The following is a 57,653-nucleotide window of genomic DNA, read 5'->3' as shown; positions in this document are numbered from 1 at the left end:
AAAAAAAAAAACAACTAGGCCAATCTACATTTGCTCCTCCTGACCTTCCCTCCAGAAATACAAGCAAATGCAACCACTGCCGTGGAGTCAGAGCCAACTCATAAAAACCCCTCCTTGGGTTATCACTATGGAGATAGATTGCCCAACCTTCCTTCCGAGGAGTGGCTGGTGGGTTTGAACTGCCAACCTTCGGCTTAGCAATCAGATGACTTAGGCACTATGCCACCAGAGCTCCTAGAAATACAAGAGTCCTTCCTAAACCCTCTTGTGATGCCCAGGCCCTATCACTCACCTTCTGCCCTAAGTAAGAGGAAATTCTTAAGTCCAACTAGAGTCCCTCCTGCTGCAGAAAGCAGGCCATAGCCCTCTCCACTGGACTATAAGCTCCTTGAAGAGCCTCTGTACTCCCAGCCCCTCACTGCTTCTGGTACCTAATACACTTCCCTGATGGATGAATGGTCCTAGTTCTACCCCAGCCTTGCCACCACCCCCACACTGGAATTAAATGAGGTAATCCATATAAAGACCTTAAAAAGTGCCTAGCACGTCATGGTGTTACATAAGCATTTTCTACATAATACAGAAATCAATCACAGCCCCTTCTGGGGCCTGCAGTCCCTCCCCTCCTTAACTGACATGTTGCCCTATCCCAGGCTGCACAGTCATGCAACATCATTCTGCTCCCTGAACTGACTGGAGAATTTCCAGGGAAGTCAAAAGGCCCAGTATGCAGCCAACAAGATTGAGGTGAGATCTCATGAAGGACTTCCTACAGAAAAGACACAAGGAGTCTGAATCTTCTTGGGGAAGCTAGCCCACGGTGCTGGCCCAAGATTAGTGAGGTGGGGTCTGAGATTTCCGGAAATTGGGTTGGTACTAGTGGGGGAGGCGACGTCTGGAGAAAATATGGAGCCCGGGCGCCACCTAGTGGCTCCCTCACCTCCTCAACCGGAGAAGCTTGGAAGCCAAGAGCTGGGGAGAGCCCCTTCTCCCTGCTCCACACAGTGGCATCACTGGGCAGGAGGGGTGATGCAGACTACAAAAGGTGATACTGTCAGAGGGGTGACACCAAAATGACCACCTATAAATTTTTGTGCAGTGTTTCAGCAGAAATTTATAATTTTTTATAAAAATATCCTTATAGTTAGTTATAACAAAAATATTTTTTGTAAGCCCAGCTACATGTAGCCCTACCAGCCTAAAATTCTATGCTAACGTACTATTTGAACCTTCTAATGCACTCCAGGGAGCTCTGGTAGCATAGTGCCTAAGGTACTTACTTGACTGCTAACCAGAAGGCTGGCGATTCAAACCCACCAGCCACTCCTCGGAAGGAAGATGGATCGGCAATCTACTTCCGTAGTGATACTGCCTTGGAAACCCAAGGAGGGGTTGTTATGGGTCGGTTCCGACTCGACAGCACATAACAATGCACTCCAGAGCTCTCATTATTACCCAATTACAATGACAAATCATGTGCTTTTGGCTGTATGCACTACTGTAATTTAAAGCTGTAGTTTTTAACTTTGCCAATTGTCACTACTATTGTCATTACATTCAGTGACATATGGGAATTAACGTTTTATAAGACATTACTAAGGATTCTGTATGGCCTGGTATGGGAAGAGGTCCGTGACACTTGCTCTAAGGAAGACAAGGAAAATAACCTTTGAGAGCCAAATATGGGACAGACATTTTGCTTACAGTGGTTTAGTTAATCTCCCTCTCAGCCCTTCCATCCCCTTTTTTGAACAGAAAGAAACCTAAGGCTGCCACAGATTAATTTGCCCAAGATCAAACAGCCTGGATTTGAGTCCAAGGCCCCAGACACCAAAACCCCAGAGAAAGTCTATGGTGATACCACTGCCAACTTCTCAGAAAAAGATCAGAATAGGAAATCCTGCATAAAGTGGGAGAAAAATGTGGAACTCAAAATCATTTAAAAAAAAAAAAAAAGACCAGGTTTACTGGTCTGATAGAGCCTGGTGAAACTCCCAAGACTACGGTCCGCAATTGAACTTACTCCCATTGCTTCAGGACAAACAGACATGCCTACAAAGTAAATAATTGTAACAAGGAGGTGCACTCCTTAAAACAATCAACCCTGGGAGATCAGATGGGCAGCATTTGGGCAAGGTAAATTCAGAGGGCAGGAATGCATAGGAAACGAGGACACAGGGAAAAGGTAACTACAGGGTGGAAGTGGGAAGACAGCTGTTACATTATAGGGATTGAAATCAATGTCATGAAACAAAACGTGTATGAACTGTTGAATGGAAAATGAATTTGCGCTATAAACTTTCACTCACATACACACACACACCCCAAAAAAAAAAGAAAGAAAAAAAGCAAGTTACAGGGGAAAAAAGACTCCAAAACCCTCCTTCAATTTATTACATCCCCCAGGGATGCAACCAGGGCAGCAGTACACAAAATGGTGAATTTCTGGCCCATTGGGCCTGGGATTTGTTGGGAATATAGGGTGAAGGAAAGAGGCAAATGGAAGAAGGGAGCAGGTATCAGAACCTAGGATGGTGGTGGGTGTGGCACCCTCTGTGCTCAGAAACTACCCCAAGTGACAGAGCCCCCACCCAATGTCACAGCTCCAACAGTACTTTATTGGGATCTGAGTCTACAGTTCACATGAGGAGGTGAGGCCATGTGAGAAGCAGGGGGTAAAAAGGGGGCTTCACCACCCTGGAGATAGCTATTTCCAAATCTACCAGCACCCCAGGGCAAGCCCTCATGCCCAGCACCCAGCCAGCAACTCCAGCCAAATCCCAGTGGGCACGGGTTGGAGTGTGGTGCTGAAGGGGCCCTCTCTGGGGTTATGCACACACAAAACAAGACAAGAGCTCTTTGGCTTCACAATCAGAATGTCATCCCCTGCCCCCCAACACCTCAGTCAAAAACACAGGCTTCCGCCCATCTCCCTACTTCACATTGGCACAAGACATTCAGTCAGCCAAGTTTCTCCACCCAAGGCCCTGAGGATTTGTGTACATTTGCATAGATCACATGGCAGGTCCAACTAAGGCCTTTTTCTAGCAAAAGTGGCATCAGTGCAAGTGTGGGTGATTTTGCTCTCCTCTGCTTATTCGATCCTCCACCAAGGATTCAGGGCAAGCCAAGGGAGGTGCTAGTTTAACAGTTTGAGCCCCAGCCCCAGGGGTTGGATAAGGCTGAGAAGCACAGGCTGGATTCAGGAGAGGTGATTCCCCTAATGGGATAGGGCCTCAGCCCCTGCGGTGCTGGCTATGGTGGTGGCTGTGCTCTTCCCTGGGCCCCATGACCCTGGGGCTCCGAGAGTGCTTGTCCTTCTTCCCTGACCTGTGGGGAGACATGGGGTGAAGAGGGGAAAGAGGCCTTAAGAGTACAATCCACCTAATGAGCAGGAGCTCCCTAATGAGAGGGACCCTGTTCCTCCACGAAGCCAATGCATGCAGCTAGCACCAGGTGCACAGGGCTGCAGGGTTGCAGACCTGCTCTCCCAGGATGAAAGCACCAACTGGGGGGGCAGGAAGGTACGGAGCAATCTAGCTTACCCCTGGATATATGCAGGAAAAGACTCCCAACACAGATGGGGAACCCCAGGACCACTCTAGGGTGAGCCCAGGCAGCTTCCTGCCCTCGGGAGAAGACAGGAAGCTCACCTGGATGCCTTCTCTAAGGGAAGCTGACTTGGGACTAAAAGTTAAGACCTCAGACTGGAGATCTGAGGCCTCCCCATTCAGGGGCCTTGTGCCTTCAAATCCACCCCCACCCCCACCCCCATTCTCCATCTTCTCCCCATCCCACCAGACCCAAGCCCCCCCACAGCTCCCCACCTTTTCTTCAGGGCTTTGTCTCCAAAGAAGTGGCTGAAGATGAAGTCCTCAAAGTCATCCACCTCTTCGTCATCACCTGTCTGCCTCACAGCCACCTCCTCCAGGCTGTCCTCCAAGGCATCAACAAAATCCCGGAAGCGGAGGCGGTCATGACGGAAGATGCCATCCTCACGAAAGTAAGCAGGTGAGAGAGGCAGCTCCTTGGTCAGCTGCCCAGCCCAGGGCAGCCGTGCCAGATATGTCCTCAGTAGAGAGGCCAGCTCCTGTTGCTGCACTGGGGCTAGCTCCATGCCAAAGAAAGCCAGGCCCTCCTGCCGTGCACACTCGTCTATACCTGAGCAGCCCTGGGGTGCCCGGTACTTGTGCCTCAACAGCTCTGCCCAAGGTGGCAGGGGGTCGTGCATGTCTTTAGCCCCTTCCCTCCACCGAGGATGCTTCTGCCTTTCTCCAGAGGAGTGAGGGCTCCCGCTTTTCCTTGGCAGCTCCTTAGGGCCTTGTTTCTTGCCATCCTTCTTGCCCTCCCACTCTTCCACTCTCGGTTTTCCCTCCTTCCACTTCCCTGCCTGCTCCCCGTTCTTCTCACCCCCCCAGCTCTTCTTCCTTTCCCGGCCAGGTTCTTCCTTCTTATGCTTCCAATGTTCAGCCTTCCGATCCCCCTGCCCATCCCACCACTTTTCCTTTCCACTTCGCTCCTTGGAACCCTGGAAATGGAGTTCCTGACCCTGGGTCCCTGAGGCATTAGCCCGGGCCCCAGGATCCTGGCCCCATTTCTCTAGGTCCTGTAGCTTCTGAGCCAACCTCTGGCCCAGCTTGGCCAGGCTAGAGTAGGCTGGGTCTCCTCGGCCAGCCTCCCGCAAGCTCCGCTCCAGGTCCTGCTGCACAGACCCCAGAAGCCTCCGCTGCCTCTCCAGCTCTTGCCTCAGTGCCTGCGCCTCAGCCTGCAGCTGCTCCTTCTGCTCCATGAAGCCAGGACCTGGCTCCTGCCCCCTGGGGCCTTGCCCCTCAGTTGCCTTGTCCCCCTGCAGGCTTCTTCCCCAGTTGAGGCACACCCCATCTGGGCCCTGGACACAGTCAGCCTCAAGCCCCTGGAGCTGGGCCCTCAGCTGCTGCAGCTCTGACTCCAGGGCCCGCTGGGAGGCCTCGCCCCGCTGCAGGGCCCCCCGGAGCCGAGCATTCTCCTCTTCCAACCCCTTGGGTGGGTGCATCAAGTTCTGGAGCTCTTCCTTCTGGGCCTGGAATGGAGGCAGCGATGGCGTGCTACAAGGAGTCCTTGTTATGATGGGGCCAGTGCCCTTGACCCCAGTCCCATTCTATTATGATGCACATGAGTCCTGACCTCTTTTATAGCCTGAGACACTCAAGAGGATCTGGTTTTTGTCCTATTCCCCATCCCCACCTTGCACCAGATCACAGGATCCCAAAATTCCATCCTGGGCCTCAGCATCTCTGTCCTTATCTAAACACACTCTTTAGATCCACCTAAGGACAACCAACAAAATGGCTCTCATGGCCCTGTTCCCACCTCCCATCCCTAGAACAGACATTGTCAACTGAGCACAGAATTTCTTTCCCACTGAGCCTTAGCACAATCTTCAAATCCTTCTCCACTCACTGCTCCAGGCAGCCCATACCAATCAACCAGAGGTGCCATGTGAAACATATATGCCAACCCTGCCCTAAACCTTAGCATGAAGATGTGAATAGAAAACTAGGAAGTTGCCCCGATTACAGTGGGTGTGGGAGGTTGGGGAATAGGGGACATACTCTTCTGTGGGGAAGACACTTGTACAGAAACCTGGCCCAGGGAAGGCTGGCCCAACCCAGACACTCCCACCTGTACCCACCTGCAGCTGGGCCTGCAGCAGCCGGATGTCCTGGTTCTCCTTGGCCAGCTTGTCCAACAGAAGGGCCATGTTCTGCAGGTTGGGGACACTGCCAGGGGGCGCCGAGGCCCGCAGCTGCTCCCTTAGCCCATCCTGAGGTCAGAGGAGTCAGTTACCCCGCCCTGTCCCACTGCCCCAGGCAGCCCCCATTCTCCCTCACCAGGCCTCATGTTGTTGTGATGTGCCATCTAGTCAGCCCTGACTCATAGGGACCCCTCCTTGGGTTTCCGAGGCGGTATCACTACGGAAGTAGACTGCCCAACCTTCCTTCAGAGGAGTGCTGGTGGGTTTGAACCGCCAGCCTTCTGGTTAGCAGTCAAGTGCCTTAGGCACTAAGCCACCAGAGATCCTACCAGGCCTTACACTCATATGGAAATACTCACACATACCTGCCCATCCCCCACAGCATCCTGCAACTCAGCATCAGACCCAGCATCAGGGAAGACCTGCAGCTCCACTTCCTCCGAGGGCTCTGTAGGAAAGGGAGATCCTGAAACTGGCTTCGTGGGGAAGATGTGTTGTGCTCAATTAACACTGTCTGTTCATGGGATGGGAAGTGGGAATAGGGCCAAGAAATCTACATACTGGCTACCCTTAGGTCAGTCTAGAAAGTGTGCTTAGGTAAGGACAGATACTGAGGCCCAGGATGGAATTTGGGGTCTGGTACAAGGTAGGGACGGGGAATAGGACAAGAACCAAATCCTCTGAATGCCTCAGGTCGTAAGAGGGGCCCACAGAATCCACTCCCTCCCAGTGCGCACACGCACACACACACACATGCACACACACTCACCCTCCTACCCTGGACCAACCCTATGGCTGAGAAACCTAGTGAGGTAAAGGCCCCCGGATTACCCTGATAAGACCAATAACTGAGCAATAAATGTGAAACTCCCAGCATCACCACCTCTATTTCTGAGTCAGAGAGCCCCACCCACCACCATCACTGCCTTCCCTGGGTTGGGGAGAGTACAGACATGCATAAGCCAAGGCCTTTCTGCACTCACCAGTCTCAGACTCTGAGAGGCCACCTGAGGATGAAAACAGAGGAGTTCAATAATGCCCGAAGGGGTAAGGGTAGAAAGAGGCAGGGTGAGAATGAGAATGCAGTGAAGTGGGGGGATGACATGGACATGGACATGGGACATGGACAGAGTAGAGGCCCAAGTCCCAGAAGGGAGGCACCACTCACCAGAGAAGAAGAGGATCCCCAGGCCCAGCAGGACCAAAGCTCCGAGAAGGCACATGTTGAGGGAAATGCCCAGCTCCACAGCCACACCCTCACTCCCTGCCTGGTTCTCCACGCCCATGGGTGCTGAGAACTGAGAAGGGCTGGGGTCCCGGCCCCGCCGTCTCCGCAGGCCCTCCACATCTATGTCGGTGTCGTCCTCACTGCTGGAGCAATGGGCCTCTTCTACGATCCAAGCTAGAGGGAAGGACAGAGACAGGACAGTGAGGCAACTGGAGGGACGGACAGGACTTAAAGAGATAAGGGGAAGTGGAGGAAGGCACAGGGAGGCACCACCATGACTGCGAGAGGGGCACAGGAAGACCTACTTTTGCCTTGAAGACTGCTTCTGCCCAGCCTGAAGGAGGCAAGAGAGCAGTCCTTTCAATTTACAAACTACAAGAGCCACAGTCATCCTAAAGCATTCTCCTTCTTCGAACGTGTACCTCCCCCTCAACCTCCTGCAGCTATTCCCACCCTCCTGGTTTCCCTCCTAACTGTGGACGCTCCTTCTCTGCCTCCCTCCCTGGCTCTTCCCTGTCCTAAGGGTGCTGGTGGTCTCCCTGGCACCAGTTCTGCCTCTCTGTTCTTCTCACCAAATACATAGTCACAACTATCCACCTCACCCACACCCCTGCCTTTGTCCTACAGCCCATGAGTCCCTGATCTGTAACTCCTAACCTGCCCTCCTTTGAGTTCCAGAGCTCAATGTCTGCCTTGTCTACAGGCCATTTCCATTGGGATGTCCCTCAGGGACCAAACACTTAACACAACGCCCTCCAAACCAGTTCCGGTGTTCTTCAATTCAGGGAAAGGCACCACTGATACCATCTAGCCCAAATCCAAACCTTCCCTCTTCACCCTACACCCAGACAACAAGTTTTGACAATTCCACACTTGAACATCTCACTAACCCACTCCTCTTCTCAATCCCCATTGCAACCACCTTAGTTCAGGCCTTCATCTCCCTTGGCCTGACCACAGCAGTCATTTCCTAAACAGTCCCCAGCCTCTGGCCTCTCCCTTCAGACTATAAATCTTCTGCCACAGGCCTTAGACACAACTTGCTTAGCATGGGACATAAGACACTACACAACTTGGCCCCAGTTGCTCTCTCCAACCCTCCCTTTCCTCCCCCAGACCCACTCTCCTGGAGTGGACCTCCTGGATGGTGGCTCCCATACTTTTGCTGATGCTGCAGCCTTGGCCTTGATGCTCCTCCTCTCACCCCTACCTACCAAAAGCCTACTCTTTGCTCAAGGCTCTATTCAAATATCACCTCCAATGTGAACCTTTCCACAACTGCCCCTTTCTCTCTCTTTCTCTCAACCTGTCCCCCAGACTGAACACCCCTTGTTTCCTTTTGGGAGTACCTTAATGACACCTCTTTTTTGCACATCTCTTCAATCTGACTTACAACTTTGCTCACCCAGTCTCTTTCCTTACACGAGCCATGAACCATGCATCCTCCCTCCCCTGGGCACACAGCTGGCATGTGGAAGGGACTCAGAGAATGAGGACTGAATTATAGAGACAAGAAGAGAAGGAGGAAAAGAAGGACAGAGTAAAAGAGAGAGAGAAAAGACCCCATAGTAGAGCAGAGTCAATGAGACCTGGCTCTGCCCCTCACCAACTGTGTGACTATGGACAAGTCACTTAACCCCTCGGAAGGTCTGTGTCCTCAAAGGGTAGTGGTGAGGATTCACTACTGTCACTTAAGGAGGGCGCCAAGCCAATAAGTCCCAGGGCCTAGACCAGTGCTCTTAAAATAGTCCCATTCCTATACTGTCTAGAAGGAAAGTGACAGAACGAGACAAGGAAAAGGACTCTTACCTGCTTTGGGGGATGACGGTAGGTTCTCTGAAGGATGCTGATCCTCCAGGCCATGTGTGTCCTGTCCCAGATCTGCCACCAGGGGGGTCTCCTGCAAGTCATCCTGGGTTGCTCTGTCTCCTGGACCAGGGGGCTCCACATCAACACCATCACCTTCCAAGGTGTCCTAATGCAGACACAGCTGTGAGCAGCTCCTGGCCTTTCCTGCTTCCCTCCCCCAGCCCCAGTGAAGGTCCTCACCTTGGCCTCAGTCTTTTCTGGAGGAAGAGGCCCAGCCTGGGAGCCTTCACTCTTGAAGAGGGTCCCTGTGGTGGGGAAAAAAATGCTCAGGAAAAACATTAACTGCTTCACCCCCTGCTGAACTCCCTCCACAGCTCTCTGGTTCCTGCAGCCCCCAGCCAGGTTGGAAGGGGCAGGAAGAAGCCTAGAAAACTAGGTAGAATGAGGGAAGATGTTTATAAACTGAGAATAATGGAGAAGATAAAGATCAACCAGCCCAACCAGCCTCAGTTTCTCAAAGAAACAGAAATCCCAAAACATGAAAGAGAGGCAGCTATACCCCTACACTCAGCAGGGTCCCGTTACCTTCTTTATCCAACGTCCCAACTAACTCTTCACCATCTGCCTTAGAGAGGCTTGAAGGGGCCTGGGGGCCCATGTCAGATTCTGTGTCCAACCTGGATTCCGGGCCCAAGGTCTCCACAGGCAGGTTCTGAGGGGAGGGATATGAACAGAAGGGCTACTACAGAGAAAAGACAAAACCAGGAGCCTGGAGTGTTCTGCTGGGGTTCCTGGGGCTGGCCACACTAGTCAGGGATCCCAACCCATATCTCCAAAGACACACTGGGTGGTGAGTCAAGCTGAGGTGGGAGGAGTGTGGCAAGCTGTCATCACAGCATCTCGGCTCAGATGCAAAACCTCTGTCCACCCCCCAGTCTCACATGCTCCTCTGAGAAGTTTTCAGAGGCCAGGATTCTCTTAAATGAAGAAGCACCCCTGGACCAAGGAGGTGAATCGGTCAGCTTAGCAACAAACATAAAAACCTGGCACCCCCGAGGGAGGCTGGCTAGAGCCTGGGTGCCCCTGCCCAAGATCATCAGTACTTCCTTTTCCTACAAATGAACGATCTGGTTATTGACTGGGGGTGGGGAGGGATGGCAGGAAAACAGAATCCTTTGGGCACCCAAGGGTCACAGCTTTGTTCCCCAGGGCCTTCCCTGCAGCTTCCCACATGACTGGTCACCCACTTAATCTTCCAAGCTTTTCGGACTTTTCCCATTGGCCCCTGACACTCCCCTATCCACCCTTCTTCTGGCAGGTGCTCACCGAAACCCAGCTCACCCAGTTACAGCAAGGTTGACCCTGTCTCCATGGTGCTCTCGGCCTACCATCCAGCCCTGGCCATGCACCCTTAGCTTCTCCTCTCCCTGCATACTCCCTCTCGGCAGTCCCACCACACTTCTGCCCCATCCATGGCTCCCACTATCCCTCAAGGGTTAATTCTTGACCTCAGTGTGTTTCTTTGCAATTTTCAAAACACTCTGACAAGGACTGTCTCATTTTATTCTCATAGCCACCTCTACAAGGCAAGAGTCATGACCCCCATTTTACAGGTGAGGACAGAGAGGTGAAATGGTTTACTCAATGTCCCCAGCTGTCAGCAAAGGTACCCCAACAGGAGGCCAGGGCTCTGATTCTAAGTGTGGTGCCTCTCCTGCTCCACCCCTGCATCATCCTCTGCCAAGGAGCCCCAATCCATGTGTCCTACTCCAGTGACATACCTAAGGTCCCTCACTCCCAGCTTGGCTCCTCAAAAGCACCTCAATCTCAACATGTCTATAGCAAGCTCTCACCTTCTCCCCTCCTGGTTACTCTAATACACCAAGTCACTGGGGCTTGGCACTCTCACAGATCCCTTTGACAAATTTTCTCCATCCCCTCTCCAGTCAGTCAAGCCACCATCCTGTAAATCCCTCTCACCTGTCTCAGTGGCTTCAGGAAGCCCAGAAGTCCACCAACTCTGACCTGGAACCCTACAAGAGCCCTCAAATCACTCTCCCTGTTCCTACCCAGCCCACATGGTGGCTTCACTATCTTCCCAAAGATTGTCCTGACACCCTCCAACTCAAAGCTCTTCGTGGGTTTCCCACCAGGATGAGACCCAGATGCCTCTACCAGGCCCTTCAGGTCTCTTCCAGGGGGCCCCAGGCTCTGCCCTCAACCTCACTCCAACACTGTCTCTGATACATGTTCCCACATCCTTATGTGGCCTCCTCACAGTCTTCTCAACATGGGCTTTCCCACAGTTGCCATTGGACCTTAGGTCCTGCTGCTTTCCCCACCAGAATTCCCTCCTCATGTCTTCAACTTATCCTAAATCCACCTGGATGCACTTTCAACAGTGGGACCCTTCCTTTAAGGCATGATCCAAGTCCTAACACCTTCCCCATGAGGGCTTCTCCAATAGCCCCAGCTCACTTGACCTCTGGAGCTTGATCGTCTCCTTCTTTGCCTCTGGAGTTCCTCCCATAGCCAGCAGGAGGCGATGCAGGTGACTGTCAGGAACAAGGAAGGGGACAGACCCAGAAAGCATCCTAGCCCTGTAGGAAACCTCCTTCCATGTGGTTTCCAGGCCCACTCTTCCTACCTCTGAGCCGGCAAGCACCCAACTATTATCCGAGTCTGGGCAGGAAGCCATAGCTGCTGAAGTTCCCAGGCTGCTGCGGCTGCCACCTGCAGAGAAAAGCTCCCTTCAGAAGAGGCAGGATGCAGAGAGCAACAGTGGCTGGGTTCCAAAGCTCAATGGCTGGGCTGCAGCCTCCAGAACCCAGCCTGGTTCTAGTCCTTCAGATCCTAACTCCTCAACTCCTCTGGGCAGTATTTGCTTTGCAAATCAACCCCTGCCAACAGCCACAGAGAAGCCTGACTCTTCCAGGGACCAGCAGGGCCTTGGGAAACTGAACTGACCTTGAAAGGTCAAAGAAGCATAGGGCTGGAAAGGCTTTGGGAAATACCCAGTCCAACTGCCACATGATAGAGCCAGGGAAAATTAAGTCCAGAGAGGCTGGCTAACTTCATTTGCCAAAGATCTACAGCGACTAAGAAAAGCATGAAACACAACTCTACACCAGTCCCCTCTACAATCATTAGCTCCCCCCAGGGCCTGGAAGAGAAAGCTCTAGGGCCTCCTTCAGCTCAAAGTCTCCCACAAGCCACCTACCTACCATAAGTCCTTTGCATGGTCTGTTTCAGGGCTTCTAACACCAGCTACCACCTAAGATTCTGATTCAATTGGTTAGGGGCTGGGTCAAAGCATGGGCCTTCCGTAAGACCACCCTAGATGATTCTCCTGTGCAGCCAGGATTTAGAACCAGTGGCAGCCTATATCTATCTGGATGCACCTTCAATAAATCTCCATGTCCCTCTCACTCTTCATCCAATTACCTTTTCCTTCTTAGTAATCTCCAGAGTTCCATCTTAGAGAACTTGAGGGTGACTGGGAAAAGGGATGTATGACCACTATCATAAATAATGCACTTTACAGTTTGTAAAGCATGGACAAAGATCAGAGCTGCTGATCTGTTCTGACTTGACAGGGTAAAGGTTGAGAGCCACTCCAGCTCCCAAAGCCTACACAAAGCAAGCTAAATAGAAAGGAATCCATCCCTTTATCCAAGGCCAAGACTGTCCCCACAGACTGGGGCAGCTGCAACTGGGGCCTCGCATGAAGGTGGAGAAGTAGGTTAGAGTCCTGGGTTGTGATTCATCAGAGAAGGATAAATGACTGCTTACTGAAAGCCTAGAAGGGCAGTAAATAAAAGAAGACTCTAAGGAAACCCTGTGAAAGAAAAATGCAGATGAGGAAGTATAGTAGATGAGGAAGTATAGCAGATGAGGAAGTATAGTGGTTCCAACTTTGAAAACCACCACACTGCCCCTTCCGTTTGAGTACCTTTAAGTCCCACATTGTTGTTGTTATGTGCCGTCAAGTCGGACCCAACTCATAGCGACCCCTCCTTGGGTTTCCAAGGTGGTATCCCTACAGAAGTAGATTGTCCAACCTTCGCTCCAAGGAGTGACTGGTGGGTTTGAACCGCCAGCCTTCTAGTTAGCAGTCAAGTGCCTCAAGCACTACGCTACCGGAGCTCCTGAAGTCCCACATAGTACCCTAATAACTTCTTGTGGCCCTTGCCAGCCAAGATCCAGGCCCAGGACAGGTGAAGGACACCTCACAAAATCTTCCTCAATGCCTATGCCTCCATCCACATGGAGATAGGAGAATGGCTACCATGATATCCCCATGCCAAGGCCAAAAGGACATCTTGGCAGGCTTCTATAGGCATTCAGAGAGCCATCACTGCTCTGCCTTCTCAGGCCCCTCTACTGCTGTTCTGTCATCATCTCCCCATCCCCAGTTGCTGTGTATGACTGTTAACAGGTGGTGGCAGGAAGGAAGTGGCAGCAGCTCAAGCTGAAGTCCCTGTTTATCCCTGGCTGTGTACTGCCTGCTCAGGTCCTCCAGAACCAGGCACCATGGCAACCAGGATGATGTCAGACCCAATGTCTCCATGGAAACCAGTCACAGTATTTGGGTCAACAAGACAAACCAGTCTGAGATCCAAATAGAAGACAGTCTGCAACCCCTGTTTACAGGGTCCCAAACCCTGATACCTCTCTCTTTGTTGGAATCATTAACATTCCAAAAGTACTCCTGTTCTCCCAAGCCAGCATCTGCTGCCTTATTAGGAAGTTCCCTGAGCTGTCTAATCTCCACCCTTCCCTGCTGTGTTTTCAGATCTTTTTCTTCTCACCAATCTCTAAGAAGAAAACCCACCCCTACATGCTTCCCATCCCCTCTGCCTTTTCATCCAGCATCCGCCCCTGGGTAGGATTCCACAAAAACATCTAGTAAGGATTGTCAAGGAACCCTGGGCAGTGGTTAAATACTGGGCAGCTAACTGAAAAGGTCAGCGGTTTGCACACACCACCTGCGCTACGGGGGATATATGCAGGAGAAAGATGTGACAGCCTGCTTCTGTAAAGATCTACAACCTTGGAAACCTTATAAAGCAGTTCTACTTTGTTCTACAGGATCGCTATTAGTCAGAATCAACTCCTCAGCAGTGGGTTTGTTTTCTTGATTTGAAAGGATTGTCAGACTTCTGCTATTTCTAAAAGACAGCTAAAGAGGGAGCTCTCCCACTCTGTACAAAGCTAGGAAATCTCGCCTCTGGCTAATTTCAGCCCCTCTAACAAGTGTTCCCCCAAACTCCATAAAACAAAGGACCCAGGGGCACAAGAATTTGCTGGGGGGACTCAGCAAGTTCTGGAAATGTCCGCCTATGGCCCTCCTTCCTCCAGCCCAGAAATAACAAGCAGAACTGTGGAGCCCGCGTTAAGCCCATTCCCTCAAGAGTTCTACTCTCTTTCTCGTATCCTCCCTCTCGCAGGGGATTTGCGGTCCCCTTCCCGGCTAGGGCATTACCTGACCCAGCTTCTGTCTTCAGCTGAACTTGTTGCTGCCTCCCCGTTTCCAGATCAAGAAAGGAGGGGAGTCATGTGACCAGTGGCTGACCAATGGCAAGTCATCCTCCCCCAGGGGCGGAAACTTTTGGCCAATAAGCGCTGGGGTTAAGAGCCAGTGGAGGGGAAGGGTAACCTGCACAGCCTAGAAACCTGCAGCTTACCTACTGATGGGGACACTGGGGTCCCTGCAAACTGAATTTTGAGCGCCCTCTCCTTGTCCCAGTTTCTGAAGTTTCTACAGGGAAGACCCCAAACAGAGGAAAGCAAAGGGTGGTGTTGCCTGAGACAACAAGCATACGAGGCCTCAGAATAGACAGAGACAGCTGCAGGCCGGGGGAGGGGAAAGGGGCGGGTGGCAAATTGTGGACTTGAAAATAGCCCTCTTGCCACTCTCCCCACCTCGATCTAGTGCAAATTGTTTAAGGATGCCACTGCTATTAAAAATACAAATGGGGGGGAGATGGAAAGCCTCCAAAAAGAAAACATTCGCCCAAGGGCAGCCCCTCCCCCACACCCCCATCCTGGGAGCTACACTTGACACTAACATCTGAGGAAGGGGGTAGGTAAAGGCAGAAGAGCTTTCCCACCCTGGTCTGCCAAAACTCCTTCCTGGCTCCAGGCCTGGTCCAGAAATATGCTCAGAAACAAAACTGTTTCTCACAGAAGGGACAGAGGTGTGGGGGGGGGGGACACAGGCATTCTTACATTCAGGGGCTTGTACTAGGATCAGTTCAGGGTACTGCATCCTTCCGCCATCCTCACTTTCACAGAACCCCTCCTAAATTATGCTTCTCAGCAGTGATAGGGGCTTATTTGGATCTTTTCCCACATCAACTGTAAGGACTCCTTGTCTGGATTTTCAAGTCATTTTATTAATCCAACGGTACAAAACACTCTCCCACCACGTCTCTGCCGACCCACTTTCTTCCAAGTAGTGGAGGGAGAGGGAGTGAGCGAGCAAAGAAACCCCCCCAGAACCTCCCCCACTTTACAAAAAGGGGAAAGGAGAGACAACACAAAGATAGCAACAGATAAAGGGCCAAACAGAAACACAAACACAAACACAAAATTGAGCGGTGGGGAGTTGCCATCTATGTTGTTTCAGTGTGGGGAAGACTGGAAGAGAAATCCAGAGGCCTGCTCTCCCAGCCACAAAGGCTGCTGGCTCCTCAAGGGCAGATAAATGAGTTCTGCAGTGCTCCTCTCCTCATGCTAGGGAACCAAGAGAAGGGGGAGAGGGGACCACAGATGGGCCTTCGCTGCCAAACCTTGTGCTTGGGGACCACTAATTTCTCTCCACAGGGCCACACCCCTGCCCTCCCCCACCCTAGTGAGGAATGTTTACAAGATCTTTAAGGAAGTGCAGGTGTGTGTGTGGGGGGGGGTTGGTCAGCCCCTGGGCCCCTGTCTGGCAGACAGTGCTTAAAAAAGAAAAAAAAAAAAAATAAAGCCCAGTCCAGGACTTTGGCTGAGAGGAATGGCTAGATGACTAGGCCCAAGAAGATTATCAAAGAACGGCAGAGGATGAGAGCGAGAAGATCCAGGCTCTCCTACCTTTTAGTACCATGGCAATGAGGCTCCCGCCGCATCCCCCACCCATAATGGTATAACAGGGCCTGACTTGGATCCTATCATCAGGAGAGGAAATGAGGTATAAAGGCCCCTTTTCAAGCTTTCCTTCAGTCAAGCCAGACAGGCAGGGCCATAAGGGCGCCAAAAGTTGAAGAAAGGCGCTTTAGATAATGTGCAACAGATGGACAAAATGGGGAGGGCGGTACAACCTGAGTCCAGACTTCCAGAAGAGTCCAAACTTCAACTATCCTGGTCAGACCACACATCCCACTTTTTGGCAAAAACACGGTCATTAGGAGAAAAGCATAAGAGAAGCTGAGAAAGGACCAGTGACTTTGGTATGAGGGATTTAAGTTCTGACAGCATCTCTTATCTACTCTCTTGAAGCCCCAATTCACCAAGAAACGGTCATAGCAAAGAATTCTCCAGCTTCTTTGAGCTATTTGGTTCTGAGAGGAGTTGAGTAGGTCTCAGAGGAGGCAAAGAGAAAGGAAGAGGGAAAAATCCCCATTTATACCCTAAAGCCATCTCACAGAGCCCATTAAAAGGCTGCTACAGAGATGGGAAGAGCCCCCAACAACTCTGGCCAGAAACCTCTATGCCGAAAAGTAAGGGTGGCACTGTGGAGCTAGACAGGAGTGTTAGGCACAGGTGTTAGAGGATATCCATCATCTGCAGAGGGGACCCTGCCCTCCAGATTTCCCTCCAGCCCTTTTTCTCTTGCAGCCACAGCCCTAGGCCTCCAAACAGCCACACACAAAAAAATGGCTCTGCACAGCAAGGCTTTGGCTTTCAGGACCTCTGTAGATCTCAACAGGCAAGTTCCCAGAAAAGTGAGCAATCCAGGCCCTCTTCTGCCTGCCCATCTCAGTTCCTTTTCTGCCCCCAATAGCCACTGTGTTTCAGCCCCTGTGGGAACAGGAAGCCACAGGAAACAAGGACCAAGAGCCAGACACAAAAACAATCACCCCGAAAGGGCAGAGAAGGACATGTGCACTTCCCTGGGCCACCTTATCAGTGTCACCCATCGTTGGCAGCCACCAGCTGCCCCATGCCCTCACGGATGTAGACGGACTGAATCTCCTTGGTCTTGAGGCAGAGATCGCAGGCCCAGACGGCAGAGGCCTCAGTGGTCAGCAGCCCATAGGCACTCTCAGTCATGCCTGTGCACTCGCGATGGAACCACTTCTGGCAGGAGGCCTCACACAGAATGGCATCCTGGTCGTCATTCACCTCACTCCGACAGGCGCCACATGGATACACCAAGCCTGGGGGAGGCTGGGGCCCCGAGCCCCCACCTGCCTTGCCAGGGGGTGCCAGGCTGTTAGCATCTGGAGTGCCCCCACCCCGCCCACTGCTGTTTGGGGGAAAACTGGGTTGATTTCCATTAACAGCAGCAGCTGGGGAACCTGAATGGGGCTCCTGGGGAAAAGCAGTGGGAGCAGGTGGATTCAAAGGCTTTCCCCCATCCTCACCACCAGGGCCAGGAAAGCCAGGGTCTGGGCCAGGGAAAGGACTTGTGTTAGGAGGCAGGCTGGGGAGCCCCTGACCAGGTCTCTGGAGAGGAGACGGACCAAAAGGTGCTCCTGGCTGGGCAAAGCGCTGGGGGAGAGAAGAAGGACCCAGGTCCCCTCTGGGAGGTTGTCCCATGGTGGGTGAAATCATAGGGCCAAATCCTCCCACTGGGCCTGTCATCATCTGCCCACTAGGAGGGCTAAAGTTTTGACCCAGAGGTTGACTGAAGGGTTGGCTTGGAAAGTTCATATTGCCTGGAGGTGGATAGCCAGGGCCCTGGGGGTGCATGTTGAAAGTGGGGCCCATAGGGTTGGGAGGGAAAGGAGGGGGCTGTCGACGAAGAGGCTGGGGACCCCCTCCACCTCCAGTGCCATAGCCTGGGGGTACCTGGCCAGCCATGCTCCCCTGTACACGGAAACCTCCAAAAGGAACAGGACTGCCAAGGAAAGGAGGGGCTGCAGCCCCCACCTTAGGAGCTCCAAAGTCATCCTCAAAAGGGTTAGATGCAACGAGATGATCCACCATAGGAGTCGGGGGTGGCGCAAACTCCGTCAGATGTGAGTATGCAGGGCCCTGGTGAGGAACAGATGAAGGAAAAACGGTCATGGAGGGAGGTACAGAGCTAACTCAGGAGAGCACCAAAAACACACGTTTTGGAGGCCATTACTGGCCAGCTCAGATCTTAAACCAAGATGGACCTTAGAATGCAACAAAAGAAAGGAGGGTAGAGAACAAAACTGGCATAGTGCAGTAATTGTGGTTAGAATCCCTGCTCTGACTTTGAACACCTTCAAGACCCTAGAGCTAGTACTTAACTTTTAAGCCTCAGATTTCTTGTTAGTAAAATAGGGTTGTATACAGGGACTTTATGAGTTGGAGCTGACTCAACAGCGCCTAACAACAACAAAATAGGGAGAATGCCTATCTCCTAAAACTATTAAAGCACTTAGCACAATCTATGGTGCTTAGAAAAATCTCAAGTGGTAGCTGTCATCATCTTAAGGAAACCAAGACAGGAAAAAAGAAGGGATGAGAGGCTATGCCATAATCCTGCCTGATGAGGTCTTTGGTCAAATCATCTCTCGGGGGACACTTTTCTCCAGAACTTGGCTATGAAGTTGAGGAAAAGGGCCAGAAACAGCAAGAGGCATGTATCTTGCATCAGGTACCTTCTCTCTGTACCTGATGCAAAATACAAATGAGATACTGGAGTGACAGGATAGAAAAGGCCATGTTGTTGTTATTTGCCGTCGAGTCGGCCCCGACTCATAGCGACCCCTCCTTGGGTTTCCAAGGCAGTATCACTACGGAAGTAGGATTGCCCAACCTTCCTTCCGAGGAGTGGCTGGTGGGTTTGAACCGCCAGCCTTCTGGTTAGCAGTTAAGTGCCTTAGGCACTATGCTACCAGGGCTGCTAAGAATTACCCCCACCACCAACCACCATTCACCTGAGTATTTGACTTCCTTCGCTTCTTTTCTGGGCTCTTCATTTGCAGACCTGGAAAAGGAGCAAACAGCAGACGGCAGGCAAGTTTTCCTGAGGTTTCTCCAACCTCCTTTCTCCCAGCCATCCCAATGAACTCCTCTAACTTTTAAGTGTACACTTTTTAATTTAGCAAATACTGACAAGGGGCGTGATACGTTAAATGAATTGTGAGCATGGCCATACTCTAACCTACCAAGAGACGGAGAGCCGGATAACCGTCTCTTGATACCACCAAATTGAAAGAGACTCCTAAATTCCATGCACCTCCTAACTCCAAGGCCCTCAATCTGTGACACCTACCCTCAAACCTTACGGGTTTTCACCCACCAACTCTCTTTACCTGAACCTTTTTTCAGGCCCCTCAGCCAAAGACCCCCTCGTTCTCTCCACCACCCTGCCAACTGCCCCCTCCAGAGTTCCCAAGTCTTCGGCCCTTCCAGGCCCCGTCCCTATCAGCACTCTCACCGGCCTTGCCCTGCTTCCTCCCGGTGCTGGGCGGCGCAGGGGGCGGTGCGGGGCCGCCACCTCCCTCCAGCTTGTCCGGTGGGGGCGGCGCCGAGGCGGCCATGGAGTGGGGGACCGGGGTTAGCGACGGCGGGGGATGGAGGAACCCTCGGGCTGCATCATCGCTCCCCCAGAAGGGAAGTCGGGGCAGCACAGGCCCCCGAGCTGCAGCAACCCGAAACTGCGATGAGGGAGACGCACGGGGCCAAAGCACGAAATGCGCGCTCGCTCCAGACTCACCGCCCGCCCGTAGCAGCAGCAACAGGAACCGGAACTCAGCTGGGGTACCACCACTGAGCCCGGCGAGGAGGGGGAGTGAGGCATGGGAAGGACTCTACACCTGAAAGCTCCGAGAGTGGGGAGAGCCGTACTGGACGAACCTAAGGAGAGGGCCGTTTCACCCCAGAGGAGTGGCCCGTACCACCTCACTTTGGGCAGTGGCATCCGTCAACCCTCGCTGCCGGACTGTACCATTCAGGGCAGAGGGGCCGCCGCAGAGAGGGTGCACGCGCGAGCCGAGGCGCGCGCCCGGGACGCCCAGAGATCTTGGGGGTCCGGCCACCTGGAGCGGACAGGGCCGAGGGCCTCAAATCCCGGCCGCCTGAGGGCGGCCGACACCTGCTTCCCTCGCAGACGAGGACATCCTCACGGGGACAGTTGGTCCCGCACGCCCCACCGTGCCGTGCCCGCCAGGCGCACAAACTCTGTAAATCCCCCAGATTCCCGCGGGAGGCGCGCTGATGATCGAGCTGGCACGAGCACCGCCAGTTGGGTGAGATGCGCCGCGCCCGGAGGAGGCCCCAACCTTCCCACTTCCCTCCCTCCGCTGTGGGGTTGCAGCGAACAAAAGCCTTCGAAGAGGGACTGAAGACGCCTAAGTAGAAGAAATATGGACTTTAATGAGGATTATTTCCCTTTGGTATAAGGTGAGATCAAAACATCCAAACAAAAAAAGGAGACGAAAAGTCAGTCAACTCTCCCTTATCCTCAAGGCCTAATGAAAGCAGGGCAGGCTTTGTGACCACATCAGGCCTACAGCAGGGTCGGGCATGTAGAAGGTTCACAAAAAATAACTGCAGGTTTTCACGTTTCTCTTCTTGAAACTGGAACACTTAATTCAGCCAAACATCTGCCATCCAGCCTGGGCAATAAAAGGCCTAAGTTTCTCTAGTCCTAGCTCTTAATCAACTTTTCTCAGGTCTCCTGTAAAAAAGATAATGCTGCTGTCTCAGTTGCCTCACGGGCTAGGGTAAGGAAAATGCCCATAGTTGTAAAAGAGGTGATTATATAAATGTAATCGATTATAATCATTTTGTGTTCAAGAATAAGCCATGTAAAACAAAATTAGGAAAGTAAATCTAGGCCCTAAAATATATGCATATAAAAAAAAAAATGAAAGCAGCTCCAAATCTAGAGATGGTTTTTGGGGATTGTCTACTGCTTTAGAGTCATCATGCCCTGTTCCCTCCTCCAGAATCCGCCTGGGAGAGTTACCTGTACAGAAGACCCAAATTCAGTCTCCCTCAGGCCCAGGCCCCCCCCCCCCAGATGGAGGCAGAGCAGAGGCTACAGGAAGAAGGGCTAAACTTTGGCTTGGCTGTAGAGCATAACATGCATGCAACATGGGAGGGAGTAGGGCTTATGAAATGTATATACAGACCCCTTCTATGAGGGGCCCCGGCCAGGAGGCACTGAGCAAGGGAGGGGTCCATCACCCCCCTGGCCGGGAGGGGGGCTCTGGGACAGTCTCTATAAGGGTCGCACATCCTCTAAGAGAGGACACAGCTGCCCCTCCTGCCTCTATTCTCCCAACCCAAACTGGAGGGGGTACCGAGCAAGAAGAGGACAGAATCCCAGAACCCAAGAGGTGTCAGGACCCTGTCCTCGACCTCAGGGGCCCAAGAGAACTCTTTGCATAAAATATCTTCAGACCTAGGAGATGGTCAAAGGCACAAAGTTTAAACACTTGGGGGTGATGGGGGAGTACCTTGAGCCCAGGAGTAGACCAAAGGTATGACTCATTCCCCCTTCCCTGGAAGGGTGATAGCTCTACTGGGCTTATCACCACAGGGCATTTTTTCTATTACAAGGAGGCACTGTCCAGGCCTCAATCACCCACCTTCTTGGGGAGAAGGGGGTATCAGATTGGCACAGGCAAGACCCAAGGGAGGGGGCCACTCTGTACATTAATACTTTGGTGAGATTTGGGGAGAAACAGGATTCTACCCCAGCCTCCTGACTCAAACCCTCTCAGCTGGATGCAGAGCCCAGTGTTAATATACTGCCAGCTCCGCCAGCTCCTAACAAGGCCAGGCCCACAGAATGAGAGGTCCTAAGAGTCAGAAGTGGGGTGGAAGGGCTGGAGGGCATGTTCAAGGTGACAGCATTGGGATGGATCACAGTTTCCGCTCCACAGGCTGCTGTAGACACAGTTCGCTGCCCGCAGAGATGATGGGCAAGTGATTGTCCATGTGGTAGCTGATGAGATGACTGACACTCTCAAAGCGGTGATCCTTTGTCCGAACCTGGGGAAGGAAGGAGGGGGAAGGTCAGTTCAGGTGAACAGTCAAATTAGACCTTGGCTCCCAAAGTTGAGGAAGCTGGAATATTCCAGAGGGTTGGGGAAGGAGAAAAAGATGGCAGGGGGTGGGGACTGTCAGTCCTGATCACTGAGGCTTCTCTAGAAAGAGAAGCTGGAGATGGCTGTGAGAATGGGCAGGGCAGTTAACTGGGAAAAGGTAGAGGTGACATCAGCTCAAGAGCCATGGCACTGAGAGATACCTACTCCTTCCCTGCCCTAGAAGCAGCTCGCATGTATTGGAGGGCAGATACACAGTGCAAAAAAAGATGTGGAAAAGCAGCTGAGATTGCTGTAACAAAGAGACCAAAGTTATGAAGGGCAGGGGCCCAATGGAGACAGGAGAAGGAAGGGCATTGGTCTGAGCCGTGAGTCTAAGGGAGCTGGGGGGACCCTACTGCTCTTGCAAGAGTAGACTTGAGGTCTAGCCTCTTAACCCTCTGACATTTAGTGTCACAAGTCTCCAGGATGGTTTTCTCATCTGTCAAAATAAGGGCTCAAGTGAGATGAGCACTAAAGCCCTTTCTAGCTCTGATGGACTTAACATTCAGGGATTTGAGGACTGGCCAGGGCTGGAAGGAGCAAGGCTCAGGTTCAGGCATGTACGAAGGAACACTAAGCTGCTGGAAAGGGATACCAAGCTCTTTGAAAAACAGAAGAGGCCCATGTAGCGATGTCCAGCAGGAAAATCTAGGAAGCAATGACTGAAGGAACAGAATGGCACTGGAGGGTACCGTGCTTTCCTTTCTGCACCCCCACGCCCACCATACTCACCACACCCTCAGGGTCCACCAGAAGCAGATGCTTGGGCTGACCACTCTGCAAGCCGGTGAGCACATACTGGCCGGGCGTGGTTGTACTCTCCCGTACCAGGAAGTCCCCGTTGAGCTGCAGCAGCGCCTCAGCCTCCCGCCGGCTCAACTTCCCATGGAACCAGGGCTCCCCTCGGAGCTGCTCAGCCATGGACACTAACTGGGAAGGTGGAGGCACCCGAAGGGCATCTTCAAAGGGCTCTGAGGGTGTAGAGAAAGGGCTAGGAGAGGCAGCTGGCATAACACACACCTAGGACCCAGACATTAAGGAAGAGGAGGCCAGGAAGGAAAAGAGAAGATAGATGGGCAGAAGAGGAGAAACCAAGAGGGAAGATGGGAATCCCTAGCAGGACAAGGAGCACTTACTCATGTCAAAGAGGTCCCGGGGCGCACTGCCGTTGATGGCAGGATTGGGAGGCCCGCCCCCTCCCCCTGCTTGCCGGGCCTTGTCTAGGTTCTGGACGTTGACATAGGAGGGATCATCAAAGAGCTCTCTACCTGCCAAGGAAAGGGAGGCTTTACAGTGATTCAAGCCTTGCCACTTGCATCTCTGGCTCTGTCCATATCAACTCCCTCTATACCTGGGCAGGATGGTGGAGGTGGCATCTGTTTTCGAACTTCTGGGTCTCCTCCCACAGGCTGCCCCACCGGCTGCAGTGACAAAAAATACAGTGACACCAGAAGCTCTAACCAGACACTCCCATTTGTGGGCCCAGCCCACTTCCATCCAAACAACTTACCAGCGTAGCCCCCAAGTGGCTAGGGGTCTGGGCACTGGCCGGAGCGGGTCGAGCAGCCCCTGGGGTAGCTCCTTCGCGAAGCCTCATGTCTACCACCCCCCCAAGAGGCGGTTCCTTTCCCGGAAAGTCATTATAGTACTGATGGTCAGGTGGCTCTTCCTCCTCCTCATCCCAAGCTGAGCCATCAAAGCCAGCCATCCTGAGAGGAACAGGATGTAGTGAGGAGGGTAGGTGTAAATGAATGGTGGGGCAGGAGGACAGAAGGAGAGGGAACTAAACAGTGGCCATGTACTGGGCACTTATTACAGGTAGGCCTGAGGCTGGGTGTTTTAAATACATAATCATTTAATCCTCCTGATAACCATGTAAGGTAGGTATTACCTCCTTCTCCAGTTTTATAAATGAGGAAAATGAGTCACAGAAGTAAAAAGAGTTACCCAAGGTCATAAAAAAGGTGGTGAAGCTGAGAATAAAATTCAGGTTTGACTTTAAAGCTCATGACCTATCATTGTCTCCCAAAGCAGGGAAGGGATCCACTAAGTTGGGGGGAGGGGAGAAATCACAGAAATCTTTTAACTTCCTTGAAATACTCAATACCTAAACAAAATGCAATGCAATGCAATGCTGTCAAGTCAGATATGACTCACAGGGACCCCGCCTTGAGTTTCTGAGGCAGTATGGAAGGAGCTCTGGTAGCATAGTGGCTAAAGCACTTGACTGCTAACCAGAAGGCTGGCGGTTCAAACCCACCAGCCACTCCTCGGAAGGAAGGTTGGGCAATCCTACTTCCGTAGTGATACTGCCTTGGAAACCCAAAGAGAGGTCGCTATGAGTCGGGGCCGACTCGACGGCACATAACAACAACAACAATTGCTATGGAAATAGATCGCCCAACCTTCCAAGGAGTGGCTGGTGGATTTGAACCACCAGCCTTCTGGTTAGCAGACAAATGCCTTAGGCACTATGCCACCAGAGCTCCTACTCAATACCTACTGCCCCCATTGGTCATCCTTCAGGGTCCAAACTGGGAAGGGTAGAGGTCTCAGGAAAAAGATAGCCTCCTTCCCCTAAATTGTTCCAGGGGCAGAAAAGTGCAGAATGCAGGAAAGAGGGATGGGTCAGAAATGAAGAGATTGGGACTAGAAGAACCCATCTAGCCAGGATCAGAGATCAGGCTGGAGCTCTGGGAATACAGCTCCATCAGGGGCAAACAAGAGGAAGAGCTGGCCCTGCAGCAGGCAGGGCCTCAAAAGGCTTTCCTGATGGGCTACAGGAAACTTAAGAATAGCAGGAAGTGGAAGCAGGAGCACACAGGTTATTTCCTTCCCTGAGTCTCTCTGAGCTCGAGTGTGGGAAGAACAGACTTACTTTCCCAATTAGGCTCTGGGGCCCAAGAGCTGCCCCACCCACACCTTACCCACTCACCTGTCATGGGGAGTGACTAGCTTGGGTGGGTTCCTGAGGTACTGTTTGAAGCGCAACTCAAAGGCCTGGCCAATGGTGCTGATGACGTCCTGGGCAAGCCCTTCAGGACACTCCAAGATGTGGCAGGCTGGGGGTACAGCAGAGGCTGTCAGTGAGCTCTGACGTAGGGGCTGCCAGAGGCATGGACATGGGCGCTCATCTTCCCCAGCAGAAGCCCCTGCTTCTCTTTAGTTCGAGCAGGGAAAGAAGACCCTGTCCTGCTCACCTGCCTCATGGACAGCCGGCCCCACCCACTGCTCCCCACCACTCCTCACCTCTCTGATTCACGGGGTCTTTGGCAACATAGGCAACATATTCAGCTGTGTCCTGGGGTGGACAGTCAGAAGAGGCCAGTTAGCTAAATTTTACACCCCTACCTCACTCCTGACCCCTAAAGCCCAGTCCTGTTCCGATATCCCCTCAGTACTATCATCTCCCATTTCTCTAACCAGTATCTTCCCAGTCCCTAGCCTTTACTCTTCTCCCACCGTCTGTGTTCTATTCCCAACTCACCGGGTCCCCGCCGGATGCAAACGAGATGGATTGCATGTGGTGGTTGGCGATGATCTGAGGGTTACGGTGGGGGATGGAGAAGGAAGGGAATGACAGGTCAGGTAGCCTCAGGGTCCAGCTGGGTGCCTCTAACCCTGGTCCACCCTCTTGGCTTCTTACCCCACATGTCCTCATAATTTCCTTTCCCTACTATCCTGCTGCCCGCTCTTCTGTATCTTTGCCCTCATAACCAGATCCCCCCTTAACCCCCCCATTAGTGTTTCTGGTCCCCTTGCCTTAGACCACCAACCTGTTTGCAGTCAGCTGCCATGAGGTTGAGGCTGCTGGTGGAGACTGTGAGAGTGATTGGCATGCCAGCAAATTTCAGGTTACTCCTCCCCAGGATGGAGCTGAGCGGGCGACTACAAGGCTAGGGAAGGGCCCAGAGGGTTCAGAAACAGGGTTCCCAACAACAGGAAACACACTTCTGCCTTTTGGCCTTCTCCCCACATGCCCACCTGCCTTCCTCCTGCCCCTCCACATCTCCCAGCAGCATCCCTAAGCCCATCAGCCCCAGGTACCTTTCTCCTCCTTGTTGCCCCCTTAGCACCCGGCACAGCCTCACACACCAGACTGATGGCCTCCCTGGGGAAAGAGGGATATTCAGACCCAGAGCCTGCCTCCACTCAGATGGGGCTGTCACAGGACTGGGGGAGGGGAAGGCCAGACTCCTGGGGCGCTAGCTCCAGGCTCTTTGTCGTGGTGGATTGAATTAAGGGCCTTTAATATTTGATGACACTGAGAGACCGCTTCCTGGCTGATTGGGTTAGGGCCTCAATGGGTATAGCCCCACCCCCTTCCGGCCACTAAATGTTCTGTTCCCTTCCCAAAGGCAGGAGCAACTTTCAGTCTACCCCCATTTTCCACTCAAACTCCACCTGCCAGCTGCCTCTGCCACCTCCCCTACAACTCCCAAGGCTGGATAGGTAAGGAGGATCTGGGCCACAGTTCCCCTTCTCATTCAGACTTAGACTTGTTCTCTTCTCTCATTCCCATTTACCATCCAAAAATAAGCTACCACTAGCACCACAATCATGTGATCAACTCCTCTCTTCCACTTTCCCAGAACACCCACAATCCAGCCCCCTCCCCACTGACCTGGTGACTTGAGTTCTGGTGTTAAAGTCCAGGGCACGCATGGACTGCAGGACCTCCACACAGCCCATGTACTGAGAAGAAGGATGGGGGATAACAAGTCAGCCACCTCCCACTCAACCCTTTTCACAAAGGGCCCTACAACTTCTCCCTTCCTTCTCAGTGGCCCCTGAGGGAAGTAAAGATGTGCAAGTTCTGCCTACTGACCATGGCTACTACATCCCACAAGGTGCAAGACAACAGGGAATGACAATGAAAGAAAGCGAAGCTAGGAGGATCTCAGCATCTGGGAAGAGAATTTGGAGGGGAGTGACAGGCACTAGGTGGGGTGGAGACAATCTAGTGACATCTCCAGAAATGGGGAGGAGACTGGAAGAGAGAATCAAATAGTCACTCATTCCAACACTTCCTAAGGGCCTACCATGTGCTGGGCATTGTGCTAAGCATGGCAGGGTGGGGGTGGGAGTAGAGGAGCCAGAAGGAAGGGAGCCCAGGCAGAGCTGGAAGGGAAGGGGTTACGGAATTGGAAGAAAGGTTTAATAAAGGAAATGGGACTTAAGAACAGAGCTCTTAAGGAAGGGGTTGTTAAGGAAGAGCAGGAAAAAAAGAGATTCCAGCAAAGCTGGAGAGAAGAGAGAAACTGGAAGGAGATCTGGGAAGGAGTGGAAGGGAAGATGTTCACTCACCCGAACCAAGTAGGAAACCCCAGGTCCCATGACTTTGTCGTTGGGATGCAGCCAGCCCCGCGTGGGCTTATTGACAAAGCTCCCGTGGCGGGTCCACTCCTCGCCCCCCAGCTGGCCCCCTTCCACCCGAGTCCTGCGCCCGCCGCCTCCACTCAGCTTGTTCATGTCCTGGAGGAGGTGCAGGGGGCCTGAGTCCAGCATGGCTGCCCCTGCGATCCCCTCCCCATCCTCGGCTGTCCTTCCTGGCTCCCCCCTTGGCCCCAGGCGCCCCCCAGCTGGGTTGGCCAGCTTCAGGTTGCTCATCCGGGGGAAGAAGGAGCATAAGGTAGTGGGACTGTCGTCCCCAGGCAGAGGTGGCAGGATGGGCCCCAGGGATGAGGCTGATGGGGAAGGCAGCTCCTCCGGGGGGGTGGACCCTGAGGCCCCCTCCTCCAACGATGATAGAGACTCATTCCGAAGTGGGTTGTACTTGGGCTTGGGGGGAAGGAGATCCATGGCTGGAGTGAGAGGGGTGCTACTGCCCAGCCCGGCCCCCCTGCCAGTCAGGGCAAGGGGGCCAGGCAGGGGGCATCCCCAGGTCCTTAGCCTGGTCGGACCTCTATAGCCCAGGGGTCCCAGGAGTCCTGGGGAGGGAGAGAGACAGGTGGCTTCAGCTCCCTAGCTCAGCCCCGGACAGTTTTAGGACCCATCCCCGCCCAGCGTGGAGCCTCTTCTCTGTCGAGAGGAGAACAGGCTGGACCCAAAGCTGCCTAGCTCCGCCTCAGGGGCGGGGAGCTGAGGGGAGAGACCAATCCCAAGGACAGTGCTGACTCACAGGCTCTGAGGGGCTGAGCCACACCACCGCCCCAACCTAGAAGCCTTGCTAGGGTAGGGATAGCCACGTCTCTCTTCCCCCCACCTCCAAACAAACAACCTGTAATCTGGGGAGGAGTAAACTGGGGGTTGAAAGGACGGATGGAGGAAAGGGAAGGAAAGGAGGAAGTTAAGAGGAGGTCTGGATCAATCCAAACCGGACATGGGCAGGCCAGAGGGAGCAGGAAGCCAGGGAAGGGAGAGGTGGGGGCCTAATGAGGGAGGAAACAGAGGCAGCTGGAGGTGGAAAAGGGAGGAGATCGCTAAACTCAGCACTTTCCTGTTCTGGTTGAACACTCAAATTTCCCCCTCCTCTAGCCCAGGCTGCCTCCCCCTCACTACCACACAGTGGGGCAGTGACCCCAGGGAGCCTGAGCCATTAGCAACCTCTGCCACAACAGCTGTGGACTGGAGGTAGAGATATGCGGAAGGGAAAGAAGTGGTGATCCCACTGGATGCAGAGAGGGGCCTAGAGGAAAGGCACAGCTGAAGTAAGGAGGATAAAGTCCAACCTGGGTGGTGCATCAGGAAGCCACCGTGTGAGAGCTAGAACAAGAGGACAGGCTGGCTGAGGCTTCTTCCCTATGCATGGCACCTACCATACCAAAGAGCAATGGCCCACAGCCAGGTACTGTTCTGTTCCCCTTTCCATAGGTATAGTTAGCAAAGCAAGCCGTCAAGGCTGAGAGCTGGAGGGCCTAGGCATTAATCTAAAGTCAACTTTCTAAATCTTGCATTGGTGACTGGGGAGTGCCCAGGTGCCACCACAGAGCACAGTGCTCTCACACTAGGGAAGGAGTCTGGCTGGGGGAGGTGGGAGAGTGGGAGAGGTCTCTAAGAGAAGTGGGGGACACAGGCCACCAAGGGATCAAGAGGCCAGAAGACAGATCTACAATAAGTACAGGAAAAAGTGGTACCAGAAGATGGGCTGAGGCTGAACAGAGGGAACAATCCCAAACCCACTGCTTCTACCAATGGTGTCCTGTCACAATTGTGCTTGAAGGAGCCACAGAGGAAGTTAGAAAGTAGACAAAAGAAGATATACATACCCCCAGGCTCACCTCAGAATTCCTTATCCCTCAATTTTCTTTAGAGAATAAAAAGAAGCCAGTAATCATATGATTATAGTGATAATACTAGCACTTAAGACATGTTATATACTGTGCTAAATGCTTTCACTTCCCTTTAGTCCTCATTCCAGGAAAACTTAATCACTCCATCTACCACTCCAGAAAAGGAATTCTATCACTCCATTTCCTCAGGCCTCAGCTCTCAGGCACAGAATAAGGAAAGGATTCTGCCACAGCCGCACACCAGCAACACACATACACACACACCAAGATATCCTAATCTCTAGAGATGGCCGTTCTATGGGAGTCTGCAGTATCCAGAGGCAGGGAGTGACCAACAGGTATGGACAATTGGAAGGGAAAAAAGAGGAAGTTTAACTCTTCAAATTTGCATAGGGAGAAAGGAAACTACCTACTGGGAGTCCCAGTGATTGGGGGTGTGGGAGAAGCTGTGCAGCAGGGAGGAGACGCAGGGAGGAGGCAGAGGAGCAGGAAGTAGCAGGAAATGGCGAAAGCCTCAGGAATGTTTCCAGTAGGGAAATGCTGGAAAAGCCAGGAGGAATGCCCAGACAAGAACTCCAGTTAGGGGGAGGGGAAGAGCCAGAGAAGTGGTGGGAACAGAGGAGTCCCATTAAAAAAAAAAGGGCACTACTTCCTACATCTACTCCAAGCCACCACTCTGTCTGGTGTTGGAAAACTTTGGCTCCTACCATACTCACAAAGGAGCTCTGGTAGCATAGTGCCTAAGGCACCTGCCTGCTAACCAGAAGGCTGGCGGTTCAAACCCACCAGCCACTCCTCGGAAGGAAGTGTGGGCAATCCTACTTCTGTAGTGATACTGCCTCGGAAACCCAAGGAGGGGTCGCTATGAGTCGGGGTCGCTATGAGTCGGGGCTGACTCGATGCCACACACTAACGAATTCATGGCAAGGCTGGCAGTTCAAACCCACCAGCCACTCCTCAGAAGGAAGGTTGGGCAATCCTACTTCTGTAGTGACACTGCCTCGAAAACCCAAGGAGGGGTCGCTATGAGTCAGGGCTGACTCGACGGCAAACAACAACAACAACAACCCAACTCCTGAGACATTGGTATGATTTGCAGCTGTTTATAGGGTGAGGTGGGTCCTGGGAAGTGGGCTGGGAATGGGGGGAGGGCTGGGACTCACGCTATATGCAAGTCTCTTTACCACTCTCATGACAAAACCCCAACTCCAGCCCACTCCAAGCAAGTCCACTATAGGAAGGGGAGGTAAAGGAAAGAAAGAGGTGCTTCTAGTCTCTCACTCCTCAGGGCAGAGATGCTAACTTTGATTTCCCACTCCGGGGAGCATAAAAGCTCAGGAAAACTGAGCCCAAGGACCTGAAGAAAGGACGAGAGAGTGTAAGCAGGTGAGACTCCTGAGATTGAAGACAAAGCTTCTGAGATGTGATGACCCAAGTCCCACACACATAAGAACCCAGAAGGGGCGTGGAGCACAAGAGGGTACTCGACACTCAGACAAGGATTAAGGAAAAGGCGGGGCTTCCAGAGGGGAGGCGCTCCTACAACAGGCGTGGCTTCAACGAATTCAAATAGTTCTTTGAGGTGCAAGGTTTATCCCTTTAGGGAGATAGGTTTTTGACAGACAGGAGTTAACAGAGAATCGCCGCGAGGAAGCGGAACTTCGGCGACTTGGAAGGACTAACAAAGGGTTTCTCGTAATAGTATTTGGAAGCATGTCTGCGGGTGGGACTCCCAGGAAAGCTGGGAGACTGGGTGGGGTCACGGACAGTAAATAAAAAACAATTCGGGGTTCGGAAAGCACCCTACAGCTGGGAGGGGTTCGGGGAGCCCCCTGAGACTGGGAGGTGGGACTTCCGGGGAGGGGGTCTCGGGAGGCGGGACTTATCAATGAAGACCGGAAGTGGGGTCCCGGGAGAGGGGTTCCGGGGTGGAGGTATGGGTCACCTAAGGAGAAAAATGTCAAGACTCACCAGGGCTGCATGGAGTCTCCGCACCGCACCGCGGGCCTATTTGGTTCCAGATTACGCCACTGCCTTCTTAGGTCGCCGCTCCAACTTTCTCCCCGGACCCGGCCTCCCTGGAGAAACTTTATTGCACTCACTTCCGGCCTCACTAACCCCTGACCCTCTACCTCACTGTCCCTCCTCCAGCCTTCCCATTTTCTCGAATCAGCCAATGGCAGTGCGAGAACCCGCATAGGAGCAGTGATAGCCAATAAGAGGCCTATTTTTGACCCAAGCTCTTACTTCAGAAACGTATGACTTACCCTCCAATAAGGACCCTAAGCGAAGTAAATCTAAGCCAATCGGAGGCTTTTAGGTGGAGCTGTCCCGCCTTGAGCTAAAGAGACCAATAAGAAGTGCAGGCGGCGTGTTTGAAAGCGAGGCCAAAGAAGGTGGGAGCTCGTGCTGCTGGGAGTTGTTTGGAGGTTGACGGTGTTGGTCTGGAGTCCCTCAGGCAGAGCGATCATGTCGCACAAACAAATTTACTATTCGGACAAATACGACGACGACGAGTTCGAGTACCGGTTAGTGCCGGCGCGGGGGATGTAAAGAGGTTGTGAGCTTTGACAAGCGAGGGCACGAGGAGTTAGTAATGAGAACTGAGACGACAAAATCGACGCATGCGCGAAAGATTAACGGGATAGGTTTGAGCTAGGTGAGACGTAAAGGGCATGCGCGAAGGGAGGACCGCGCTTGTGAAAGAGACAATAAATTGGTAGAGAATTTGGGATAAACCCTGTTGAGCGCAGGTGGGCGTGATTAGGGTGCTGATCGCCTTCACCCTTGCGAGTTTGTGAATCATTCTCGCAACTATTGGGTTAGCTGAACTTGCTTTCTTGCTACTACTATCACAAGAATAGGTAAAGCCTACTGGGAGAAGGTGGCAAAGGCAGAGCTGGAATTTTCCTTACGTCTGCACCGCGAACAGAGGCCTGAGTATCGCGGGCGCGGCTGTCTGGTTTATTTTAGAAAGAGGGTTGGAACTGGTCAGGAACATTGAGAAAACACTTAAGATGGACCTGTTGTTGTTACGTGCTGTCGAGTTGGACCCGACTCATAGCGATCCCTCCTTGGGTTTCCGAGGCAGTATCACTATGGAAGTAGATTGCCTCATCTTCCTTCCAAGGAGTGGCTGGTGGGTTTGAACCGCCAGCCTTCTGGTTAGCAGTCAAGTGCCTTGGGCACTATGCTACCAAATCTCCCAAGATGGGCATAATAGATGGCTTCAGATATTTGCAGGGTATCTATCAATGAGTCAATTATGTAGTACTTATTGGTTAGAAAGGAGCTTTACTGGCGTAGTGGGTAAAGCACTTGATTAGTAACCAGATGGTGGACGGTTCAAACCTACCAGCTGCTCCGCGGGAGGAAAATGAGGTATTCTACTTCCGTAAAGATTTACAGCCTTGGAAACTCTTCTACTCTATCCTAAAAGGATCGCTATGAGTCGGAATCGACTGGATGGCAATGAGTTTGGTTTTGGTTTTTAGTATCTTCCACAGATTTTAAGTTGGTTGAAAGCATAAACCATGTCTTATCCTTGCACTTTGGCCAAACACCTGAAACCTAGAAACCAAAAGCAAAACCACTGCCATCAAGTCGATTCCAACTAATAGCTACCCTTTCAGGACAGAGTAGAAGTGCTCCATTAGGTTTCCAAGGTTGCAAATCTTTATGGAAACCGACCACCTCATCTTTCTTCCGCGGAGCAGCTGGTGGGTAAGATCCAGGGATCTTTTTGGTTAGCAGCCAAAATACCTTAACGACTACAGCACCAGAGCTCTTTACAGGAAGATATTAACAGACTCCAGAAAGGTAATAATTGTTATCATGGAGATGTTACAGGGTGTGGTGGGAGCACATAAGACCTTCCAAGGAAGCAGGGAAATCTTCCTAAAGGAAAATGTCTGAGGTGAGACTCAAAGAAGGAAGTAGAAAGAAGAAAACACCTCTGGCTGAAATGGCTTAGAAAATATTGGATAGATATCTACCAAAGATGGTAAAAATGGAACCTCTGAACTGTATGCAAAGGAAACACACACATACACACACAAAAAAAAACACACACACAGCTTATTACTTGAGAAAGGACGGTCTAGAAGCCTGGGAACGTGGCTTTACCACTCACATTTAGTGTTCTGTAGTCGTTGGCTGGTGTCCCTTCATCTTTCTGAGCCTGTTCTACATCTGTAAAATGGGAATGATCCTATCTTAGGGGAGTTTTTAGGAGAGTAAAATGAGGCCAGCTGTGGTTTGGCAGCTGAATTTTAGACCCTAGCATAGTGCCTAAGGCACTTGACTGCTCACCAGAAAGCTGGTGGTTCAAACCCACTAGCCACTCCTTGGAAGGAAAGTTGGACGATCCTACTTCCGTAGTGATACTGCCTCGGAAACCCAAGGAAGGGTTGCTATGAGTCGGGGCCGACTCGATGGCAGACAACAACAACAACTACTACTACTACTAAAAAAGGAGTCCCTGAGTGGTACAAACAATTAAGTGCTCAATTACTAGCCAAAAGGCTGACAGTTTGAGCCTACCATAATTCTAGATTGGAAATTGAGGGAAGGCAAGGGATTCTACAACTGTTGCCATTCTTCAAACCTTTGCTAATTATGATACAGTACTTAAGCCCTCAACAAGGAGGATTGACACAGTGGCAGCACCCATGGGCTCAAGTGTAGCAAGAATTGTGGAGCTGGCTCAGGACAGGTTGGTGTTTCATTCTGCTGTGCATAGGGTCGCTTTGAGTTGCTGACGACTCGATGGCATTTAACAACAACAACAACTTAAGCCAACTTTCTAGATTGCTAGATCTTGCCTCTGCAATTGGAAAACAGAAAATGGAAACTTGCTTTTCCTGCGGGTCTACACACAGGCTAGTGGAAGGCATTGGATACTTTAGAGAACTCATTGTGTTGATAGATAAAAGGACACATTTTTATGCCAGATCTAGGCCCTACATGGGCTCAATTAACTTTTTTTTCCTCAGCTGTTTTCCTCTATATCTAAACTAAACTAACTAAAACTATATGCTTATAACAGCTTTGCAGGATTAGGGAGAATTCAGTAGTTTCACCCCCTGAAAGATGTAACAGTTAGTTTGGCAGTGGTGTTTTGGTTTAAGAGGGGTTGGTTGGTTGGTTGGTTAATTATGCATTGAAGTTGAACTTTATGCCAGGCACTTGTTAGAATGTAGCTATTTTCAGACCTTCAGACTAGAATTATCTCTGGAGAAAACCAATGTTACTACCCCAGAGGCAGCATTTAGTACATTTCTATTGAGCTTCAGAGTTAGGAAAATAGGATTTGGGATAGATTTTGGAGAATTAAGACATTTCTGTTTCATCCTTTTAATGGCCCTTCCACAAAGCAATCCACATAGGCCTTTCCACAAAATCACTTCCTGTTCAAAAATCACCTAAATTATTAACAATATGTACACTAGTGGTTCTCATTATGAGTAATCACCTAGATTATATTGTGAGCTCCATGACAATATTAACAGTGCTTAGAACTTAGGTAATCATTCATTAATTTAATTAATTCATTAATTAATCCTTAATTTTGTCCTTTTTAGTGTATTTTTGTGAGGATGTACATCATTTTGTCTGTATTTATAGCTGCCTATACTCCACGATAAGATTGTGTAAGCTCTAACATCAGAAACTTTTCCTTCCTCCCTTGATTTTGTTCACTGTTTTATCTAACAGACTCCACCCATTATTGACCAGGGCTTAGAACTGCTTCCGTCCAGTTCAGCCCCCTAATGAGAATCTGCCCTTCCACTCCAGATATACTGAATCGTGATCTACATTTTAACAAGATCCCCAGGTGATTCTTAACAGATCTCCAGGTGAATTACCTGGGGATGTTGTTAAAATGTAGATCATGATTCAGTATATATGGGGTGGGAAGGCAAATCTCAACAAAGGGTTGAACCAGAATGAACCAGTTTGAAGCCCTGGTACTAACAAATTTTTCACCTCCCCTTGTTTCTGTTACAGGCATGTCATGTTGCCCAAGGATATAGCCAAGCTGGTCCCTAAGACCCATTTGATGTCTGAATCTGAATGGAGGAATCTTGGTGTTCAGCAGAGTCAGGGATGGGTCCATTATATGATCCATGAACCAGGTCAGTGGTTTGCCTGAAAGCAACCATATGGGACTGCTACACTGAAAGAATTAAGGAATAAGATTGCATAACCCCGAGGGGAGGGAAGGAGGGCAAGAGAGGAATAATTCACTGGCTTTTTCCCACCGCCATCTGGACAAATCAGAGTGACCAAAAGTAAAGATCTAAGGAGTTCAGAGCCAGCCTGTCACTAAAAACCCTCCTTCAGTCTTTAATTCTGCCAGAGGGTACTCTTTTTAAGTCCTGATATATCCTGGTAGAGGTTATAGCTCCTGCTTCATTTCTCCATCAGAAAGCCAATTCTTGGTTGTGTTCCAAATAAGCCAAGGAAAGTATATTTCTTTGTAAGATACCAGACACCCAGCTGCCAGGCAAAACTAATAAAGGACACCCCAGGGCTATACAAACATAGCAAAAGAACTGATATTAACAATTCTGTACTTGGCAGACAGGCCAGACTTACTTCTTGGTCTGCTTCTAAGGCCATATGCTTAAATTTTAATTTAGTTACAAAGATCTGAGTGGGTGATAGCTGGGAGGTTGGAGTGGGATGGGATAAACCACAGCCTGTGTGTTTTTGGTACATAGAATGGTGTAAGCTGGTCTCTCAGATTTCACTCACTGTTTCAGAACCTCACATCTTGCTGTTCCGGCGGCCGCTACCCAAGAAGCCAAAGAAATGAAGCTAGCAAGCCACTTTTCAGCCTCAAGCTGTTCACAGCTGTCTTTACTTGCTAACATCTTTCTAATAATAATGTTGCCTTCTTGTTTCTCACTTTGATATTTAAGGGATATTCAATACACTGTTTGAATGTGCTGGTGACTGCTTTGCTTCTTGAGCAGAGCTATCATCGCCCAGCCCGATGAGTGCTCTGTGGGCTGCCGTCTCAGCTGCTTGTGATCCTGGAAGCCGTGGTGAGCTCTGCATCCCGCAGAACACACCTGGCAGATGGAGAAAGTATCTGAGAATAAGACCATGGGGCTCAGTTACAGGGATTGTGTAAACTTGCTGTTTTGTTTTTTCCTGCCAGGTATTATATGTTTGGTGATTGTGGATTTATGTTTCAATGTATTGGAAACTTTCCATTTTATTCAAGAAATCTGTTCCATGTTAAAACCCTTGATTAAAGAGGAATTTTTTATAATCCAGTTTTCCAGTTGTAAGATTTTTTGCCCACACTCAGGATGATCATCATATTCAATTATTCTAATTATCTGCCCTTCAGTTAGATAATGAAACTTAGCTCTTTGCTGTTAATGAGGTTTATATCAACAATCAGGTAACTGGTTTTTAATCTACTTTAAGCAGACTTGCTGTCAAATATCTACTGAAATATATTTCACTCTTAACTGCTTGCCTGGGGTAAAGGTTATATAGGGACAATCTCGTCTCACTAAAACACATGAACTGTTTCTTACAGTCAGGGATGTTGTCTTCAACCTAGTCCCAATATTTGAAGGGCAGATGAGGGTAAAGAGAGAAGGCTGTCAGCCAGAGACTGCTAAATCCATTACCATTGGATCAATTCCAGGTCATAGTGACTGTATAGGACAGAGGGTTTCCAAGGTTGTAAATCTTTATGGAAGCAGACTGCCTCATCTTTCTCCCACAGAGTGGCTGATGGGTTCAAACAGCCGGCCTTTTGGTTTGGCCTAAGGGCTCAGGCAGACCTGTGTACCCCATGTGCACGTAGGTTGGATGTATCTTTGGTGGTTCTTTGGCTGGGCATTGGAATCACCCAAGGAACTTTTAAAGTACTGCTGTCTAAGTGCCTAGAGATTCTCATTTAATTGGTGTGGGGTGTGGCCTGAATTTAGACATTTCAAGTATTTTTACGGAAGTAGTTGAAGTTCCTGGGTGGTACAGTTACCCAAAAGCCCCTGGCAATCTGCTTTAGAAAGGTCATAGCCATGGAAACGTTATGAAGCTATTCTGCACACATGGGAGTCTCACAGTCAACAGCAACTGGCTTTTTCTGTGTAGGCTTTTGAGAAAACAAGTTGTGCAACCATTTCAGAAAATGTAGCAGTTTAGGAAAACATTTCACCAAATACTATCTTACCCTTTCCCTCCCTCCCTCCCTCTCCCCCTCTCCCTCTCTCTCTCTCCCCCTCCTCTCTCTCTCCTATCCCTCCTCTCTCTCTTCCTCTCTCTCTCTCTCTATATATATCTCCCTCCTCTCTCTCTCCCTCTCTCCCTCTCCCTCTCCCTCAACTACTAGTTCTCCCAAGTGTAGTCTCTGGACCAGGACCATCAGCATCACTTGGAAACTTATTAGTAATGCAAGTTGTTGGGTTCCGCCCTAGACTTACTGAATCACAGGGATGAAGCCAGGGTTGATCTCTTTTAACAAGCCCTTCTGATGCTTGCTAAAGCTTAGGAAAACTGGACCACAACTGATGTTTTAATTGAACACACACGCACAACTTATTACTTGAGGAAGGATGGGTCTACAAGCCTGGGAACCTGGCTTTACCACTCACATTAGTGTTCTGTAGTTGTTGGCTGTGTCCATTCATCTTTCTGAGCCTGCTGTCCATCTGTAAAATGGGTATGATCCTATCTTAGGGACTTTTCAGGAGAGTAAGATGAGGCCAGCTGTGGTTTGGCGGCTCAATTTTAGACCCTTACTATTGAAAAAGGAGTCCCTGAGTGGTGCAAACAGTTAAGTGCTCCATTACTAGCTAAAAGGCTGACAGTTTGAACCTAGCAAGAGGTGCTTTGAAAGACAGCCCTGATGATCTTCTGAAAGTCATGGCCTTGCAAACCTTACAGAGCGGTTCTATTCTGCACATAATGGAGTTGTCCTGAGTCAAAGTGGACAGCAACTACCAACCACTACTCAAATGTCCACAAACCAGCAGCATCGGCATGACTCCAGAGCTTGTTAAATGCATATCCAGGAGCCACACAAACCAGAAAGATTCAATCAGAATTTTAATGTTAAAAAGATCCCCATTATGAACATTAAAGTTTAAGAAACACTTTTAGACCAATGGCAACTGAAATGGGGAGTTGATGGGAGAACCCTGAGTAGATACAAAAGGCACTCCATACTTGCTTCCCTCCCGTGTAACTATAAGTCCAATGATGGGGAGGAAAAAAAAAATCCCACTGCCACCAAACCAAATCTGACTCACAGTGACCCCCATTTGGGTTCCACAGGGGGGTAAATCCTTACAGAAGTAGATTTGCAGAGCAGATGGTGGGTTTGAACCACCAACCCTTTGGTTAGCAGTCAGATGACTTAGGCACTGTGCTACCAGAGCTCCTTATGATGGGGAAGAGCAAGGTGAGGCAAGACAAGTTTTTAAGTAGTTTTATTGTTAATACTAGAGGCAAATGAAAGTCCCACTAAAAGCTCACCTACTCCACGATCTTCCTACCCCCTGGCAATGCTGATTATCATTCTTGGTGCCCATTTAATTTCCTTCTGCTACAATGTAAGATCCTTTCTGACACCCGTACCAGCCCTTGACCCCTTAGCCTAGAATTAGTCATAGTTAATGACAACAGCGTATGTATGCAGGAAATGTGAATACAGAAGAGGTAAGAAACAAGAGTCCCTTTACTTCCAGCACTAAAAGGATGTACAGGTCCTCCGCCCCTCAATCTGAAAATAGGGCGTTCTTTCTTAAGCAAAAATGGCTAAAATGATGCAGCAATTAGCATTAATTTATATGGGAAAAGTATTTGAGGCTGGTCCCTGCTCCCAGACCCAAAAAATAACCTATCAAATAACACATAAAACTTAAAAGCAGGGATGATACGCTAAATACACAGACTATTGTTGTTATGTGCCGTCAAGTCGGACCCAACTCATAGCGACCCAAGGTAGTATCACTACGGAAGTAGATTTCCCCATCTTCCTTCCCAGGAGTGGCTGGTGGGTTTGAACCGCCAGCCTAATGGTGAGCAGTCAAGTGCCTCTGGGCACTACGCTACCAGAGCTCCTACACAGCCTATGTTGTTGTTGTTGTTATGTGCCGTCGAGTCGGCCCCGACTCATAGCAACCCCTCCTTGGGTTTCCGAGGCAGTATCACTACGGAAGTAGGATTGCCCAACCTTCCTTCCGAGGAGTGGCTGGTGGGTTTGAACCGCCAGCCTAATGGTGAGCAGTCAAGTGCCTCTGGGCACTACGCTACCAGAGCTCCTACACAGCCTATGTTGTTGTTGTTGTTATGTGCCGTCAAGTCGGACCCAACTCATAGCGACCCAAGGTAGTATCACTACGGAAGTAGATTTCCCCATCTTCCTTCCCAGGAGTGGCTGGTGGGTTTGAACCGCCAGCCTTCTGGTTAGCAGTCAAGTGCTTTAGCCACTATGCTACCAGAGCTCCTACACAGCCTATATAAAGTAGAAATAACCAGCGTAGTTCCCGGAGCAGGAGCTTGGCTACGCCCACCCGTTGCTCACTGCAAAACACGCTGAGCTAGTTTAGTTTTTTTTGCCTTTTTTCGTAAAAGCGAAAATCTTCTTTGGAATTCTTTTGGTTGGCAAAAACAGGTTCTAATGTAGGCCTTTCCTAAAACCAAAGTAGCATGAAGCGAACTCTTGAAAAGCAGTTGATACCTGTACCCCAAAGACCTATTACAATACTTTCGAACACAACTCCTTTCACGCATCAGACTCCCTAGGTCCCGCCTTTACAGGAGGCCCCGACTCCGCATTTCCGGGTGTGGCCACGTGGTTGGCCTAATAACAAACCGGCACAGTTCCCTCACACGGGCGAAAGACCACGAGTGATAATCGACTTCACCAATTGGAACCTTGAGGGCAGTCTGAGCGACAGGCAAACCGACCAATTAATATAGGCAGATGTGTGCCTAAGGCGGGACTCTCCCGCCTTAGTACGGAAGCTCTCCTGGGACATGTGGACAGGAAAGAGGGAAAGACCGGGTGAAGGGGTAAAAGAGGCAGGTGAGAGCCTAGAAGAGCTCCATAGACAGGAATTTGATAGGAATAGAGGAGATTGCAGGCTAGAAAGGGTGCGGAAGCCTGGAGGATCTGGTTGGAGGAGGGAACTTGTTTAAATGTCTACCCAGGAGAAAGTAGACATTTAAAGGGGCAGGTATCCGGAAGAGAAGAGACCTTTAAAGGTGCAGATGTCTACGATAGAGCAGACACTTGAGGACACCGGCTCGGCATACAGAAGACATTTAAAGGGGTAGGTGCTCGGGAAAGTAGGACATTTTAAGGAGACTATGGGCGCTCTGGTGGCGTAATGCCTAAGGCATTTGACTGCTAACCAGGAGGCTGGCGGTTCAAACCCACCAACCATTCCTCGGAAGGAATATTAGGCAATCTACTTCCGTAGAGATGCCGCCTCGGAAACCCAAGGAGGGGTCGCTATGAGCCTAATCGACTCGACGGCAGTGATTTTTTGTTGAGAGTCAGGTTTAGAGGACATACATAAAAGAGCATGGGCTGGGGTTTGAGAATACATTTATTAAAGAGGCACGGATAAAGGCGTTGCTTGTCAAGGGCCTAGTTAGAGAAGACTCAAAGGAACGTGCACTCTTGTTCTCCTCCATTGTCATTTGTGGCTTCTCCAGGTTTCCTCGACCCAGGACCCCCTGTTTCCACGCTATGGCCCCCAGTGCCCTGTAGATCTGGCGGGACGCCCGTACTTACGACCCCTGTTTTGGGGTCAGGGTGGCTACTGGAGAGCCTTGCAGAGAGACAGAGAAGACAGGACGATGGCATCTAGGGCCTCTGAACCTTCTTCCCCAGGGCGCAGTGTGACGGCCGGCATCATCATTGTTGGAGATGAGATCCTCAAGGTGTGTCTGGGACAGAAGGGGGAGGGGGTGTTCCCCTGTCATTAGGAACTCGCCACATGTCCTAAGGAGGGAGGGTAAACCAGAGTGGGAGCCCCCTTGCAGTCGGATCCTCGGGTGAGTCCTGTATATTGGAGGAAACGTGACCTTCATTCTCTCAATTACCCTGTCAGAAAACTTGTAGCAAGTCCCTACAATTTGCCAAGTCATGGTAAGGTTAACTAACTGTATAAATGGCAGAGTCCAGAGTTTAGAGAAGGTACAGGTGCATATACTGTTTATTTAAGAATTATACCGAGCCAATTTGGAAAATGATTCAAGGCAGCAGCAGTGTGGATAAGTGACATGGAGGGAAAGTACTAGAAAGGAGGAATCCCTTCTGAATATCCTTCAGGGGAGTCATACTAGAGGACATGGCATTAGAAATAGGCTTTGAAGAATAGTAAATTTTTTGTTTTTTTAAATATTTCATTGTTTTTTAGCTGAAAGTTCACAAAGTGAATTAGGTTCCCATTTGACCATTTTTATGCAAATTGTTCCATGACATTGGGTACAGTTTTTATAATATGTCAGCATTCTCATTATTTCCATTCTTTTTGTTTCCATTGATCTAGCTTCCCTTCTCTTTGCCTTCTCATCTTTGCTTTTGAATAAATGTTGACCATTTGGTCTCATTCAGTTACTTAAGGGAGACATTACTCATGGTGATATTGTTTATTTTATAATCTAATCTATTGTTAGACTGAAAACCTCTAGGAGGTTTCAGTTTTAGGTTAAAAGAGTCTTAGAGTGAGAGTCCCAGGAGTTCTTCTAGTCTCTTATCAGTCCAGTAAGCCTGGTCTTTTTTTTTTATGAATGAATTTTGTTCTACTTTTTTCTCCCATTCTAACCAGGACCTTCTATTGTGTCCCTGGTCAGAATGGTCAGTAGTGGTACCATCTAGTTCTTCTGGTCTCAGGTTAGAAGAGGCCGTGGTTCATGTGGGCTATTAGTCCTGGTAACTAGTTTCTTCCTTGAGTCTTTGATTTCCTTCGTTCTCTTTTACTCCAAATAAGTAGAAACCAATAGTTGTATCTTAGATGGCTACTCACAAGCTTTTAAGACCCCAGGCGCTGCTGACCAAACTCAAATGTAGAACATTAACTTCATGAACTATATTAGGCCAAGAGACTAAATTAAGGGATGGTAGGTTCTTGACAAAGAAAAATCAAAATTAAAGGTTTAAAACTTCCGGAGAGTAAAGGCATAGAGTTGTGAAAGCAAGTATCTTTAGTGAGCAAAAGTCATGTTGTTGTTGTTGTTGTTGTTTTGCCGTCGAGTCGGCCCCGACTCATAGCGACCCCTCTTTGGGTTTCCGAGGCAGTATCACTACGGAAGTAGGATTGCCCAACCTTCCTTCCGAGGAGTCTCATTTTATTAGACATCATATTCATAATAGTAGTAACACAAACAAAACCCATTGGAGTCAGCTGCAACTTATAGCAACCTTATAGGACACAGTAGAACAGCCTCATAGGGTTTCCAAGACTGTCAGTCTTTATGGAAACAGACTGCTAACTCTTTCCTGTGGAGCAGCTGGGTGTGTTTGAACCACTGACCTTTCAGTTAGCAGACAAGTAGTTAATCACCGCACCACCAGGGCTCCTATAATAGTAATATTGAGCCCTATTTCTTGAGTAAGGAGCTCTGGTAGTCCAATGGTTAAAGTACTTGGCCGCTATCCAGAAGTTCAGTGGTTCAAACCCACCAACCACTCCATAGGAGAAAGATGTGGCAGATTGCTTCCACAAAGATTTACAACCTTGGAAACCCTATAGGCAGTTCTACTCTGTCCTATAGGGTCTCAATGACTCCAAATCAATTAAACAGCAATCAGTTGGGTTGGGTTTTTCTGGTGTTTATTGAGGTCTTAATAGGGCCTGGCAACATGCTTATAACATCAAACATGTGCATTTACTAATCCTCACAACCAAAGTAGGAGGTGATAGTTTTATTATAAATCTTAATAGATTATAAAACTGATGACTAGAGAGGTTGAGAAATTTACCATGGTTACACAGCTAGGAAATAGTAAAGATGGGATTCCAGCCTGATTCTTCCTTATCCCGGAACACAAAATCATAACCACTAAACCCTCTGTGGGGAAGTAGAAGGAGATGGGACTGAAAAAGAAGATTGGGACACACCATAGAGAGGCAGTCTCAAATACCCTGCAAAGGAATTTGAACTTTATTCTGTATACAGTTAGAAACAACAAATGGCTTTTGAGCCCAAGAGTGATGCAATCACAGTGACGCATTTGGAAGGTTATTTGGGAGGCACTGGGCAGAGTATTGTAGCTGAAGGCTGGGAGCCTGGCCAAGAGGTTGTCACCATTGCCCAGGTGAAAGGTGCCAAGAAGAAAGAGAGAAGAGAGCAGACGGGGAGAATTTCAGAAGTAGAATTAGCAGGATGCATTCTGTGCCTTGCCCTGTGAGGACAGTGGTCAGTGCCTGGGGGTGCTGTGGATAGTACCTAAGGCATGCCATTAACTAAAGTGACAAGCCAGGGATGTGGTAAAGCTGTCCAACAAGCACTTGGAGCCAAGGGACTGAAACTAGGGAGGAAGATCCAAATTGGTGAGGACGCAGACTGGTTGTCCATATTATTGTCAGTTGCTGGCAAATCGATTCTGACTTATGGCAGCCCTAATGTGTGCAGAGTAGAACTGCTCCAAGGGTTTTCAAGGCTGTGACCTTTTGGAACCAGATCACCAGGCCTGTCTTCCAAGATGCCTCTAGGAGTATTTGAACAGCCGACCTTTCAGATGATACCCAGCACTGAACCATTTATGCCACCTGGGGACTATAGGATTGAACATTCAACTCATAAGCATAGATAAGATCACACAGAGCACAGAGAAGGGAGGCCCAAAGTAGATCACTAACTCCATTCTAAACTGATTTTTCTACTTTTGCACCCCAGTCTAGGCTTCTCGGTAGCTTGACATGGTGTCCCCCAAAGAGCAGAGCACCCCATGATCAGGCAGCTGTCATCCCTTCCCTCTGTGCCCTCATCCCCACAGTACTACCATTCTCATCCTCTGCCTCCCCTCCCTTTGCTCCAGGGACGCACTCAAGACACCAACACCTATTTTCTATGCCGGATGCTGCGCTCCCTGGGGGTCCAGGTGTGCCGAGTCTCTGTCGTACCTGATGAGGTAGCCACTATTGCAGCTGAAGTCACTTCCTTCTCGAGCCAATTCACCCATGTCCTCACGGCCGGGGGTATCGGCCCCACTCATGATGATGTGACCTTTGAGGCAGTGGCACAGGCCTTTGGGGATGAGCTGAAGCCACACCCTGAGCTGGAAGCCGCCATCAGAGCCCTAGGAGGGGTGGGACGGGAGAAGATGTCTCTGGTGCCCTCCTCTGCCCGCCTGCACTACGGCACAGATCCTCAAACTGGCCGCCCCTTCAAATTCCCACTGGTCTCTGTCCAAAATGTCTACCTCTTCCCAGGCATTCCAGAGCTGCTGCGCCGAGCGCTGGAAGGGCTAAAAGGACTGTTCCAAAACACAGCTGTTCAGTTCCACTTGCGGGAGCTGTATGTGGCTGCTGATGAGGCTTCTATTGCCCCCATCCTGGCGGAGGCCCAGGCCCACTTTGGTCGCAGGCTTGGCCTGGGTTCCTACCCTGACTGGAACAGCAACTACTATCAGGTGAAACTGACCCTAGACTCGGAGGAAGAAGAATACCTGGAGGAAGGGCTGGCCTACCTGACTGCCCGTCTGCCCCAAGGATCACTGGTCCCCTACATGCCCAATGCTGTGGACCAGGCCAGCGAGGCTGTATACAAACTCACAGAATCAGGTAGGGGCTTCTCCAGTGACAGCAAGAACCAACCATTGGTGCCACTCTAGGTCTTGGGAATGCAAGGGCTATTGGGGCTTCCCATAAATCTGAGTTGGGTAGAAGAGATTTACTGTTGATTCATTCATTCTTTCAGCAAATATTGACAGAGTATCTACTATCACCAGAGTTCACTGGGTATTGGGAGATAGCTCAGCAGGACAGGTATTTAATATGAAAAATAGACATTAAACAGATCATCATGCAAGTGACAGGGGTGATGAAGGAGACTCCACAGCAGAGAGCTCATCCTTGATTTGAGGTCAGAGAAGGCTTCTCTGGGCAAGTAATATTTAAGCTGAGAGAAAAGGAGGGTTTGGTCAGACCAACAGGGGGGCAAGAGCAACAGTATGAGAGAGGGCCAGAAAAGGAAGTAGCATGGGGTTTAGGTGAATGGAAGGGAGTCAGGACCCTCGGAGGGAAGGCACTGAGGGCAAGAGTGACGTGAAGGGATGGCTGAAGGCAGATAAGGACAGACTCCGCAGAGTCTAGTGGGTAGCATGAAGGAGTTCCTAGGAACACTAGGTATTGGAGGTACAAAAGCATTGGAGGGTTTTAGGCAAAGGCAACATGGCCCCCACTTCCCTTTGAGGATAGTGCATATCTATCTGATAGCCTCTTCCCTGCCTACCTGGCAGGGTCTCCTCTGGGGCAAAAGGTGGCAGGTGCCCTGCAGATAATTGAGACAGCTCTGGCTCAGTACAGCCTCACCCAGCTCTGTGTGGGCTTCAATGGAGGCAAGGACTGCACCGCCCTCCTGCATCTCTTCCACGCAGCTGTGCAGAGGTGAGCCTGTACCCTAAGAGGCAAGGTCCTAGGGATTCCTGATCAACCCTTTTCTCCTGTACCCCATCCCTAGAAGCAGAGAGAAAAGGAGTATCTGGGAAATTGGGGTTGGAAGAGTGGTAGCCATAAAAAAAAAAACCAAACTCGCTACCGTCGAGTGAGCTCCAACTCATAGCGACCCCTCCTTGAGTTTCTGAGGCAGTATCTCTACAAAAGTAGATTGCCTAGTCTTCCTTCCAGGAAGTGGCTGTTGTGTTTGAACCACCAACCTTCTAGTTAGCAGTCAAATGGTGGTAGCCATGATCTCTTAATTCCATTCTCCCACCATATTTATTGAACATCTGACATGTGGTCCTGAGGCCACCATCCCTGCCCACAGGGAGATCACAGTCCTGTCGGGGAGAGGTGTGCTCCAGATTTGAGAGGTGAGAGGTCAGAGTAGGCTCCCCAGGAGAGGTGGATTCTGATGGATGGGAAGGACAAGAAGAGAGGAGAAAGGGGGTATCCATCCCAGGACCCAAAGAGAACAGTGTAAGCTATCTGAGAGCCAGCCTCCTGCCCACAGAGGCAAACTTGTGGATTCTCTCCCCTCCCCAGGAAATGCCCTGATGCCCAAGAACCCCTCCAGATCCTGTATATCCGCAGCATCTCCCCTTTCCCTGAGCTGGAGCAATTTCTACAGGACACCATCAAGAGGTATTAGAGGCCTGGGGGTTTGGGCTCCAAGACGGGCTTAGCAGGGCCTACTCCTAACCCCCCACTTCTCCTCCTTCCTAAGGTATAATCTGCAGGTGCTGGAGGCTCAGGGTGACATGAAGCAGGCCCTGGGTGAGCTGCAGGCACGGCACCCCCAGCTAGCGGCCGTCCTGATGGGCACCCGTCGCACTGACCCTTATTCCTGCAGCCTCCGCCCCTTCAGCCCCACCGACCCAGGCTGGCCTTCATTCATGCGTATCAACCCACTACTGGTAATGGCGGAGAGGACATATTGCCTTCAGCCTCATGTCCCCCATCATCAGTGTCATTGCATCCTGACTCCCCAAAGGGTAGAGGGGCTGGAACTTGGGGCTTCAGGGACAAAGGACAGGGGCCCTGTCCTCCAAAGGAAGCAGTGCTATTTGATCATTCAGTTCAGTTGTGCCTTGGTGGCACGATGGTTAAGTGTTCAGCTGCTAACTGAAAGGTGGTCGGTTCAAACCCACCCAACTGCTCCATAGGACAAAGACCTGGCCATCTGCTTCTATAAAAATTACACCTAGGAAACCCTATGGGGCATTTCTCCTCGGTCACATGGGGTCTCTGAGTTGGAATTGAGTCAATGGCACCTAACAACAATAATTGAATGGCAGGCATTGTGCTGTCCACTCTGGACAGAACTTGGACTTGTGGGACCAATATGGTGGTAGCCACTAGCTATTTATTTATACTTAAATAGCCATGAATCCTTAAATTTTCATTAATTATAACTAAATACAAATGACTAAAACCACTGACCTGTACCCTTTAAAGGGGTGAGTCTTATGGTATATGAATTATATCTCATTTTTTAAATTAAATACAATTAAAAATTCAGCCCTTCAGTTGTACTAGCCACATTGCTTTTTTATTATTATTATTTTTATTGTGATTTGGGTGAAAGTTCATAGAGAAAATTCATTTTCCATACAGCAGTTCATACACATTGTGTTTCATGACATTGACTACAATTCCCCACAATGTACACCTCTCTTTCCACTTCCTCCCTCTGGTTATCTCTCCCCGTGTCCTTCTTTCCTATGCATTCCTGCCCCCCAAGCTATTTCCCTGTGCAAATACTGCCCTTCTGTTCTCCCATGATTGACCACTCTAAGGAGTGTATCTTCTCATTGTAAATGTTTACCCTATACTATGCCTGTCTGTTGTTTGGCTGGAAGCCACAGGAGTAAGTTCAATTCCAGACCAAAGGGTAACTAGGAGCCGTAGTCTTGGGAGTCTCACCAGGCTCTTTTAGATGAGCAGACCTGGTCTTTTTTTTTTTATGATTTTGAGTTTTGTTCCACATTGTTGTCCCACTGTATCCAGGATCTGCATTGATCCCTTTCCAAGCGGTTGACAGTAGTAGCCAGGCACCATCTAGTTCTGGTCTAGATGGTGGTCATATAAGCTGAGGATTGCATGGTCTTCTCATACCTTGAACTAATTTTTTCCATGCGTCTTTGGTTTTCCTCATCTTTGCTCTGGACGAGGAGAGAACCATTTTTGCATCTAGATGGCCGTTTGCAAGCTTTTAAGACCCCAGTCACTACTTACCAAAGTAGGGTATAGAACAATGTTTTTGTGTAGTATGTTATGCCAATTGAACTTGATGTCTCCTGTGACCATCGTCCTGAGCCCACAGATCCAAATACTCGCTTCCTGAGAGTAGTTGGCTGTGGCCACAAAGTTATCATAACTTTGTCCCTTGTTAGCTCTATTATGTATATGGACATTCTTATAGCACATACAAATAGGAATATAGAAATATCATCTGCCAACCTTATATATGGTCATGAGTATATTCCCTTTTGCCTAGACATACCTGATCATCCAACCTGTCTACCTATCTTATTACCCGTAAATTGTTTGTTGTCATTGACAGCACAGTATTGTGTATGTAAAAGGGTTTATCTTTGTTGTCTGTACCTCTTGTCTACCTCTCTGTATCTTCCTCTTCCTCAGTGCCAGTCACTTACTTTTGGTACACTGCCATTCCCTTCACCCAAATCAATACTCTACCTATCTGTGTTCTCTCCCCTGCACCAGCCACATTTCAGGGGCTCAGCAGTCACATGTGCCTGGTGGCTGCATATTAGACAGCACAAATAAAGAACATTTCCATCATTGTAGAAGGTGCTGTTAGACAGTACTGCCTTAGAAAGACACAGCCTCTCCCTGCCCTTCTGGAGCTTACTCTCCAGTGTGATGGGTAGATTAGAAATAGAATGAAGGCTCTCATTGCTTAGCCTGCACAGGGAAAGATATACCAGAGAATCAGACAGCAGACATACCTCCCCTCAGAAGCCAAGGGAGCGGAAGAGCCTTGGGTGGGCCCCTTCCCAGGACAGCATGGGGTAGGTGTGGGAGAGGGGTTCAGATATTTGTGATGATTCTGAGATCCTCTGTCCTTCCAGGACTGGACCTACAGAGATATCTGGGACTTTCTGCGTCAGCTGTTTGTCCCATACTGTATCCTGTATGATCGAGGGTAAGGGTGTCAGGGGAAGAAATGGGGTGTTGGGGAATATGAGGGTGCTAGGATGAGGAGAGCTACCCCACCACTCACTTGCCCTTCCTTCTCCCCACTGCAGTTACACATCGCTGGGGAGCCAGGAGAATACAGTGCGGAACCCAGCCCTGAAGTGCCTGAGCCCAGGAGGACACCCCACCTATCGCCCAGCCTACCAACTAGAGAATGAGGATGAGGAGCGGAACTCCCGCACTTGACCTCCAACCCCTGCCCATTCAGGAGGGAGGGAAGGTGGCTGTTCTGGGGTATAACCTGTCAATAAACAATGCCTCTCAACTGTGCCCGTGGCTCCAGCTGTGTCTTCTTGCTCCAATGGATGGGCAAAGCAGAAGTGGGCCAGACCTGCTCATTCTAGGGTGAGGCTGAATAGGCTAGAAAGGAGCTCTCATTGTAGGTTCTTGATGCCTGCCTCAGTAGGAGCCCAGCAGAAGGCAAGAGCAGGAGTAGTGCCAACCACTGGGGAAAGGGACAACCAGGCAGGGCACCTGAGTTATCAAGACCTGGGCTGCAATAAGGGAAGCTGAGATGGCCTGGTGGCAGAGGATAAAAGAGTGGCCAGGCCCTCCCTACTACTAACCCCACCCACCCCTGATAGGGGCCAACTCAGCCTATTCCCAAGCCCAGAACCTTCCTTTGCTAGACCCTGAGCTCTTTGTCTGTGTAGTCATGAGGCCTGAGGGGGGTGGGGACAATACTGATAAAAAGGCACTGTAGGCAGCTCCCCCCCTCCCTCAGAGCTGCTGCCCACATGCAGCCGCGGACACAGCCCCTAGCCCAGGCCCTACCCTTCTCCCTTGGAGGGGTCCTGCAAAATGCCGGGTTCCAAGTACCTGTCATGAAGATGGGCACAGGGTGGGAGGGCCTACAGCGGACCCTGAAGGAAATCGCCTACATCCTCCTCTGCTGCTGGTGTATCAAAGAGCTGCTGGATTAACGGCAGCAGAGAACGGCCGCCTCTCCCCAGCTGGCATCGTTCAGGTGGGCAGTTAAGGCAAACAGGAGGTATGGCTGCAGTTTCTGTAGCACAGCCTGCCTTTCAGCTTCCCATTCTCTTCTTTAGCACCCAGCCCAACCCCCATCAAGACTCTCAGGATCAGCTATGCTTGACCAAGGATGGGCTGCAAACAAGTGAAGTCTGGATCCTGCTTTGAACTGTGCCATCTGTCAGACCTGCCTCATCTCTGGGCCTCTGTTCTGGTGGGCGGCAATTTGGCCTGCTGGCAAGGACCCCAGTAAGATTATAGCCGGACCTGGAGCTCCTCCCAGCTTGGCACAGCCAGCCCACCAGCCCAGATGGTTGATCTTACTGTACCCACTTAGTACCAGGAATGGGCTGCTACCTAAACCCCAGATCTCTGCTTGAGAATCCTTGAACTGTGTATGTAATAAATAGGCTTTGAGGTCAAAAATTCCAAATGTCTGAAGAAGAATCAGCAAAAATCAGTACTGGAATGGTCTTGGAGCCAGAGTATACACCAGGGGGAAGAAGCCTGCCCTGAATAGAACTGAGACTGAAAGTAGGTGTCACTCACTGATGCCTGGGTGGGGAGGGTGGAGAGCAGAAAGGCCAGGTTCCTCCCAGTCTGTGGGTAGGGAGGGTTCAGCTTGGGTGGAGTCTTCTGGGAAGAAGGTTTTAGCATGGCAACCTGCAGGACCAAGCCCCTTCCCCCCAAGAAAAGACCTTTGCCCTGGTTTGGGCAGCTCCCTGTCTCTAAGGATCTGGGGAAAGCACAAGTGCTACTAGTTCCTGGCTCATGGAAGAAGTAAGGCCCCGCTTCTCCAGCTCATACAAAGCTGCAAGAGAAAGGCACCTGTGTGATCACACTGGCCCTTCATGCTTCTCACAGTGAGGCTTCATCAGACCACAAACAGCCACAGCAAGCAGAATTGACTCCTCACATCCCCTTGGCAGCCACTGACACATGCTTTCCCTGACTTGTTCCCAGCGGTAGGTGTACATCAGCCTTCTACATCCACTTGCTATGTAGAAGCCCACTGTTATGCCCACCCACAGGCCCCCAAACCTCAGAGCCAACCACAGGACTTATTTGAAGGCTCTCTGGGATCCCCATCCAGTATCCCCTGGCCCTTCTTGATACTGAGTTATTGCCCCCCTCCCTTTCTCAGCTGGAGTCGTAGCCTAGAGATGGTGTATGGGCCCCTCTCTCTCCCTCCCAGGAACCAGCTCTTCCTTAGCCTTCTTAGTTAACGCCTTTTTCTCTGGGCTTTTTTCCTTTTTGCAAAAGTAATATATAGTTAGAGAGTTCTGATAGTAAAAAGTAAGCCTCCATCTCACACTTTACCCCCGCCGCAAGTCCCCAGCTCTCCCTGGAGGTAACCAAGGTTACCAGTTTCTTAGAGATAGTCTGTGCATATATGGCATCTTCATTCCATCACTTAAAAAATATTATTGAGCATCTACTATATGCCAGGCTGCTTTAGACAAATCACTGAACAAAATAGCTATTTCCATTCATGGAACTTACATTATCTGGAGATGGTTGATAAACTATGGCATAAAAAATAAGTATATTGATGTTAGGTGTTATGGAGAAAAGGAAAAATTAAGCTGGGGTGGAAGCAGGTCATGGAGGACTTGGGCTCTTACCCCAGTGAAATGAGGAACCATTGCAGGGTTTTGAACATAGTTTGTGATTTAAAAGGCACACAACTGGCTACTATGTTGAGAATAGACTACAGTGGAGCAAGGATAGACTATGAGAAACCTATTAGGAGGTAACTGGCACACTCCGGGCCAGAGATGTTAGTGGCTCAGACCAGGGTCACTGCAGTAGCAGTGATGAGACGTGACTCTGGATATATTTTCATGGTTAGGAGCATACTCTACATGCTGTCTACAACTTGCTTTTTTTCCCTCAGTATATCTTATGCAGGGTTCTACATCAGTACATTTAGTCTCTCCATTCTTTTTTATGGCAACATAGTACTCCAACTCGAGATTACTTCTTATCCCTGGCAGCTCAGTGGCCCTCTTTAGGCATCCACAAAATCCAGGTCACTGTGCTTGTCTGATGCCTTCAGAGTCCCCCACCCCACCCCAGGGCACAGCAGTAAGATGGGTAATGTCTTGAAGCTAACCAGAGAGAAAAGGTTAACAGTGGGGTAGACAGAGAATACACTATCCATTTTTATTTGGGGCTCCTTCCCTCAGAGCCTGTCCCTCTGGCTGGCCAACTCCAGCCCTTCCCTGCCTCAAGCTCTGGATTCTTGCCTCCCCTTCCTTTCTTAGGCTCCATTCCTACCAAACTGGGACACTCATTGGAGATGGATCCCATAGTTTGAAATCTGGACAGAGGGGCTTCCGCCAAGGAAGAGTGTGGGGAGGGGTTGTTGGGCAAAGACCACTGGGGAAGTGGTGGTGGTGGTGGTGGTGGTGTGTGGGGGGAAACAGAGCCCAGGACTGTGGCCTGTGGAGCACTGGTGGTGGGGAACTAGAAGGAAGAAAGAGGAGTAGATGACTGTAGTGGCCCAAGAAGAGTGTTAGAACCAGAAAGAAAGGCTTGAAAGTGGACAGATCCAGGAGAGAGTCAGGGAAAATAACAATAACCTCACATACCATCCTGAAATCCCTTTCCACAATACAAAGTGCTTTGAGCCTCAGGAAAGTCCAATTCAAAAGAAGGCAAGACAAGGCAAATTATTCTATGTTGAGGAAGGTACTGCCCTGAGAGGTGGTAATTCACCCAAGGGCATACACACAGCACACAACAGTAGAGCAGTCATTTAGTCGGATCTGACTCATAGCGACCCCTCCTTGGATAGATTGTCCAACCTTCCTTCCCAGGAGTGGCTGGTGGGTTTGAACCTCCAGCCTTCTGGTTAGCAGTCAATGCCTTAGGCACTATGCCACCAGGGCTCCTATCTAGGTAGAGATGCTATAACAGAAATACCACAAGTGGGTGGCTTTAACAAACAGAAATTTATTTTCTCACAGTTTAGGAGGCTAGAAGTCTGAATTCAGTGTGCCCCACTCCAGGGAAAGGCTTTCCCTCTCTCCCTGTCAGCTCTGGAGGAAGGTCCTTGTCTCTTTAGCTTCTGCTTCCTGGTTCCTTGGAGATTTCCACGTGTCTTGGCATCTATTTTATCCCATCTCTTCTCTGCTCCATTGTTCGTTTAATCTCTTTCATATAAAAAACTCGGCTCAAAATACACCCTATACCAATCCTGCCTTACTAACATAGAAAAGACAACTCATTCCCAAATGGAATTTTAACCACAGGCACAGAGGTTAGGATTTACAACACTACAACACATATTTTTGGGGGATATAATTCAATTAATAACACTGACCCCAGATTTACTGGGCTTTTCCTAATTAGCCAGGCTTCCTCTTCTGAGCTGGTGCTATTCCATTTCCATGCTTTCTCTCTTCCCACTTCAATCCTAATCTATCTCGTTCTTGGCTCCACTGCTCATTTGGGGGTCCCAGCTATACTCTTTTCACCTAGTCCAGGCAAGGCCAGGAGAGAGCAGCTACAGCCACCATCTTTGGTCCCCTACTCTTCTAGAAAAGAGAAGGGGTAGTTTCCTGGAAATGTTTTCTTCCCAGGTAAAACTGGCTCAGGTTTTGTGTGTCTGAATTACCAACTGTGAAGTCGCGCGGGGGGGGGGGGCGCAAGCAGGGTGCCAAGGGATGGGTAAAACCTCACTTACCCCTCGGTGCCCTGGGGCCCTCTAGTGGCCCACAAGCGGTAGGGGCTAGGTCTGGATGCAGACGCAGACAAGACGCAGGAGCTGGCAGTGATCCCAAACCTCTATGGCGAAAGGAAAGCCGCCAGATACCCAAGGTTCCTGTGGATTAGGTTGGATATATGACCCTCAGTGTTGTGCGAGATGCAGATGGAGGGGAGGGGCCGCGGCGAAGTTGCCTGAGGAGCAGCCCACAAAAAACTGGTATTATAATAATCATCTCGAGAGGAACCTACATCTTCCCAGCAACACCGGGAGGCAAATGGAAAAAGGGCTGGCAGATGTTTCACAGAGGCGCCAGAGCACAAGAACTACCCCCAACCTAACAAGGGCAGAGGTTCTTATTTGCATTCCTGTTGGCATCGCGTTTGTATAAGTAATTTCCCCCTTGTTCTCAGTTACTCCCAGCTGAGCCTCCCTACTCCACAGTCTTTGCCAGCCTCCCAGATGTAGCCATTCCTCTAACCAGTTTCCAGCCCCGGGTACATCCATCCGGCCCTCAGTGCCTCTCCATTTTTCACCTCTCAGCAGTTTTGTACCCCGCTTCAAAACAGCAACTCGAACTCCGAGCTGGGTTCGAGGAGCAGGGAGACCTGCGCCGCCTAGTGGCTAGCTGGAAGGAGGCTGAAAGCAAAGGGGTTCTGTCTCGCCCTCTCTGGGACGTGGAGTTTTGGAAAATGTTCCCCGGAGCTTCCTGAGGCTAAATTTACCTCCCTCCGCCCCGGGGGGCGCAGAGATCCAGGCGGCGATTAGCACCGCGCAGCAGTCGGCTCCAGCCCAGAGGCCCGGAATAGGCCCCGAGTTATAAATAGTGCAGCCCGCAGGTGTGGGGGGAGTCGGCGGGAGGCGGGGTACCCCTGGCAGCCACGGCCCCTTCAGGTGGGTTGGGCGGTCGCGGTGGGAGCGCCGGGGGGCGGCGGGCGGGGGGGCTGCGGTCTGAGCGCCCCCAGCGGTTTCCTGGGCGGCGGGTTTTTTTTTTTTTTTCTCGAGGGAAGTGGAGGCTGCGGGGTTGGGGGGGAGGGATGAGAGGTGGGCGCCTGGCGCTGGGTGACGCTTGGCTGCCAGCTCAGCTTCCTACATTCTGAAATAGGCCCCTAGACCCAACTCATTCAGATCCCCGCCCAGGCAGAGGCTCTACTCTCTTCCCCACCAGGAACCCTTTCTCCCCAATACTGCAGACTTCCAATGCCTCTGCAGCGTCCCCTTGGCGCACGTGACCCAGTCAGGGCACCTGGTCGCCACTCCAAATCGCTGTCCCCAGCCCCAGGTGTATAGCTTTCCCAAGGAGAAGTTAACTCTCAGCTTGGGCTTTCATTCTCTTCTTTGTGCAAACTCCTCACACTTTTGAGTATCCACTGCTACTTTCCCCATATCTTAAAGTCTAGTGAGTAGCCTTAAGATTTAAATCTGAAGGTGCAGGTCTGGGACGCTCCGCTATCCCCCCCGGAGGCCCCTACAGACCCCACACTTGCCCTCGAGTTCTCAATTCTAGTCGGGCCCGAAGGCAGGGAGGAGGCAGCGACAGGCCCCTGGGGCCCAGCTGGGGCTTTCTTGGGAGGGGGTGGCGGCCCCCAGCCAGCGTTTCTGGGCCGCCGCTGTCTCAGTGGTTTGGCGCGGTAAGAGCTGAGAGTCGGGGGGTAGGCGGGAGTTTCAAGCTGGGGTTCCCCCCTTCAAGTTCTGAACCGACAGGGGAGTTGTGTGGACCAGACGAAAAGGGAACCATTGAAGGGGGTCGCAGAAGAACTAACAAGAGGTTCAGGACTGTCGGGACTAGAGTGGGGAGAAACAGTTCGGCTTGGGAAAGATCCAAGCTGCGTCCAGCAAGCCACCAGACGCGACCCCCTGATCTCAGGACTAGGGGGGCAAGGGGAATCCAGCCGGGGTACTGAACATCGTTTGCTTCTCGGTACCGAATAGGTGCCAAGGCGCCCGCCCTTCTATTGCCTCTGGAGGCCCTGGACCCTCCTTCCTTGGGTCACTTTCCAGCCCCCCTTTTCCACGGTGATACCCCCCTCTTCCCTGAAGCATCCCCTTCTCCATTTCACTAGTGCATCTGCCACTGCGTCCTCGCCCCCGGCACTGCCCTTCCGCAGGCCAGCGCGACCCCGACGGCTGGTGATCGGAGGAAAAAATCGCGGACTAGACCCCACCCACTCTGGGCTCTGGCGGACCAGAAAGTGTCCGGCGGGGCGGAGGAGAAAACCCGGAGCAATGACCAGCCCCAAGGGGGCAGTGACGATAGGAAAACCCGGAGTGGATCACCAGTTGTGGAGCGCCCCATGACTGCTGCTCCCCCCTCCTTTCTATAGCCCCCCTAATTCTCCAGTGAGATAATGTCTGGGGTGGGGGGCTGTTTGGTTTGGCCTGGGCCCTCAGGGGCGCCTCACACTTTCCGCCGCTGGCTGGGGCGCAGGGCAGCGGCCCCGAGGCTGAGTCACGGCCCTGGAGGGAGAGAGAGGGAGGGACCCAGGCTCCGCCCCTCCCCCTGCGCGGGGATCCCGGGTCAGCCCGGGTGAGGGCCAGGGCCCCCTGGCGCCGCCCATTGTGGTCCAACAGGTTGAGCTGGTGTCCCGCGGAGCCACCTGCTGGAAAGGGAGGGGGGGCCCCCTATGGAGGGGGTAGGGAGGGGAAAGCAAGTCCTACCCGGTTCGTCCCGGCCGGCCCGGGAGAGCGGAACCTGGCCGAAGGTAGCCGAATTTGGTTCCATTTGACACCAGTGGGAGGGGCCCTTTGGGGTACGTAGCGCCGCAGGCCCAGTTGGAAGAGTCCCTCTCAGGCTGTCTTCCTCAATTGCGAGGCGGCAATGAAGTACGTATCTCGCCCCGCTTCCATACACTCATCCTAACACATCCAGGTTCCCCCTCGCTACCCAGGTTTCAGAACAAATCCAGGTCAAGACGTCGCTACTTTGCAGAGACTCAGTTTCTCCACTTAGGGAGCAACGGGATGAAGGCGGGGACCGGGAGCGTGAATGCACCTCCCCCTCCACTACCCACCTCCGCAGACCCGGCCCCTCCCCTTGGACAATGCCAGGGCCGCAGCGGGCACTGGCTGGAGCACATAGGCTGCTTGCCCCGGGCGCAGTTCCCTCCCCGCGGGCGCCGTCACGCGTGGGGAGGGACTCAGTGTGTCCGCAGCCACGACTCCTCTGCTCCCTCACAGGGGGGAGGGGCATAGGGACCAGAGCAGAAGGCCTGTTGGCTCTCCTCCCCCTCCTCCGGGGCCCTGACCTGATTATGGCCCCTCACGGGACCCCTCCTACCGCAAGACCCTGAATCCTCGCCTCACCCCCACGCAGCTTAGCCTTAAACTCTCACACCCATCCCTCCCGAGGTGCTGATCCTACAGAAGCCTCTCTTGGAAGAGTGGGAGCCCCTAATAGGAATGCTTGGTTCCCAGGCCACTGCGGACACTGCCCCCTCCCCCTTCCCCTCCTGCAGGTTTCGGGCCAGCCCCTCGGCTCCGCCCCCTCCCCGGCCGAGCGCAAGGCGGGACCCACTGGGGATGGGCGTGTGTTCAGGCCAATGGGCAGACGGGGAGGTGAAGTGCAGGGGGCGGGGCAGAGCAGCGACGGAGGGCTGGATGGGGGTCCGGGGCGGGGCTCGAGTTAAGGTGGACTGGAAGAGATAGGGCAGGAGAAGAGCAAGAAAGAGAGAGGGGGAGAAGGACCGTGGCAGGTGAAAGGAGAAAGAAAGAGAGAAGGAAAGAAGGAGGGAAAGCAGGAGGGTGGGAAAGGCTCAGAGCGCAAAGTAAGAATTCGGAGGAAGAGAGCAGAAAAAAAGAGGAAGGGACCCTATCTGCGCCCTGCAGGGACTGGCTGGACGAAGGGTTGAAGTTTATGTCCTTATTGGGCGGAG

The 57,653-nt window shown here is 51.0% G+C and overlaps 5 protein-coding genes across 5 annotated transcripts; 2 read left to right on the top strand and 3 right to left on the bottom strand.

The window, feature by feature from the left end:
• Window positions 1-3,236: 3,236 nt before the first annotated feature.
• Window positions 3,237-11,469, bottom strand: PBXIP1 (PBX homeobox interacting protein 1). The gene is made up of 10 exons (XM_007948617.1): window positions 11,419-11,469; window positions 9,357-9,483; window positions 9,012-9,076; window positions 8,772-8,937; window positions 6,903-7,136; window positions 6,718-6,741; window positions 6,100-6,182; window positions 5,672-5,803; window positions 3,828-5,059; window positions 3,237-3,330 (listed from the first exon to the last, which is right to left on the bottom strand). Exons 1-10 carry the CDS (start codon window positions 11,467-11,469, stop codon window positions 3,237-3,239), a joined length of 2,208 nt encoding a protein of 735 aa, XP_007946808.1.
• Window positions 11,470-16,889: 5,420 nt separating this feature from the next.
• Window positions 16,890-19,438, bottom strand: PYGO2 (pygopus family PHD finger 2). Its single transcript, XM_007948525.1, has 3 exons — window positions 19,336-19,438; window positions 18,833-18,882; window positions 16,890-17,957 (listed from the first exon to the last, which is right to left on the bottom strand). Exons 1-3 carry the CDS (start codon window positions 19,436-19,438, stop codon window positions 16,890-16,892), a joined length of 1,221 nt encoding a protein of 406 aa, XP_007946716.1.
• A 2,332-nt stretch (window positions 19,439-21,770) lies between these two features.
• On the bottom strand, window positions 21,771-27,796 carry SHC1 (SHC adaptor protein 1). The gene is made up of 12 exons (XM_007948524.1): window positions 27,302-27,796; window positions 26,619-26,689; window positions 26,042-26,105; window positions 25,771-25,890; window positions 25,482-25,535; window positions 25,244-25,295; window positions 24,930-25,056; window positions 23,505-23,703; window positions 23,346-23,415; window positions 23,131-23,262; window positions 22,727-22,965; window positions 21,771-21,899 (listed from the first exon to the last, which is right to left on the bottom strand). The coding sequence occupies exons 1-12, from the start codon at window positions 27,794-27,796 to the stop codon at window positions 21,771-21,773; spliced, it is 1,752 nt and encodes a 583-aa protein (XP_007946715.1).
• Window positions 27,797-31,695: 3,899 nt separating this feature from the next.
• Window positions 31,696-36,046, top strand: CKS1B (CDC28 protein kinase regulatory subunit 1B). The gene is made up of 3 exons (XM_007948521.2): window positions 31,696-31,754; window positions 35,236-35,363; window positions 35,994-36,046. Exons 1-3 carry the CDS (start codon window positions 31,696-31,698, stop codon window positions 36,044-36,046), a joined length of 240 nt encoding a protein of 79 aa, XP_007946712.1.
• Window positions 36,047-40,914: 4,868 nt separating this feature from the next.
• Window positions 40,915-49,283, top strand: FLAD1 (flavin adenine dinucleotide synthetase 1). The gene is made up of 7 exons (XM_007948517.2): window positions 40,915-41,148; window positions 44,252-44,996; window positions 45,674-45,821; window positions 46,419-46,517; window positions 46,600-46,789; window positions 48,971-49,044; window positions 49,148-49,283. The coding sequence occupies exons 1-7, from the start codon at window positions 41,065-41,067 to the stop codon at window positions 49,281-49,283; spliced, it is 1,476 nt and encodes a 491-aa protein (XP_007946708.1). The 5' UTR covers window positions 40,915-41,064.
• The last annotated feature ends 8,370 nt before the right edge of the window (window positions 49,284-57,653 follow it).

This window comes from Orycteropus afer, unplaced genomic scaffold (assembly GCF_000298275.1).
Source record: "Orycteropus afer afer isolate SDZICR_OR568_19922 unplaced genomic scaffold, OryAfe1.0 scaffold00217, whole genome shotgun sequence".
Classification (NCBI taxonomy): Eukaryota; Metazoa; Chordata; class Mammalia; order Tubulidentata; family Orycteropodidae; genus Orycteropus; species Orycteropus afer.
Note: the sequence above shows the minus strand (reverse complement) of the source record. Positions and strands in the feature narration are given on the sequence as shown.

Excerpts from the sequence above, each read along its gene's own strand:
- PBXIP1 (XM_007948617.1), bottom strand. The coding sequence starts at position 11,469 with ATGGCTTCCTGCCCAGACTCGGATAATAGTTGGGTGCTTGCCGGCTCA. Across the intron at positions 8,938-9,011 it reads CAGAAAAGACTGAGGCCAAG|GACACCTTGGAAGGTGATGG; the intron begins GTGAGGACCTTC and ends TGTCTGCATTAG. Across the intron at positions 3,331-3,827 it reads GACAAAGCCCTGAAGAAAAG|GTCAGGGAAGAAGGACAAGC; the intron begins GTGGGGAGCTGT and ends GTCTCCCCACAG.
- PYGO2 (XM_007948525.1), bottom strand. The coding sequence starts at position 19,438 with ATGGCCGCCTCGGCGCCGCCCCCACCGGACAAGCTGGAGGGAGGTGGC. Across the intron at positions 18,883-19,335 it reads GAGGAAGCAGGGCAAGGCCG|GTCTGCAAATGAAGAGCCCA; the intron begins GTGAGAGTGCTG and ends CTCCTTTTCCAG. Across the intron at positions 17,958-18,832 it reads GAAGGAAGTCAAATACTCAG|GGCCCTGCATACTCACATCT; the intron begins GTGAATGGTGGT and ends GTTCCTCACCAG.
- SHC1 (XM_007948524.1), bottom strand. The coding sequence starts at position 27,796 with ATGGATCTCCTTCCCCCCAAGCCCAAGTACAACCCACTTCGGAATGAG. Across the intron at positions 23,704-24,929 it reads CTAGTCACTCCCCATGACAG|GATGGCTGGCTTTGATGGCT; the intron begins GTGAGTGGGTAA and ends TGTTCCTCTCAG. Across the intron at positions 22,966-23,130 it reads CCGGGACCTCTTTGACATGA|AGCCCTTTGAAGATGCCCTT; the intron begins GTAAGTGCTCCT and ends CTACACCCTCAG.
- CKS1B (XM_007948521.2), top strand. The coding sequence starts at position 31,696 with ATGTCGCACAAACAAATTTACTATTCGGACAAATACGACGACGACGAG. Across the intron at positions 31,755-35,235 it reads GACGACGAGTTCGAGTACCG|GCATGTCATGTTGCCCAAGG; the intron begins GTTAGTGCCGGC and ends TTTCTGTTACAG. Across the intron at positions 35,364-35,993 it reads TTATATGATCCATGAACCAG|AACCTCACATCTTGCTGTTC; the intron begins GTCAGTGGTTTG and ends TCACTGTTTCAG.
- FLAD1 (XM_007948517.2), top strand. The coding sequence starts at position 41,065 with ATGGCATCTAGGGCCTCTGAACCTTCTTCCCCAGGGCGCAGTGTGACG. Across the intron at positions 41,149-44,251 it reads TTGGAGATGAGATCCTCAAG|GGACGCACTCAAGACACCAA; the intron begins GTGTGTCTGGGA and ends CCTTTGCTCCAG. Across the intron at positions 44,997-45,673 it reads ATACAAACTCACAGAATCAG|GGTCTCCTCTGGGGCAAAAG; the intron begins GTAGGGGCTTCT and ends CCTACCTGGCAG.